Here is a 72,089-nt window from a genome sequence, read left to right on the forward strand (position 1 = left end):
GAGCAGTGTGTGTTATTTAACTGATGGCTGAGGAGATTACCCACCTGTGGCTCTTTAAAAGACACCTCTTGGCTCTAGGAGTTGCCACATTCCATGGCTCAGTGCTGCAGCCCTGGCTGTGGTTTGATTCTTGGGTGCCTGGGATGGGGAGATCATGAAAATCACCCTCTACAGACAGGCACTATCAAGATGATTTGGTTCCCTTTACACAGTCAGCCCTTGCCTGGCAGGTGTGGGTGAAGCCAGGGAAGGGGCAGGCATGGGCCATGCCTGAACTGAACCCCAGTTCTGGGAAGTATTTCCCTCTCCAGCAGCCCCACATCCTCCCTGATCTTATTTTGTAATATATATTCACCAACTAATCCATCCAATAGTGGGACCCACCTGCAGACATTTCAAACATGCAACTTTTACATGAAAGAAAAATTTCATTGCTTTTAATTGCCTCATCCAAGATCCCAGGTCTTTGGTGTTCACTAGTATAAGCACTAGCCACATTTGGCTATTAAATTTCAATTAATTAAATTTTTTTTTCTTTCAGAGAAGAAGCTGTAAATGTTTTGTAGCTGCCAGCAACTGTTTCCTGTGGAAACCTGGGGTGCCAGCTTGCACAGATCCTGTTCTTTGGGGCTGCATAGCTCCCTTGCTTTGTGTTATTGGGGGCTTCCTCTTTGTGCCCTGCATGCACCCCCCTCCAGTTTGGGGCTCTCTAGGTGCAGTGGCCATGATCTCCCCTTGGGGGTCCCTGTGCCCCCAGGTCCTGGGGACTCTGTGATAGGGAATGCTGTTATATCTTTCAAATTTTTGCAGTTTCTCTCCATCTTATTTTAGGAGTCATTTGTATGCAGGCCCATGTGCCCCTTATAGATAAATTTTCATTTTTTAGGATGTTGTGCTTTCATTTATACATTTGTTGAAAATTTGTGAAATTCATTCTACTTTTTTTGAGAAAGTATAAGAACTGCCCTTTCAAAATTAATAGAAGACACAAGCACAACAGATGATAATTAAGTTTACTAGGCCTGATACGGAGACTTTCATGCTAAGTCCATATCAGAAACCAAAGCCTAATTAAGTTCCTGTCTCTTGTAAAGGGTCCTTCTCCCTGAACCTGAAATTGGGGAGACTCACCAGCTCCCTTTTTTGTTCTGTAGCCTAGTTCCTCTAAGTCAAGGCTAAGCCAAGTAAGGCACTCTGTAAGACTGTATTTTCTTTTTTAAAAAAAAGATTTATTTATTTATTTCTCTCCCTTCCCCCCTACCCCAGTTGTCTGTTCTCTGTGTCTATTTGCTGCATCTTTGTCCACTTCTGTCATTGTCAGTGGCAAGGGAATCTGTGTTTATTTTTGTTGCATCATCTTGTGTCAGTTCTCCATGTGTGCGGCACCATTCCTGGGCAGGCTGCACTTTCTTTCATGCTGGGCAGCTCTCCTCATGGGGTGCACTCCTTGCACGTGGGGCTCCCCTATGCGGGGGACACTCCTGTGTGGCATGGCACTCCTTGCGTGGATCAGCACTGTGCATGAGCCAGCTCCCCATGGGTCAAGGAGTCCTGGGGTTTGAACTGCGGACCTCCCATGTGGTAGACGGATGCCCTAACCACTGGGCCAAGTCCACTTCCTGACTCTATTTTCTTTCAGACTACCTTGTTCTGCCTATATGAGCCTTGCTCTTGGGCTGAATGCTGCCTAATTCATGAATCACTTAATAAAGGTGTGAAATCCAAAATGTTAATTACCTGGGTATTTTTTTGCACAGGTTCAGTGATGAGAACAGAATCTGAATGCCACTATGAAGGGCTCTGGAGATAAGAAGACAGAAGTAGGTTCCTGCTGAAACCTTTCAGCATGCTCTCCTCTCCACCATCTATAAGGTTCATGAGTGAGTCCCTCTTGGATCTGAGCTCCACTTATTTCTGTCTGTGCTCTCCAGTCTCACTAGCTTTCAGTCCAAAGTTCAGTGGGTCAATCTTTTTAATGAGAAAATTCAAGTTTTGATCCTGAGTCTCTAGCCTTATGGTTCAGTCCACAGTTTCATGTTTGCTATGGCTAGTTTCTTTGACCTGTGCACAAGTTAAGAAGCAAAATGATAAAGATGGATCCTCATTCTCTTAAAATGTTAATTCTCTATCCTATGGCACACTGGCATATTATACATATTCAAATATTATGGAGTTGGAAGCTGTACATATCGAACAAATTGGCAATATCTAACAAAGACAACCTAGAATTTTAATGTTAATTATGAGAAACATTCCAAGTAGACAAAATTACTCATCTCAGAGATGTGCTCCCAAATGTGATATCCCAGCCAGTCAAATGAGATGCCTATTTCAACTGATGCTCAGAGTATGTTAGCAATATTTTTAAAGTTTCATTAAATGATTCTTTGAAAAAGACAAGTGAGAAATTAAAAGCTCATGAGATGTCTATGTTTTCTGTATTTCTGTTTTTTATGTTTGATTAGTAGTTTAAATTGAAAGTATAAACTCTGTGTTTCTGTATGTTTGATGCATGATATTTTCCTACATCTGAATATTATTTCCAAATTAACTTATGAAACTCCTGCAAAGAGCTCTATTCAAATTGACTTAGAGATAAGTAAGCATTTACATATAAATTAACACTCCTAATGTTACAGGGAGCCCCATGCACAAGAGTGTACCCCCTAAGGAGAGCCACCCAGTGCAAAAGAAAGTGCAGCCTGCCCAGGAATGGCACCACACACATGGAGAGCTGACACAGCAAGATGACTCAACAAAGAGACACAGATTCCTGGTGCCGCTGATAAGGATAGAAGCAGTCACAGAAGAACACACAGCAAATGGACACAGAGAGCAGACAAAGGGGAAGGAGGGGAGAGAAATAAATAAATCTTTTTTAAAAAGTACAATATAAGCATAAATTTCATTCTACATGGGTGTGTTCTTCCCAACTCCATGTAATTACTGATCAAATAAACTAGAACTATATCTATTAGAGCTTATATTTTGATTTTATTATTTTTATTTTTATTTTTTGTCTTTATTTTTTTAATATTACATTAAACAAAATGAGGTCCCCATATTCCCCCCATCCCCCTCATCCCACTCCTCCCCCCATAACAACAATCTCCTCCATCATCATGAGACATTCATTGCATTTGGCAAATACATCTCTGAGCACTGCTGCACCTCATGGTCAATGGTCCACATTAGAGCCCACACTCTCCCACAGTCCACCCAGTGGGCCATGGGAGGACATACAATGTCCAGTAACTGTCCCTGCAGCACCACCCAGGACAACTCCAAGTCCCAAAAATACCCCCACATCTCATCTCTTCCTCCCACTCCCTACTCCCAGCAGCCACCATGGCCACTTTCTCCACACCAATGCCACATTTTCTTCAATTACTAATCACAATAGTTCATGAATAGAATATCAGTAAATCCACTCTAATCCATACTCTATTCCTCCATCCTGTGGACCTTGGAATGGTTGCGTCCACTCCACATCTATATCAAGAGGAGGCTTAGAATCCACATGGATGCTGGGTGCAATTCTCCTGCTTTCAGTTGTAGGCACTCTTGGCTCCCTGGTGTGGTGGTTCACCTTCTTCACCTCCATGATTATATTGAAAGAAAAATTATGTTTTCAAGATTGTTACCTTGAAGAGAGTTTCCAAGATCTTTTTGATCATTTAAATACATTTGCAAGATATGTTTTGTTAAAGGAAAATAAAGTTTTGTCTTAAATTTTAAAGTAAAATAAACTGGTTGTTGTAGAAAGAAATGGGAATATGTAGGACAATCATGAGTTGATACAGAAAGTTGAAGGTTTGCAGAAAATGGATTTTATTTGTCATGGCACAGGGTGGCTAAGATTTGATAGGTTTATAAGATTTTTAAGAGTTTTCCCATCAGACAATATCTTCATACAGTGCTTCATACAAAATCACTTCATACCGTGGTTTTCTCTCTGTTCAGTTAAAGTTTTCTTGTATTATCTGTCTGTTCTTAATAAGAAGTTATAAAAGGTTTTCCTTAACTGAGTGTCTTGTTTAGAAGCAAACTTTCTGTATCACCTCTGCTGTATATTTACCTTATCATCCTCTCTTGTTGTAGAGAATAAACCTCACTTTTGAAATAATTATGTTTATTTTACAATCATGCTACCTCCTATCTTTAGTTTTACAACTTTTTATTTTGTTAAGTTTTTATTGAAGATTATCATTCATATGTGAATATCCATAAATAATAAGTGTATAGTATAAGTTGTGAACTTACAAAACAAACATGAATATCATCATACAGGGCTCCTATATATTACCCCAACAGCAGTACCTTGCATTGTTATGAAACAATTGTTACAAACCATGAAAAAGCATTATAAAAATATGACTACTAATAAATATAGCCAATATCTTACATTTGGTGTATTTTTCCCCCAACTCACCCAGTTAATGACACCCTGAATTAGTATTATGTACTTATTATAGTTCATGAGAGAACATTTTCATATTCTGTTAGCCACAGTCCATCTTCTACCACAGGATTCACTGTGTTATACAGTCTCCTGTTTTGTACAATCCACTAAAAGTGTATACTCAGTGGCTCTCACATCCATTGCAAAGTTGTGCTATCATCACCTCAGTCAATTTTAGAACATTTTCACTACTTGAGAAGGAAAAATCCCATATCTCCTTATACCCCTTATTATTGTCCCTTAGAATTGATATAATATCTTTGCCATTGCTGCAAATATTACAATATTATTGTTAACTCTACTCTGTTATATGCAGATGGTCTCTTCTTGCACATGGTACTTTTTATAATACTTTTTGCACAGGGAGCCCATTTGCCATCTTTGGCAGCCCTAGGTGGGCTGCTCTTGTGGTTACTGGCAACCTACCCTTAGTTCCTGAAAATAAGCATAGCTCAAACAAAAGGACAGGTGAAATTTTCCGTGTGTAATCATCCAGGGGGCACTCCATCCTTGTAGCAGTTCCCCCTCTGTTTATACCCTCTCCTTACTCTTGAGGAGGTTTAGCTTCTGGAGCTGCTTCCTGCTGACTGTGGATGTTGTGACAGGTTCCAGTGGAGGAGCAGAATCTTGCCCTAGCTATGTTAAGGTATATTTGACTGTCAGCACACTGACAACAGAATCGTTCATAGCTCTGGGCTATGATCACTTGCAGTTTAATAGCTTCTAAACTTTTACTCATGAAGTACACCAAGCAGTTAAGAAGGCAGGGACCACATTTTAAGAGCATGATACCAATTATTAGGGGACTTATTATGGGTAAGAACCATGATAATTTAGGCATAGAGTTTTTGATGGATTCTCATATCGATTATGCAGGAGGATTGGTAATGTTATGAAGCTAAATGGCTTGGGTGTTTAGCCCTAGCTGCACTGATGTATTTAACCATGTGCAGCAGGAGATATTGGCTACTGCACATACCCCTCTTTGTTCTGCCAGAAGATGATCTAAGGCCATCTCATTATGCATGACATTTACTGTGTCTATAGAAACTCGAATTGTTTTGAGAATTGCATCAATGATATTGACACGTTCTTCTACTGTGGCTGTTAGGTTGCCTCATGATAGGCAAACCTTCCATAGGGAGTTGATAATCTTATGGTTAACCCTAGCCCAGCGACTTCATATCTAGGGTAAGTTTATTTCTGGTATGGCTAGTGGGCTGGTAAATAGAGATACCATGACTCAGATATCCTATAGTATATTGGCTCCTTATCCAAACATTGTTTACACATTCAGACTTGGGGATCAAGCAGTCCTCCTTCTAAGCCTTCAAAAGGCAGTTGAAAATGTATCTTTTTGGTGTACACAGGGCTTTCTAATTGGTTCTTTATAAAATTTGGATTTTTTTAAAAGACTCTGCAGCTGCCTATTGTTTTAATTAGGTCACAGCAGACATTAGATAGGGGACCCAGTTTGTAAGGTAACATGATTCACAAGGCAAGTAGGAGCAAGAATTTTTCTAAGCAGCCCACATCCTTGAGTTTTTATATTTTAGCTCCCACCTTGGATTTAAATAAGTATAGGATAGGTAAATAAAGGCTCCAACTTTTTTGTTCCCCTTTTAGATATTGGCTGTAGCAGTTTGATATTATTGATGAATTTCAATTCTAGGCATATCAGATGATACTGGATTCATAGGTTTACTTAATTAAGGAATTACAGAAACCTCTTCTGCCAGTAGGGCATTGAGTCCCCACCCACCAAAGAATGATATTTAATCAATTACCTAACTTCATATCTTGAGGAAAGAGAAAACTAAACCTAACATTAGTAGGAGGAAGGAAATAATAAAGATCAGAAAGGAGACAAGGGAGATAAAGCACAGAAAAACAACTGAGAGGATCAATGAAACCAAAATTTGGTTCCTTAAAAAGATTAATAAAATTGACAAACTTTTATCCAAACAAAGAGAAATGAGAGAAGATGCAAATAACTATTTAAGGAATGAAAGTGGGAACATTAACACTCATTTGGCAGAAATTAAAAGGGTTATAAGAGAATACTATGAACATTCATATGTCAATAAACTAGATAATTGAGAAGACATGAACAAATTCCTAAAACATAAAAACAACCTGCTCTGACTCAAGAAGATATAAAAGATCTTAACAGACCTATAAAAGCAAAGAGATTGAATAATAATCGAAAATGTCCCATCAAGGAAAGGTCAAAGTCCAGATGGCTTCAGGGAGAAGTGTACCAAACATTCAAACAAGAATTAACACCAATTCTTCCCAAACTCTACCAAAAAACTAAAGTGGTAGGAATTCTTCCTAACTCATTATTCCATAAGGCTACTATTGTTCTGATACTCAAATCAGATAGACACATCAAAAGAAAACAAAGAACCACTTCCATATGAATACAGAAGCAAAAACTCCCAACAAAACACTAGCAAATCAAATCAAACTACATATATTATAAGGATTATACTCCATGACCAAGGGTGACTTATCCCCAGAATGCAGTGGTGGGCCAACCTAAGAAAATCACTCACTGTAGTAACACACATTAAAAACAATGGAGGGAACAATCTATGATCACTTCAATAGCACTGAGAAGCCTTCTGATGAAATCTACCATGATTTCATAATAAAATTGCTCAGAAAAATAGGAATGAAAGGTAACAACCACAACAAGTAAATACAAAAAACTCACAGCTAACATCAAAGTCAATGTGAGAAACAATGAAAGCCTGCAATGAAAGAATGAAACCTGAGGTCAGGAACAAGACAAGGATGCCCACTGTTACCACTTCTATTCAAAATTAAAATGGAAGTTCTAGCCAGGGTTATTAGGCAAAAAAAGATAAAGGCATTTAAATCAGAAATCAAAAACTACCACTATTCACAGATGGTATGATCGTTCATATTGAAAATCCCAAAAAATCCTCAAGAAATCTACTAGAGGAAACAAATTCAGAAAAGTTGCAGGGTATAAGATAAACACTAAAAAAAAAATCAGTTTTGTTTTTCCATACCAGGAAAAAACACTGTGATATGGGCATTAAACATCAATTGCAGCAGCTGCAACACCTACTCTGCAGTTCATTGACATCACCCAGGATAACTAAGAAGGAGGTGGGGAAGGACAACCACCATACCAAGGAACCAAGAGAGTCTACAACTGCAAGAGAGTCCCATCCATCAGCCATAAGGGATTGAAGCCTCCTCTCAATTAGAAGTGGAGTAGGTATCCCCATTCCAGAATCGTCAGGATTGGGGAATAAAATATGGATGAGAGTGGACTTACTAATATTCTACTATGAACTTACTGGTATTCCAGCAATGGAAGAAAGTATATCATTGATGTGGAGACAGTGGCTGCTGGAGGTGCTGAAGGCACAGAAAGGGAAAAAGAGGTGTAATATGGGGGCATTTTTGAAACATGGAATTGTCTTTACTGACACTGCAAAAACAGATAGAGGCCACTATATATCCTAAAGAATTGAGTGAGAGTGAGTAGGAAGAATGTAAAGTATAATCGATGCTTCGTGGCAATGCTCCAAATGTGTTCATCAATTGCAATGAATGTACCACATTAATGAAAGAAGCTGTTAATGTGGGGAAGGGTGGGAGGTGTGTGGAATGGGGCATTTGGGAATCCCTTATACTTTTTGTGTAACATTTTCTGTAACCTAAGTACATTTGAAAAAATAAAAAAATCTTTAAAACATTCCATTCACTATAGCCTCTAAAAGAATAAAATACCTGATAATGAATTTAAATAAAGAGATGAATGACCTATACACTGAAATCTGCAAAGCACTTAATTAAATTTGACCTAAATTATGACCTAATTAATTTTAATTAATTAAAGATGATCAAAATAAATGGCGAGTCCTTGTTTCAGATTTAATATTGTTACAATATCAGTACTATCTGAAGTGATCTGCAGATTAAATGCAATACCCAAACTGGGGGGAAGGCAATACATTTACATGCTGAGTTTGGCTTTGAGACTGGCCACATTTGAGCAACACAGAGGCTCTCAGGAGGTAATTCTTAGGCAATTCTTAGGCACACTGCAGCTCTAGGCCTTGTTCTTATCTCAGGTGCACAGGCTCACAAGCATAATCATTAGTATCAAGGGCTCATTGTTGGATCTTCCTTCTTTTTTGGTCTTTCCTATTGCACTTGGGGGATTGTTGCTGTTCCTTTAGGGACTGTGATAGAGCTCCCCTGGCTAGGAACTCAGCACTCCCTCAGTTGTTTTTAATTGTAACAACTATGAAAATATCCAAACATCTTTATGTACCCTGGATATATGGATATATGCCCTGTAGAACTCCCTGCCAACCATGTGTCCCCTGTCAATAACATCCCACACCAGTGTTCCTCCTCTGACATTGTTGAACCTCTCTGTGATCCAAAACTTCTTCAAAAATGAAGCCCTATATTGCCAGGTTCCATTAGTAATAAAATGAAATATAGTGATGAGCTTAAAGGTTAGATATAGAATACATATTAATTTAGAAAAATTAAGGTAAAAATAAATTGGGGTACCAAAAAATTTAAAAATGCAAAAGCTTTATTTTTGATGTTTTGCCTTCCATCACTGCAATAAGTGTTGCCTTGTATGCAAACTGGCAAGGCAACTTCTTCCACCAAGGGATTACTACCAAGTACCAGCTGATGATGTAACTAGAAAATGACCTTGAATAAAGGGGTCAACTCGGACCATCAGAATATCTGTCTACATATAATACCAGGAGTTAAAAATGCTTTTTGACCTTGAATAAAAGGAGGAAAGGAAAGGACAAATGAGTTTATGTGGCTATGAGTCTCCAAAAAGAGCCGGGAGGTCATCAGAGTGGTTGCCCTTACGCACACCTCAGCAGAGTCCCAGAGACAGATAAAGAAGATACAACCCCAGGTACTGGTTCTTCTGAGGGCTACAGGGACCAACAGTTTCTGTGGTCATGGCAGGTGGAGTTCAGTGCCATGTCAGTTGGCCCTAATTTGGAGTTTGTGTTTCTGTGTGATGGAGCTGGACTCAGATCTGATCTTTGTCCACAAGCCTCCCCTGTTATTTTACTGGATCTGTAGTTGGTGCTTGGGTTTAGTGTATACCCAGGGGACCTGAATCTCTGGACTGACCATGTGATAGCCAGGCCCTGAGCCTCAACAGACTTGCAACTCCTACACTCTGGTTTATTGGACTTACACCACTCTGCTAACATGGAGATGAAGAAGGTGAACCACCACACCAGGGAGCCAAGAGTGCCTACAACTGAAAGCAGGAGAATTGCATCCAGCATCCATGTGGAATCTAAGCCCTTTCTTTATATAGATGTGGAGTGGACACAACCATTCCAAGGTCCACAGGATGGAGGAATAGAGTATGGATTAGAGTGGACTTACTGATGTTCTATTCATGAATGATTGTGATTAGTAACTAAAGAAAATGTGGCATTGGTGTGGAGAAAGTGGTCATGGTGGCTGCTGGGGGCAGGGAGTGGGAGGGAGAGATGTGATGTGGGGGCATTTCCAGGGGTTAGAGTTGTCCTGGCTGGTGCTGCAGGGACAGTTACCAGTCATTGTATGTCCTCTCATGGCCCACTGGGTGGGCTGTGGGAGAGTGTAGGCTATGGTGTGGGCCATTGACCATGAGGTGCAGTGGTGCTCAGAGATGTATTCACCAAGTGCAATGAATGTCTCATGATGATGGAGGAGGTTGTTATGGGGGGGAAAGTGGGGTGAGGGAGATGGGGGTTTATAGGGACCTTGTATTTTTTTAAGGTAACATTAAAAAATTTTTTAAAGACCAAAAAAATGAAAAAAATAATAAATGCAATACCTGCCAAAATCTCTGCAACCTTTTTTTAGGAATGGAAAAAGGTGATCCTCAAATTCATATGGAATAGCAAGGCACCAACTAGCCAAAACAATCTTTCAGAAGTCTCTAACTATATAATAAGCACACACAACAAGATATCATCCCAAATTATACAACATAACATAAAAAGAACTGGAAAAATCTCATCTATTCTCCAGGGGAAAAAATCAGCCAATACAGTCCCAAATGAACCAGAGAAGGAATTATGCATCAAAGCAGTCTCTGCTCAATAAGAAAGGTAAATACTCTTGAAATGAAAGAAAAGATAGTTCTCAACAAAGAAACATAAACAACAACAAAAATGTAAAAGGAAACTTTAGACCTATATATAAAATATCCAAAATTCAAGGAAAACTAACAAGATGTGGCAAAGTAAGGAGTTCCTAGAGTCAGCTCCTGCTACAGGGCAGTTAGTAATCACATGGTGCTATCTAAAGCACCTGTTTGGGTAATCCAGGAAGCCAGAAGAGCTTCATGCAACATCCTTGAAAGAACAGAAGGAAGGAGACTGCCCATCTGCAGAGAAGATTCAGAAGTAGAGCACCCCATGCCCTGGAAGCTGGTGCCCATCATCCAGTGGAGGCACAAGCCACCTCGGGAGCTATTCTGCAGCTGGAATAGGAAGCTCCACTTCCCAAAAATGGGGAAGGAAAACATAGTTGGGCACCAACTTCAGCTACTGATGAGTAAATTGAGAGGGCTACAGTATATAATTCTAAGAACAGCTAAAGTTTGAACCTGAACAAGTCAGAAAGAGGCTGGGTGTCACCATCTTAACTCCACGCTGGGCACAAGGGGAAGCAGGACAGAATAAAAATCCCAGTGCTGGTAGGGACCAGCACCTTTCCATCCAGATCAGATTGCAGCTCTAGCATAGGACCCAGCCTCACCTCCAGCAGGGAGGAAGCTGGGGGACCTGCATTAGCCTCTTTGGGAAATTACCAGCCAAGTTGAGATGTCAGAGAATATCCTACCATAGCAGCACAAGCTGCCCCAAGAGCTATCCTCTGGCTAGAAATGGAAGCTCCTTTTTCCCAAAAACAGGGGAGGAAGAGAGTTGGCCACTGATTTCAGCTACTGATTAGTAAATTCAGTTTGCTAGAGTCTAACCCTAAGAAGAGCTAAAGGATGAACCTGTCCAAGTCAGAAAGAGGCTGGTGGCCACCATTTTAACTCCACCCCCAGCAGAAGGGGAAGCCAGGCTGACCAAAATCATGGTTGAACATAGGGACCTGTTTCTTTCACCCAGATCAGCCTGCAGTCCTATTCTAGGCTTCAGCCCCACCTCTGGCAGGGGGGAATCTAGTGGACCCTGCACTAGCCTATCCAGGTAACTTCAGGAACCTTTAGCTGACATGGGCTGAATAACTGGAAGTCTACCAGGACAACTGTGGTCATCTTGGACCTGCAATACATAGATTGCTGCCCATGCCTGCAGCTCTGTCCCTGCCCCAGGCAGGGGTGAAAGGGGCATGAAGCTTCATCAGTTTCACTGGGCAGCCACAGTCACAGCCTGCATAACTTGAATTATTCCACACAGCTGTGATTCTGTCCCTACCCCTGGCAAAGGAGAAAGTTGAGAGAAGCTTCATAGGTCCCTGGGTAATGAGGGCAGCTTAAGCCTCCACAGCTTAGAGTACCAACTACATCCTTGGCTCCTACTGCACAACCAGCAAAGGAGAAAGGGCAGAAAGCCATAAACTAAAGAGGAAAAACTACACCCAGAATAAATACTCTACTACACCAGATGCCAATACAACAAAAAATTATAATCCACACCAAGGAACAGGAAGATATGGCCCAGTTAAAGGAACAAGATAATGTTCCAAGTAACAGAAAGGACTTGAGACAACTAATCATAGAAGTTCAAACAGGGAAACGGACTTTGGCCCAGTGGTTAGGGCGTCCGTCTCCCCGGGCCTCCTTGACCCGTGTGGAGCTGGCCATGCGCAGTGCTGATGCGTGCAAGGAGTGCCGTGCCACGCAAGGGTGTCCCCCGCGTGGGGGAGCCCCCACGCGCAAGGAGTGCGCCCGTGAGGAAACCCGCCCAGCGTGAAAAGAAAGAGCAGCCTGCCCAGAAATGGCGCCGCCCACACTTCCCGTGCCGCTGACGACAACAGAAGCGGACAAAGAAACAAGACGCAGCAAATAGACACCAAGAACAGACAACCAGGGGAGGGGGGGAAATTAAATAAATAAATAAATCTTTAAAAAAAAAAAAAAGAAGTTCAAACAAATCTCCTTAATAAATTCAATGAGATGGCTAAAGAGATTAAGGATATTAAGAAGACACTGGAGGAGCACAAAGAACTCGAAAGCATACATAGCAAATTAGCAGATCTCAGAATGAAAGGTGCAATAAATGAAATTTAAAAACATTGAAATCATATAAAGCAGATTTAAGGAGGCAGCAAAAAGGATTGGTAAGCTGAAAGAAATGGCCTCTGAAAGTGAACATAGAAAAGAACAAATGAGGAATGGAAAAAATTGAACAAGGAAACAGGGAAATAAATGACAGCAAAAGATGTACAAACATACATGTCATGGGTGACCCAGAGAAGAAGAAAAGGGAAAAGGGGCAGAAGGAATATTTGAAGAAACAATGGTAGAAAATTTCCCAACCCTATTGAAGGACATAGATATCCATGTCCAAGAAGCACAATGTACTCCCATCCAAAAAAATCCGAATCAACCAACTCTGAGACACATACTAACCAGAATATCTGATGCCAAAGACAAAGAGAATTCTGAGACCAACAAGAGAAAAGCAAAGCATGACATAAGGGATACCCAATAAGATTAAGTGTTGATTTCTCTTCAGAAACCAGGGAGGCAATAAAACAGTGGCGTGATATATTTAAGATACTAAATATAGAAGTAAAACTTCCAGCCAAGGATCTTATATCCAGCAAGACTGTCTTTCAAAACTGAGGATGAGATTAGAATATTCATAGATAAACAGAAACTGAGAGAATTTCTAACCAAGAGGCAAGATTTTCAAGACATACTAAAGGTTACGCTAGACCCTGACAAGAAAAGACAGGACAGAGAGGCCTGGAAGAGAGTCTAGAAATGAAGATTTTATCAATAAAATTAAAAGAGGAAAAGAAGGGTGAAAATAAAATACGGCAGATAAAACTCAAAAAGTCAAGAAAAAACTTAACCAATGATGTAAGGCACTTGTATTCATAAAACTGCAACTCAATATTAAAAAAAAAATTAAAAAAAGTTCTAAATAACTGGAAGAATATTCCATGCTCATGAATTGGAAGACTAAATATCATTAAGATGTCAATTCTACTCAAATTGATATACAGATTCAATGCAAGCCTGATGAAAATTCCACCAGAATTTTTTTTAATTGAAAACACAATTATCAAACTTATTTGGAAGGGTAAGGGATCCTGAATAGCCAGGAATATCTTAAAAAGGAAAAGCGAAATCTCACCTCCAGACTTTAAATCATATTTCCTAGATATAGTGGTTTAAAAAAAGCATGGTACTGCCATAAAGACAGACACATAGACCAATGGAATCAATTTGATGGTTCAGAAACAGACCCTCACATGTATGGTCAAGCCATTTTTGACTAGCCTATCAATCCCACACATCTCAGGCAGAATAGTCCATTCAACAAATGGTGCTGAAAGAACTTGATATCCATAGCCAAAAGAAGGAAAGAGGACCTCTATCTCACACCTTATCCAAAAATTAACTCAAAATGGACCAAAAACCTAAAAATAAAAGCAAGAACCATAAAACTTCTAGAACAAATGGTAAGAAAGTATCTTCAAGATGTGGTGGTACATGGTAGATTCTTAAAGGAGATAAGAGGAGGACTGAGATGGACTACTGATGGTTAATGTACATAAATTTTAATTAGCTTTGCTGTGAAAGTGTGGAAATGTATAGAGCGGATGGTAACACATAGCGAGTAAAAGCTAGTTTATAAATGGGGATGTGGTGGAAAATGGTAATCTAGATATGAAATGCCAATTGACAGAATGCTAAAGAAATAATCTAGGAACCCTGAATAGCACAGCAAACCAAGAAGTAGATGAGAATTGTGTTTGATGGTACAAATGCAAAAGTGTCCTTTGTTAGCTAAAGCAAATGTACATCACTACTGTAAGGTGGTGGGAATGTGGAGAAGTATGGGAAAAATACAACTGGAGTGACCTATGGACTCTGATTAGCAGTAATAATATAATATTGTTGCATCTATGCCAAAGATGTACTGTGTTGATAATGGGGCAATATGGAAAATGTATGCCAAATGTACACTATGGTCATGGTAACAATCAGATGATATTATCTTATCTGTAACAAATGTTCAGATAGAGGGGTGTTGTTTGGGAATTCTGTACATGTGCATGATTGTTTTATAAGTTTACAACTTCTGCCATAAAATTATAGTTAAAAAATAATAATAGGGTAGGTTGGGGGGGAAATACACCAAATGTAACATAAGAACAACAAGATTTTGACAAAAATCTTTCATAATTTGTAAGAAACATCTCATGAAAATGCAAGGTGTTGGTGGAGGGTTGATGTATGGGACCCCTGAATGATGTTACACATGTTTGCTTTCTAACTTCACAATTTTTACCATACTTATTATTTATGAATGATCATATATAAATGATATAAAGATAATAATAGGGTGGGTTGGGGGAAAATACTGTGGTTAGTAGTAATATTGTGACAATGCTCTTTAATCATTAGGTTAAAATGTTTAACAATTCAAGGTATTGGTGATAGGGTGAGGTATGAGAGTCCTGTATCATGTTATATATATTTGTTTTGTAAATTCACAATTATTATTATACACTTAATGTTTATGTATGCTTATGTATGAGTGGTATACTCTAATAAATTTTTAAAAAATGTTTTAAAAAGCATGGGACCCACTGAGTCCATCACTCTCCTTTCTGGGGAACAGGATTGGAAGGAGACTATCTGGGGAGTCAGGCAAGCTAAAATTAGATTCAATTATAAAACAAAGTTGAAAAATTAGGTATTTTTTTATCACCAATTTACAGATGAGGAATAGGTACAAAGATCTCAAAGTACTTTTCCTGAAGTGACCCACCAAGTACATGTCAGGATCTAAGTACAGGGAAGTCTGACTTAAGGTAAACCACTGTGGAAATGACTTCACAAGAGTCACAATTCCATCCAAGTTGGGCCTCCCTCAAAGCCCATGGTGAGCCTCAACTACATTCAAGGGCTGCAAATATGATGGTCTGAAACCACCTACCCAACAAGAAGGGTCATCATAGAGATGGTGGAAAGAGCCACCGTCTCCACCCTTTACACTTTATTAAATAAAGTGAGTGCATGGTGACTGTTTAGGACTGTTTAGGTGATCCAGTGAGCAAGAGATAAAGAATCAGCAAATACAACTTGAAGAAGAGGGGTCAATGGTAGGATAACAGAGCAGGTAAGAAAGATGCTGTGAGTGGATGAAGTTCAACCTGCTGCCCACATAGGATGTCCCAGGTTTGGTTCCTGGTGCCTCCTAAAAACAAACAAGCAAACAAATGAATAAACCAACTCAAGGGAGCCTATGTAGGCTCAGTGGTTCAGTGCCAGCTTCCCACATACAAGGTCCCAGGTTCAGGTTCAATGCCCAGTCCTGGTACCTCAAAAAAAAAAGGTTACCTAAGTCAGAGAAGACAAGACTGGAGCTGGGGATCAAAGGAGGAGGAGGAAGCAGGCAAATGGTGAGGGGCTATTTCCACATCAAGAAGGAAGAAAGAGCTTTATCACTCAATTACCTCCAAGGGAGTTGGGCATGACAAAAAAAAAAACATTAAAAATGTGCAAAGTATTTACATAGACATTTCTACAAGGAAGATATACAAATGGTAAATAAGCATAAGAAAAGATGCTCAAGTCCATTAGCCATTAGGGAAAGGCACATCAAAGCATGATGAGCTGTCCTTCACACCCACTCAAAAGGCTATTATTTTTTAAATTGGAAAATAGCAAGTGCTGGTAAGGATGCATATAAATAGGAAACCTCATACACTGTTGGTAAGAATATAAAATAGTGTATTGGCTGTGGAAAACAGCTTGGCAGTAACTCAAAAAGTTAAACTAAAATTACCAAATGACCTGGCAATCCCACTTCTGCATATATATCCAAAAGAATTGAAAGCAAGGATTCAGACAGGTATTTGTATGTCAATGTTCAGAGCACAATAAAGAAAGGGTAGAAGCCAAATAACTACCAGCAGATGAATGGATAAACAAAATGTGGTGAATACATACAATGGAATATTATTCAGCTCTAAGAAAGAATGAAGTCCTGATGCATTCATCAACATGGATGAACCATCAGGACATTACATTCAGTAAAATAAGTCAGACACAAAAAGACAAATATTGTATGATCTCACTGATATGAACTAAGGATAAGAAGCAAACTCACAGATTTAGAATCTAGAATATAAGTTACCAAGGGATACAATGGGTTAGAGAATGGAAAACTGATATTTAAATTGTGCAGAATCTCTATTTAGGTTGATTATAAATGTTTGGGAATGGATAGTGGTGATGGTAGGACCTTACTGTGAATTATATGTTTGTGAATATGGTTGAGAGAATTTGTTTAAGGTCATGTACGTTACTAGAAGGAAAGCTAAAAGCCTAAAGGTGGGATTGTTTAACTAAGTGAATGTGTTATGGATGATGGACTGAGGTTAACAAATACAAGATTGCTCTTTCATGAATTATAACAAATGGATGACACTATTACACATTGTTAATAATAGGAAGGTAGATGGAAAAAATACACCTAATGTAAACTAAGGATTATAGTTGTCAGTAATATCTTATATTCTTTCATCAATCCTCACAAAGCTGACACACTAATGCAAAGAGTCAACAATAGAGGGATACATGGGAACATTGTATTTTTTACATGAATTTTCTGTAAACATACGACTTCTCTCATTTAAAAAAATTATAGTAATTTAAGAAAGCATTATGCTAAGTGAAAGAAACTAGATGCAAAGTACCATATATTCTATGATTTCATTAATATAAAATGGAAAGATAAATTTATAGAGATGAAATTTATAGTGGTTATGGAGGGCTGGGGAATGATAGAGGGATTGAGAGGTGACTTCTAAGGAGTATAGGGCTTTCCTTCTAGGATTAATGAAAATGTCCTGAACTTGATTGTGGTGAGGAATGCACACATCTGTAATTATAATAAAGTACACTTAGGATAGCTTATATGGTATGTAACTATATCTCAATAAATGCTTTTAAAACTTGGAGCACACATTGTGGAGGTTCTTGTAGTGCAATGTAATAGCCTTGCATTTTACTATAAACTGGGAAAGTGTGGGGGTTTCAGTAAAGAAAAACAAGGGCCAAGACTTGTCTTAGGTTTTAACAGGATCATTCTGGCTGCTAGGTAAGAATGGACCACAATGGCAAGTAGGTCAAAAGGCAGACTAGTTAGGGAGCTATCACAGCAGTCCAGGCAAGTGATATGGTGGATTAGATAGAGCAGCAGCAGTTAGGGAAACCAGGTGGTCGGGTTCCACACTTATTTGAAGTAGCTGTTGCTGGATTACTGTGGGGTAAGAAAGTGACACAATCCCAACTCCAAAAGACAGAGGAATGAACAAACAGGAGGAATGCACCTATGGATAAGTAGACTATTATTATTCTAATAATGGAAGAACATAACATTGATATAAAGACAGTGGACACAAGAGGTTCTGAGGGGAGGGAGAGGGAAGAATAGGCATTACATGGGGCATTTTTCAAACACTGGAATAATTTTGCATGATACTGCAATAACAGATACACGTCATTATACATTTTCTCAAACTTATAAAAATGTGCTGTGCAAAGTGTGAAACAATGCAAACTATAGACCATGCTTGACAGCAATGCTTCAATATGTGCTCATCCCATGAAACAAATGGACCACACTAATGAATGAAGGATAATGTATATGGGGAAAAGTGTGTTAGAGGGAGGGAGTAGGGTATATGGGAACCCCCTATATTTTTGATGGAACATCTATGGCAACTAAAGCTCCTTTAAAAATAATGAAAATAATTTTTTTTTAAAATTGTGACACTGAAGCAGAAGTATCAATGGGGTTGTGATGTTAGGCAAGAGAAAGACTGGGGTATCATCAAAACTAGTTGATATTTGAAAACATGGAAAGAGATTCTGAAGAGAGAGTGCATTGAATGAGATCCATAAAAAATAAAAATGATACATGGCTCTTCACCAAATTTTTTTTTTAAAGATATATTTATTTAATTTCCCCCCCTCCCCTGGTTGTCTGTTCTGTTCTTGGTGTCTATTTGCTGCGTCTTGTTTCTTTGTCCGCTTCTGTTGTTGTCAGCGGCACGGGAAGTGTGGGCGGCGCCATTCCTGGGCAGGCTGCACTTTCTTTTCACGCTGGGCGGCTTTCCTCACGGGCGCACTCCTTGCGCGTGGGGCTCCCCCACGCGGGGAACACCCTTGCGTGGCACGGCACTCCTTGCGCACATCAGCACTGCACATGGCCAGCTCCACACGGGTCAAGGAGGCCCGGGGTTTGAACCGCAGACCTCCCATATGGTAGACGGACGCCCTAACCACTGGGCCAAAGTCTGTTTCCCTTCACCAAATTTTAAAACTACAGACCTGAAAAAAAGAAACTATAAAAGCAAACTACAGACGAGAATAATATTTGCAAACTTAAGTATGACAAAGAAAGAACACATACCTAGACTATCTGAAACTGATATCTGGAACAGCTATCTACAATATTGGGAGTGGATGTGGCTTGAGCTGTTGAGCGCCTGCTTCCCACAAGAGGTTCTGGGTTCAGATCCAAGTACTTGCTAAAATAAACAAAAACAAAAAGCAAGCAAACAAAAAAATTTCAGGGGAGCCCATGTGGCTTGGTGGTAGAGGGCTGGCTTTCCACTAATGAGGTCCTGGGTTCAACCACTGAGCCAAATACCAAAAAAAAAAAAAAGAAAGAAAACCCACAAAAACACAGATATCTAGAATAAATCAAAAGAATTTCCAAAATTCTCAAAATTCAACCATGAAAAAACAAATCCTGGGAAGTGGCTGTGGCTCAGTCACTTGGGCTCCTGTCTACCATATGGGAGGCCCTGGGTTCTCATCCCAGGGCCTCCTTGTGAAGGCAGGCTCACCCACAGGCTGAGGATCGCTGCCTCGCCCACAGGTACTGCAGAGAGCCAACTCAGCCAGGTCACGCGACAAAGGAGGGAGACAAGCAAAAAAACCCACAGAAGAGTGTGCAGAGAATGGACACAGCAAGCAAGCTGCGAGGGTGGAGGGGAAATTTAAAAATAAAAAACAATCCAATTAAAAAATGGGCACTATATATGTGCAAACATTTCACCGTAGTAGATGAATGGATGGGAAATAAGTACAAGAAGAGATGCTGGATATAATTAGTCATTAGAGAAATGCAAACTATACCATTATGATATGCAACTACACACTATTAAAACAACTAAAACATAAGGTGACAATACCAAATGCTGGTGAGAATGCAGAAAAACTGAATCACTCATACATTGCATAAGGGAATATAAAATGGTACAGTCACTCTGAAAACTAGTTAGCAGTTTCTTACAAAACTAAACATAAACTTACCATACAGTCCAGTGAGTGCACTCCTGCACATTAATCACATAGAAATCAAAACATATGCCCAAACTAAAGCCTTAGTTTGTTGTTTGAAATGATCTGATCAAACGGATAAATCTCTAGCTAGGCTAACCAAACATAAAATAGAGAAGATAAAAATTACCAATACCAGGAATGGAAGAGGTGTCATCACTACTGCTTCCACAGACATTAAAAGGATAATCAAACAAGACTATGAACATCCTTAGGTCCAATAATTTTATAACTTAGATGTAATGACTCAAAAGTTCTTGAGAGATGCAAATTATCAAAACTCACACAAGAATAGATCATCAGAATAACCCTACAGCCATTAAAATTTTGAATCAATAATTAATAACATTCCAAAAAACAAAGGACCTGGTTCAGACAGTTCAAAAGCAAATTCTACCAAACATTTAAGGAAAAATGAAACCAATTCCCCACAATCTCTTTCAGAAACAATGCAAAGGGAACATTTCCTAACTCATGAGATAAGGCTAACATTACCCCAATGGCAAAACCAGAAAAAGATATTAAAAGAATGGAAAAGCACATACCATATTTCTCATGAATATAAAAACAAAATTTTGTCCCATTGCCTGGGACTGTCCAGCTGACTAGGGGTCTCCTAGAAGGAAAATTCACATAACAGGACATATTACAAATGCCTATAATGATCCCTTCCCAGAATCTTATTATTGTGTATTTTGTAGGAAAAACACTCATTTTAATAAAAATCAAATGTTGAAAAAGGTACACAATGAAAGGTAAGCCTCCCTCTCATCCAGCCTGTTCCCTCCATTCTACCTCTGCCCAGACACCCACTTACCAATTTCACACACCTCCTTGCAGGATAAGCCATCCAGACACAAGTATATATGCCTGTGTCTCATTGCACACCCTATGTTTTACAAGTTTTTTTAACTTAAATCATTCAGTCATTAAGTCAACCTTTCTTAAAGAAATGCTCAAAATAGACCTAATAGCTTGACCATGTAACATAAAGTCACATCAGGATACTCTTAGTGAGAGGGGGTGACATGAAAAGGAAGGACAACGGACATAAACCAGAACTGCCCTCAACAAGGGGGAGCACACGGTCATCCTGGAGCCATCCATCTGTTTAACGGCTCTGTGGAAACCCAGTTCATGGACTTTCTTTAATTGACAAATCAGTGATCTGGAGTCCCCCAGGTCCACCCAGATGAAAGCACCACCACCCGCTCCAGCAGCAGGAGGTCCAGCATGGAGCCTAGAGTGATTACAACTGAAAATGGGAGGATTGCATCCAGCATCCAGGTGGAATCTGAGCCTCCTCTTGACATAGAGGTGCAATGGACACAACCAATCCAATGTCCACATAGAAGAGGTGGCATTGGATTGGGAAAAGTGGACATGGTGGACGATGGGTATGGAGAAAGGCAGGAAGAGATGAGAGGTGGAGGCATCTTTGGGACATGGAGCTGCCCCGGATGGTGCTTCAGAGGTAATCACCGGACATTGTAAATCCTCACAGGGCCCACTGGATGGAATGGAGGAGAGTATGGGCCATGATGTGGACCATTGTCTATGAGGTGCAGAGGTGCCCAAAGATGTACTTACCAAATCCAATGGATGTGTCATGATGATGGGAATGAGTGTTGCTGGGGGGGGGGGGGAGAGGTGGGGTGGGGGGGTGGGGTTGAATGGGACCTCACATATATATTTTTAATGTAATATTATTACAAAGTCAATAAAAAAATATGAATGGAAAAAAAAAAAAAAAGGATGAGACTCAGCACAGGTCTGCACCCTCCCCAGTGCACAGGACTAACACCTCCTGCAAACATTCCCAGGGTACAGAGCTCAAGGCTGCCTAGCACCTGAGCAGCCACAGCCATCACCAAAGGCCAGGCTGAAGGAGCCTGGACACCACCTGCCAAGGCCTGCAGCCTGGAGCTGAGCATCATGGGAGGGAGGGCCGGGGCAGCTTTCAGCACTGCCCATGTACAGGACCCACCCAGACCTCAGGGCCCACCCAAGGCCTCCAGACTGGGGATGGCCCCACCCACTTCCTGCTTCAGGCACCCAGGGTTCAGCTAGTGGATCATCGGAACCATTCCTCAACTTCTGAGTGTTTTTCTTCAATCTTTAACATTCTTCATTAAATATTTCAGCCCTTTCAGCTTTTCACTTTATCTACTTAAGCATTATCTTGTCACCCTATTTCTTAAGAGATTATACTTCAATTTTGAGCTGTATTTCCATTTTTCTTATTTCTTCTCATTCACTTTTTGAGTTTTTTTAAATTTATGATATCTTATCATGTATTATTTCATTTTCTTAATGCCTGTTCTCTACTTTTCAGAAAGTATACTTCAGTACATAATATAGATCATGACAAAGAGCTTTCATTCATTTGTTGTGGATTACTCTGCACCTACTCCTTTTCTCCCTGTATTACTTTGATACTTGAAAATAACAATGTTTTTTTCTCTTGGTTTTCATGATTAAAAAAATTTCATAGACAGAAGTGAAACTGAAAATAGCTTTCTAACAACACAGCTCTGTTTCTCTTTCTACATGTTTTATGAAATATTTTAAAATATGGAAGCTTTCTTCCTGATATTTTCAGATTCTATATTTCCACCACTCTTCCAAGAAGGGTCTTCACTCAGTTCATTACCTCTACTGCACCTTTCCTTGCCTATTTTCTTTCTCCACATGACTACTGAATGTTCCTTTTACATGTACTCCTCTCTTGAGAAACATTACCACGTTGCCAAAATCTAGTCATTCTCTATACGTCTATAGATTTTCAAAATCAATGATCTATAAAAGTCTATATATATTCAAAAGCAATATGTATATGTTATTTCAATAAGTTATACTATATTTCATTTCTGAATTAGTCTTGTTTTTGTATATTTAATGTATTGTATTCCTACAATCATTAGATTTTAATTTTTTATATTTTATGACTACAGTTATTTTCTATTTAGTTTTAAATGAATCTATTTACATACACATTTGGTGTTAGCAATCATGGTTCATATTCAGCAAATTCTGAAAATTATTTATTGCTTTAGATACATAATCAAATAGGTTCAGCATCATTTATATCTGGACTACAATATTACCACCATATGGCTTGATACCTATCATCAGACACACACATGGTCCTCAAGGATTCTGGCTAATACTTGTTCTTACTCCAATTAAAATACTATTTTATAAATAACCTGAGGAAAGAAAAATTCATTTAATAGGGTTTATTGAATTTTTAAAATTTAAGAACACATCAAAATATTTCAGGCATAGTCTATCATGATCTTATTATTAAACCTTGAACATATGGACATCAGCAAGAATTAAGTTCTTCAAAACCACAAAAATGTAGGTATCCTACAACTAACTCACATTCCAGGATTTCAGAAATGCACTCACAGGATGCCTATAATCTGGAGACTTTCTGCTGCTCACTACATGTATGGTCATTTGTGAAAGTCATTCTACTCTGTTCACAGCTGCATTTTAAAACTCCATGGCTAACATTACACTCAATAGTGAAATACTGAAGATATTTCCCAAGAGTTCATGAACAAGATAAGTTAACACACTTTCATCACTGCTTTTCAACATTGTACTAGCCAGAGCAATTGGGTAAGAAAAAGAAATAAAGTCATCCATACTGGAATGGAAGAAGGAAAGCTATCCCTATAGATGACATACTCCTTTAAATACACAATTCCAAAGAAGCCACAACAATACTAATGCAACAATAAAGGCATTAAGCAAACTTGCATAGTAGGAGATAAAGGCACAAAAGTCACTTTCATTTAAACAGCACAGCAAAAAAAAAAGTCCATTCAATTAGCTGCTAACAAATAAAATAGCTAAAATGAATTTAATGAAAGGATAAAACACATGAACACTAGCAAACAACTGAATGAAACTAAAGAAGACCTAAACATATGGCAAGACACCCATTGTTTCAACAATGATAAGACTGTATTGTTCTAATATCAATACTACCCACAGGGAACTACAGATTCAATATAATAGTTATAAAAATCCCAGCAGCCATTTTTGTTTACAGAAATGGAAAAACCAATTCTCCAATTTAAATGGCTTCAATAAGTATCTTTAATAGAGAAAACAATCACCTTTCTCCCTTGTGAGACTGTGATAGACTAATTTATATAATATGAGGAGGGCTTTCATTGAGATCTGGTTGACTTGGGTAGGAATATGTGGGATTCTCTGAGGGATATTGGGGTTCACAGAAATTTGAGTCCTAATTCTCCCTGTTAATGGAGGACAAAATTTTCCTGTAAATTTCATGGGGACTCAGAGGCAAGGATGTGGAATATGTCTGAGTACAGAGCTGTGTCTCCACTGGCGTATTTTCATTCAGGCTGGGTGCAGTTTTTGGTTCTCAGAAGGAAATAGAGGTCTCTGAAAACACAATAATTGACCAAGTCCCCTCCTCTTTATATGCTAAATCACAGGATCTGCAGTGAGTTAAGCATGAGCAAGGGTATGAAAATTCACTCAACATCACTAGTGACCAGTAAAATTAATAAGAAAACTAGAAGGTCTCACTGCTACATCTTCTGAAGTGCACATGATCTGGGAGAGGAAGGACTGAAATAGGAAGGTGCACACTCCAGGCTGCTGAGGGAATTGTTTAGCTCTTTAGTCAGGGAAACACCTGTTGTTGACCACCTCTAGAGAAGTTCTCACATCATTCTACTTTTCAACTCCAGAATTTCTATTTCCACTAAATTTATACTTTCTAGCCCTTTATTGATTTTCTCTACGTGGGGAGACATAATTCTCATGTTTTCCTTTCACTCACTGAGCAGATTAAAAATTTGTAGATGCACTAATCTGGAAAATGGTGTCGATGGAAGTGGGTACTGCTCATCTCTTTTGAAAAAAAAATGGGAGAGAGGGGGCAGGGGCCTAACTTGAGTGAGCTGTTTTGGGAATCCAAGGAACAGGAGGCAGCAGGCATCATTCAGGAGGGAGGTGGACAAAGAGATAAAGAGCTCAAAGGAAAACCGTGAGGTGCTAACCCCTGTGGTTGGAAAAGGTGGTGGGCAAGCCCCACCCTCAAGGCAAATAGCCTCCATGGACCCCCTGGCCCTCAAAGGCCAGCTGAGGGGGAGGGAGCATTCCCTGGGAAGAAGCAGGTTTGCTGCAGGGTGGGCAGTGGTTTCTCTTCTGTGGGTTTGGAAACCTCAGCCCCCTTTTAATCTCAGGGAGGATGTCAGCCAGCACTGAGGTGGCCCTGGGGAGAGTGGAGGGGGAATCTGCTTAGGCAGGCTGTCACACCCAGCCACCCTTGGAGAGAGGAACTTGATCAAGGAGGGGCAGGGATGGGCACCCAACTAGCCCAGCCCCTGAAAGCTGTTAGAAAGTCCAACTCTTAAGGGAAACAGGGCCAGGAAGAACCAGACAAGCTTCCAAAAGCCTGTTTAGCTCATAGAGCTGCTGCAGCACAAGAGGGAAGCCCCTGCCTTGCATGTAGGTGCCTGGTTGGAGCCCTGGTACCTACCTCCTGAGTGAAGGGATCCAGAGAGAGTAGGCACACAGCGAGCACCTCATGATAGGGACATAAGGCTGAGATTCTATTGTTTTTTTAACCGTTTCTTGGATTTTTTTCTTTGTCCTTTATTTCACTTGGTAAAACTGGATGCATCACCTGTGGAAGGCAGGCTGTACGTGACTGACTGATGAACACCAGCAGCCTATGAGGTCTCTGGGGGCCTAAGAGGGAAGGCTGCTCTTCCAGGGTGGCTTCTTTGTTACTCTTTTGTTTTCTTTGTTCCTTGTTCCTTTTTCTAAACTTATTTTTCAACCTATTTTATTTCTCTTCCTTTTGTTTTTCTGCCTTCTGATTTCTGTTGCTTTTCTTTCATTCTACCAGTTCTTCTTTGGTCTTCATTTTTTCATTTTCTCTCTTTCCTTCTACGGTCTTCTGATGCGCTTGGCATTTTAATTCATTCTATTTTTTTCTATTTTCATTCTTGTTTAATTTTTTCTATTCCAACTCTTTTTATTCTTATTCCTTTGTATTTTTTATGGTTTTTTACTTATATTCCTTAGTTTCCTAGCTCTTATGCAGTTCCTCTTTAAATTTTTTGCATTATTATTACTATTATTCTTACCTCTTTCCTTTCCTATGGGTCTAGCATTTTTTTGCCAAGGGAATAGAGACAACTGGGAGGATATTCTAGAGGACCAAACATCAAAAAACAACTAAAAAAAAAAAGATTTTTTTTCCTCTCCCCTCCCCAGCCCCCATTTGTCTGCTGTGTCCATTCGCTGTGTGTTCTGTGACCTCTTCTATTCTTAGCAGCAGCACCAGGAATCTGTCTCTTTTTTATTGCATCATCTTGTTGTGTCAGCTCTCCGTGTGTGCAGGCTGCACTTTCTTTTGTGCTGGGTGGCTCTCCTTATGGGGCACACTCCCTCCACGTGGGGCTCCCCTACTTAGGGAACACCCCTGCATTGCACAGCACTCCCTATGTGCATCAGCACTGTGCATGGACCAGATCCACATGGGGCAAGGAGGCTTGGGGTTTGAACAGTGGACCTCCCATGTGGTAGGTGGATACCCTATTCATTGGGCCAAACCCACTTCCCCCCAAAAAACAGCCTTGAGGACTGCCAGGAAAAGGGATGAAGAAGGTAGGTAGAGACTTACAAGCCTACAAAAAAAAGCACCCAGAAGGCAGGTACCTATCTAAAGGAGGGGCTCTGGATATTTATAGAACAGGAAGGTGCTCTGAGTCATCTGGAAGGTACTGGAAAGATAAAGAAGAAAACCAGGAGTTGCTCATCCCTGTGGCTGGGAATTGCACATGTACCCCACAATCCCGGCAAGTAGCCACATGGCCCCTGGCTTGCTGCTGCCAAGGGACTGGGAAGGGGTGTTCCCTGGGAGGAAGAGGGGTCTGGCAGATGATGCACAGTGGTTTCTTTGTGGTGAGTTTGGCCAGCTCAGGCCCCTTGGAATCTTGGAAGAAACCCAAATCTGCCTGGGAGAGGGGAGGTGGGATCCCCTCAGGAAGGCTGTCACACCCAGATGCCCTCCTGGGGAGAGAAAGCCAATAGACTAGAGAGGGGCTGGCCACAACCGCCTATCAGCAGGACTCTAGCAAGTACAGAAGTCTACAAACACCTGGGGAAGGTGGCACCTAGCTCTCTAAAGACCCATGAACTTAAGGAGACAATTTAGCTCAGTGGAGGGAGTTCTGCCTTGCATTTATGAGACCCCTGGTCTAAGGTGTGACCCAACTGGTTATCAGGCATCAGCTAGCAATTTATAACAAGGAATATGCTGGCACTCTTTCTGATTTAAGTGCTCTTGGACCTGTTATTTCTTTGCTTTAAAAAAGTCCCCCTTCTTTATTTTAACTTTTTAAATTTTAATCACTAAAACTGGGTCCATCACCTGCCTGCAGAAGGTAGGCTGCAGGGTGAATGATGAACACCAGCAGCCTGAGAAGCTCCTTAGGGGCCTAAAGAGAAGGCTGTCTTTCCTCAGTTGTTTTGTTGTTGTCATTGCTGCTGTTTTGTTTTGTTTTTTGTGGTGTTCCCCTCTCTTTGTCCCCCCAATTTTACTTTTACTGATTTTTTTCTACCTACATAATTTCTTTTCTTTCCTTCATTTATCTATCTTCTGTTTTCTGTTCTTTTTCATGCACCTTGCCTATTTTGCTTGGTCTTCAATTTTAAAAAAATTTTTATTTCTTTTTCACCTCTCTACTCATCATTCCAGGCTTTTAATTCATTCTTTTTCTCTATTTTTTCTCATTTCATTTTTTTATTCCACTTTTTAAAACTTATTCCACTGTCCTTAAGATTTTTCATTCATGTGGAGTATTTATTTTCCTAGGTCTTGTATGACCCCTATTCTACCTTTTATTATTATTACTGCTATTATTATTCTTTTCCTCTTATTATCTCTTTCCTTTCCTCTGGTCATATTTTTTTTCAAGACAACACAGACAAGGAAATACAATAAGACGAATGAAGTATCAAAGTGAAAACTTAGAACATGCAAAAACAATAACAAAATAAAACACTAGAGCAGAAAGAGAAGCTAACCAACTGAATAAACCCATCAAGATAAACACATGCCTAGACACCAACAAAAAAGTATGGCCCATACTAAGAAACAGGAAGACATGGCCCAGGCTAACGAACAAATTGAAAAAAAGGAGGAAATATAGAACATGGAACTAATCAAAGATGTCCAAATATCATGAGTCAACTTAAAGAAGTGAAGGAAGAGATTGAGGATATTAAAAAGAAACAGGGGGAAGTGGATTTGGCTCAACAGATACAGCATCTGCCTACTACATGGGAGGTCCAAATTTCAAACCCAGGGCCTCCTGACCCATGGGATGAGCTGGCCCATGTGCGGTGCTGATGTGTGCAATGAGTGCTGTGCCATGCAGGAGTGTCCCCTGCATAGGGGAGCCCCATGCAAAAGGAGTGCACCCCATAAGGAGAGCTGCCCAGTGCAAAAAAGTGCAGCACACCCAGGGTGGTGCCACACACATGGAGAGGTAATGCAGCAAGACGATGCAATGAAAAGACACAGATTGCTGGTGCCACTGACAAGAATACAAGTGGACACAGAAGAACACAAAGCAAATGGACACAGAGAGGAGACAACGGGGGGAGGGGAGGAAGGGGAGAAAAATAAATAAAAAATAAATCTTAAAAAAAGACACTGGGAGAATATACTGAAGAAATTGAAAACATACATACATAAAAAGATAATGGATATGATGGTGATTAATGGCACAATGCAGGAAATCAAAAATACACTGAAAGCACAAAACAGCAGATGTGAACAGACAGAGGAAAGACTCAATGATGAGGAAGGCAGTACATCTGAAATCAAATAGCAAAACAAAAGGATGAAAAGACAAAAAATCCAGCAGGGACTTAAGGATTTGAATTGCAGAAACATATGCACTGTAGGCATCCCATAGGGAAAAGAGAAGGAAAAGGGGACAGAAGGAGTGCTGGAGGAAATGATGGCTGAAAACTTCCCAACCTTACTGAGGGAAAGGGATGTACATGTCCAGGAAGTACAGCACAACCCAAAAAGTATAAATCCCAACACCTCTGCCCAAGACATATACTTGTCAAATTGTCCAAAGCTCATGACAAAGAGAATACTGAAAGTAGCAAGGGAAAAGAGATCCATCACATACAAGGGAAGCTCAAAAAGATTAAGTGCTGATTTCCCATCTGAAACCATGTAGGCAAGAAAGCAGTGGTATGACAGAGTTAAGGTGCTAAAAGAAAAAACTTCCTGCCAAAAATTCTGTATCCAGAAAATCTGGCATTCAAAAAATGAAGACTTCAATATATTAACAGATAATGAGAAATTAACAGCATTTGTCAATAAGAAACCTGCCATTCAAGAAATACTAAATGGAGGGAAGTGGACTTGGCCTAGGGGATAAGGTGTCCATCTACTATATGGGAGGTCCATGGTTCAAACCCCGGGTCTCCTTGACCTGTGTGGAGCTGACCCACATGCAGTGCTGATGCGCACAAGGAGTGCTGTGCCACACAGGGGTGTCCCCCACATAGGGGAGCCCCAGGCACAAGGAGTGCACCCATAAGGAGAGCCACCCAGTGCAAAAGAAAGTGAAGCCTCCCCAAGAATGGTGCTGCACACACAGAGAACTGACACAAGATGATTCAATGAAAAGAAACACAGATTCCCATGCCACTGACAACAACAGAAGCAGACAAAGAAGAACACACAGCAAATGGATACAGAGAGCAGACAATGTGGGGATTGGGGGGAAAGGGGAGAGAAAGAAAATAAAAAATAAATCTTAAAAAAAAGAAATACTAAAGGGAGTTCTTTAGGATGAAAGGGAAAAAAGGAGAGAGGTGGAGGAGACTGTAAGAATAAAAAGATAAGAAGTGAAATAAAAACAACATATGGCATATATAAGTCTAAAAAAATATGGCTAATATAAGTAATTCACTGACAGTAATAACATTGAATGTTACAGGCTTAAACTCTTCAGTCAAGACACACAGATTGGCAGAATGGATAAGGAAATATGAACCATCCATATGCTGTCTACAATAAACTCATCAAGGACCCAGGGATGCAAGGAGACAAAGTGAAAGGATGGAAAGCAATTTTACATGCAAACAATAATCAGAAGAGGGTTAGAGTAGCTATACTAAAAACACACAAAATACACTTTAAATGCAAAACTATTATAAGAGACAAAAAAAGACACTATATATTTAAAAAAGGAGAAATCTATTGAGAAGAAAGAACAATCATAAATATTTATGCACCAAACCCGGGAATCTCAAAATACATGAGACAAACAAGGGAAATAACTAAGTGGGGATATACATGCCTCTATAATTACTCTGGGGAATTTTAATACACCATTATCACCATTAGGCAGAATATCTCAATGAGAATCAATAAAGAAGCAAAGACCCTAAATAATACATTAGAGGACCTGGACCTAATTGGCAAACACATAATACACTCAAATTCTGTGCAATATACAATCTTTCTGAGAGCACATGGATCATTCTCCAGGATAGACCATATTGTAGGCCACAGAACAGCTCTCAATGAATTTGGAAAGACTAAAATTACACAAAGTAGCTTATCTGATCACAAAGGACTGAAACTGGAAATCAGCAAGGGGCAGAGAAGCAGATTAGGCACAAAGACATAGAAGTTAAACAATATACTCTTAGACAATCAGTGGGTCAAAGAGAAATTTGCAAAGAAATCAGTAATTACCTTGAAATGAATGAAAAAATAACACAACATAGCATAACCTATGGGATGCAGCAAAGCTGTACTGAGAGGAAAATTCACAGCCATAAATGCTGATCTGAAAAAGAAGAAAGTGCTAAAATCAAAGACCTAACTGCACACCTGGAGGAACTAGAAAAAGAACAACAAGCTAACCCCAAAGGAAGTACAATGGAGGAAATAACAAAGATTAGTGAAGAACTAAATGAAATAGAAAATTAGAAAAGACTAGAAAAAATAAAGCCAAAAGCTGGTTCTTAGAGATCAATAAAATTGACAAACCCTTAGATACACTAACAAAGAAAAAAAAAGGAAGATGCAAATATATAAAATAAGAAATGAGGAAAGGGAAATCACCACTGACCCCACAGAAATAAAGTGTATCATAAGAGAATACTTTGAAAAATTATACACCAAAAAGAATAATATAGAGGAAATGAGCAAATTCCTAGAAACACGCAAGTAGCCTACACTGGTGAAAGAAGAAAAATGAACTCAATAGACCAATCACAGGTAAGGAAATAGAATCAGTCATCAAAAACCTCCCAACTAAGAAGAGCCCAGGAGCAGACAGTTTCACATGTGAATTCTACCAAACATTCCAGAAAGAACTAACACCAATCCTGCTTAAACTCTTCCAAAAAATAGAAGTAGAAGGAACATAACCTACCTCAGTCTAGGATGTCAACATTACCCTAATACTAAACCCAAAGATGGTACAAGAAAGGACAATTACAGACCAATCTCTAATGAATCAGATGCTAAAATCCTTAACAAAATACTTGCCAATCATATTGAACAACACATCAAGCAAATTACACACCATGACTAAATGGGTTTCATCCTGGGTATGCAATGAGCATTAAACATAAGAAAATCAATCAATAAAATATACCACCTAAAGAGATCAAGGAAAAGAAACACATGATCATCTCTACAGATGCAGGAAAAGCAGTTGACAAAACACACCCTTTCCTGATTAAAACACTCCAAAAGATAGGAATAGAAGGAAACTTCTTCAACATAATATAAGGTATTCAAGAAAAACCCACAGCTAAATCATAGACAATCATGAACTCCTAAAAGGTTTCCATCTAAGATTGGATACAAGAGAAGGATGTCCACTGTCACTGCTCTTATTTAACATTGTGTTACAAGTACTTGCATGAGCACTGAGGCCAGAAAAAGATTTAAAAGGCATCAAAATTGGAAAGGAAGAAGTAAAAAGGGGCGGTGGACTTGGCCCAGTGGTTAGGGCATCTGTCTACCACATAGGAGATCCGAGGTTCAAACCCCAGGCCTCCTTGACCCGTGTGGAGCTGGCCCATGCACAGTGCTGATGCGCGCAAGGAGTGCCGTGCCATGCAGGGGTGTCCCGGTGTAGGGAAGCCCCACGTGCAAGGAGTACGCCCCATATGGAGAGCCACCCAGCGTGAAAGAAAGTGCAGCCTGCCCAGGAATGGTGCCACACACACGGAGAGCTGACACAACAAGATGACACAACAAAAAGAAACACAGATTCCCATGCCGTTGACAACAACAGAAGCGGACAAAGAAGACGATGCAGCAAATAGACACAGAGAACAGACAACTGGGGTTGGGGGGGTGAAGAGGAGAGAAATAAATAAATATATATATATATATTTTTTAAAGTAAAAGTTACACTATGAAAAAAAAAGTTTCACTATGTACAGATGACATGATCCTATACAGAGAAAGCCCTCAGGAACAAAGCTTCTAGAACTTACAAATGAGTTCAGTAAAGTCAAAGGTTATAAGAATAATGCAAAAAAATAAGTAGCATTCCTCTACACCAATAATGAGCAATCTGATGAGGAAATCAAGAAAAAAAATACCATTTACAATAGAAACTTAAAAAAATCAAATATCTAGAAATAATTTAACTAAAGAAGTAAATGACTTATACATAGACAACTACAAAGAACTGTTAAAGAAAATCAAAGAAGACTTAAATAAATGGAAGAATATTCCCTGCTCATGGATAAGAAGACTAAATATCATTGAGATGTCTGTCCTACCCAAACTAATCTACAGATTTAATGCAATCCCAATAAAACACAGCGTTTTTTTAATGAATTGGAAAGACTTACTATGAAATTTATTTGGAAGGGCAAGAGTCCCTGAATATTCAAGGACATACTGACAAAGTAAAATGAAATTGGAGGAATCACACTACCTGACTTTAAGGCATACTACAAAGCTACAGTGGTCAAAATTGCATGGTACTGGCATAAGAAGACTTAATAACTAATGGAACTGAACTGAGAGTTCTGATATAGATCATGGCATGTACAGTCATTTGATCCTCAGCAAAGCCACCAAGCCCACTCAACTGGGAGAGAATGGCCTCTTCAAGAAATGGTGCTTGGACACTGGATATGAATATCCAAAAGAATAGCCATCTCACACCTTATACAAAAACTAACTAAAGATGGATCAAAGATCTAATTATAAGAGCCAAGACCATAAAGACCTTGGAAGGTAAGTAGGGAAGCATCTATAAGACCTTGTAATAGGAAATGTCTTCATGAACTTCAAACCCAAAGCATGAGAAGCAAAAGAAAAAAATAGATAAATGGGACCTCCTCAAAATTAAAACCATTTGCACCAGAAAGAAGTTTGCGATGAAAGGGAAAAGACAATGGTAGAAAGTATTTGGTAACCAAATATCTGATAGGAGCCTAATATCCAGCATATGTAAAGAAATCCTATATCTCAAAAATAAAAAGACATGGGAAAGGGACTTGGCCAGTGGTTAGAGTGTCCGTCTACCATATGGGAGGTCCGCGGTTCAAACCCTGGGCCTCCCTGACCTGTGTGGAGCTGGCCCATGCACAGTGCTGATGTGCACAAGGAGTGCCCCCCACACACACAGGGGTGTCCCCCGCGTAGGGGGGCCCCATGCACAAGGAGTGCACCCCGTAAGGAGAGCCAACCAGCACAAAAGAAAGTGCAGCCTGCCCAGGAATGGCGCCATCCACACTTCCCGTGCCACTGACGACAACAGAAGCGGACAAAGAAACAAGATGCAGCAAATAGACACAGAGAACAGATAATCGGGGGAGGGGGGAATTAAATAAATTTTTAAAAATAAATAAATAAATGAAAAGACAAACAACCCATTTTAAAGATGGACAAGTGATTTGAACAGACACTTCAAAGAAGCAATACAAAAGGCTAAAAAGCATATGAAAAGAGGTTCAACATCACTAGCTATTAGGGAAATGCAAATCAAAACTACAACGAGATACCATCTTACTTCTATCAGAATGGTGGACATTAAAGAAATCAGAGGACTAAGGTGTTGGAGAGGATGTAGAGTAATGGATGCCCTCATCTACTGCTGGTGGGAATGTAGAATGGCCCAGCCATTTCAGATGACAGTTTGGGATTTCCTCAAAAATCTAACTGTAGTTCTGTCATAAGACCCGTCAATTCCACTGCTGGGTATATATCCAGAAGAACTGAAAACAAAAGACAAGAACTGATTATGCACAACAGTGTTCGTAGCAGCATTATTCACTATTGCCAAAACTGGAATCAACCCAAATGCCCACTAAGAGATGAATGGATAATCAAAATGTAGTCTATACATACAATGGAATATTATTCAACTGTAAGAAGGAATACAGTACAACACATGGGATAACATGAATGAATCTGAAGGGCCTTATGTTGAATGAAGCAAGCCAGGCATTGAAGGACAAATATTACATCACCTCTTTGATAAGAATTAAGTTAAGTGAGCCAACTCAGGGAGCTAGAGTCTGGAAGATAGGTTTACAGGAAATAGAAAGGGAGAAGATTGTGACCCAATGCCCATAGGGGTGAAATCTATGATAAGGTGTGAGTAGTTGTGCAGTAAAGGGATATGACAGGGGTGTAGGGATACTATTGGGTTGGGTGGTACAAGCTTGACAGGGAGCTAGGGTAAGGAGGATGGGTTGGATGGTCCATGGAAATGGGGGAAGGGTTGGGGAAGGTAGCAAGTGAACACTGGGGATTGGCAGGTATGTGGTTGAGACTACAATGCTGAGAAAATTGTTTTGGCAATATGACAAGGAAGGGCTACTGGTTTAGGGTGCTGGACAGAGGTACATTTAGGACAGGGCATACCTGAGTAGTCTTCTAGAGAAGGTGCAAGTGATGCTTTTGTCATAGTGTGTTGGATCAGTGGGGGAGACCCACATAATGAGTGGAAAGGAGTTAAACTCCCATACAGGGGAGTCTTGATATGTTCTCAAACACAGGGGAGGGTGTCTCTGGAGAGTATGGGTGGTTCCCAATAGGGGAGTACAGACGACTGTGTCAGCATTGTTGCAAGAATTACAAATCTTGTCCTTCAAGGAGTGAAGCCTTGTGGGCACAGTGGGTCCTGAGGGGAGGGAGAGGGAGGAAAGGGATCAATGGAAGAGTAGGTATTTAGGGGGCAAAGGAAGTGTTCTGTATGATCTTGCAATGATGGATATAGGCCATGTTAAGTTTCATCAAAAATGCATAAAGGTATATGGTCTAAAATGTAAACCATAATAGAAACCACTGACCATAGTTTGCAGCTATGTTTTAATATTTGTACATCAGTTGCAACAAATGTACCATCCATATGAAAAAAAGGTTCTTAAGAAGGAAAGGTGAAAAACGGGGGGGGGGGATGTTGGGTATATGGGAGTCCCCTATATTCTGTATGACTTTACTGTGACCTAAAACTGCTTTGAAGAAAAAATGAAAAAGGTAAAATACTGGGGAAGTAATGGAAGAAAATGTAACTGTACATATAGGACAACATATATTACAGTGATGAAAGGCAAAACTTAATTTTTTAACTATTTTTCATTTTTTAAATACTCCTTTTTAACCCTATTTTATTTTTGTTTTCTTAAATTGTTATGTATTTTATTTATGATGTTTAAACCTTTCGTTATTATTTCATTTTCCTATTAAGTGAATTTGAAAATATTCTTGGCTTCATTTTTGAAGAAGTTTTAGATAACAAAAGGGTTACACCTATGGTAGGGGAGGACCACTGGTGTGGGGTGTCTATGATGGGGGATATATGGAAGGAAGTTCATGTGGGGATATATACAAGGTATATAAATATGTTCAAATGTTCATGGGGCATTGCCACAGTGGGTAGAGATTCACACAATAACTGAAAGAATATTGAAGTCCTATCCTTGGGAGCTCTGCCACATTCTCTAACGCTACAGCAACAATCCCCCAAGGAGCAAGGACTAGTGAAAAAGGATGGCCTATTGATATACCCTTGAGATTGATGACTATGCTTATGTACTTTTTGCTCTTAAATTTGTAACTTATCCTAGTGATGTAGGATACCTAAGAAGTTATTTCCTGAGAGCCTCCATGTTACTCAAATGTGCCCTCTCCCTAAGCCAAACTCAGCATAAAAATGCATTACTTTCTCCCCCAATATGGGACATGACTCCCAGGAATGAGACTGGACACTGAACTAAAGGGAGGGAAGGTAAAGATACATGAGTTTATATGGCTAAGAGACTTCAAAGTAAGCCAGGAGGCCATCAGAGATTTACACTTAAAATGTCTCTGCAGGATGTCATAGACTGCCGAAGCAGATGCTACCACAAATAGTGGGACACTTGAGGGATCCAGAGATACCCAGCTCATATGTTCAGGGCAGATAGCTCCAGAGATTGTTGCCTGGCCACTGGGTCCTCCTTTGGAGTTTGTGCTCCCAAGTGTGACAGAGTTGGACTCAAATGTGCTTCTCTACACATGCCTCTTCTATCTCTTTTATTTGAACCTATAGTTGATGCTGGAATTGGTAGGTGTACATCCAAAAGACTTAAATTTCTGGATGGTTCATGTGTCAGCTGGGCCCTGAGACTCAGTGGAGGTGTAACACCTACTCTCCAGTTCATTGGCCTCACCCAGGACAACTAACAAGGAGGTGAGGATGGACAACCACCATACCAAGAAACTGAGAAAGTCAACAACTGCAAGCAAGAAAGTCTCATCTATTAGCCAAATGAGTTCAAAGTCACCTCTCAGGTAGAGCAGGCATCACCATTCCAGAATCCTCAGGATTGGAGAATAAAATATAGATTAGTGTGAACTTACTGGTGTTCTACTATAGATGTACTGTGGTTCTATCAGTGGAAAAACTATTCATTGATGTGGAGACAATGGCCACTGGTGGTGCTGAAGTCAGGGAGAGGGAAAAAGAGGTATAATATGGGCGCATTTTCAGGACTTGGAATAGACCTGAATGACATTGCAATGACAGATACAGGCTGTAGCATTTTGATATTATGGATGAATTCCAAAAAGAAATATCAGATTATGTATGTAAACTGATCTTTTTTAGGGGGGCATATTAAATTATGTTGGATTCATAGGTTTACTTGATTAGGTAATTATGTTAGTCACTTGTGCCAGAAGGGCATTGAGTCCCCACCCTTTGATCAGCAGGGACACAAAGATAAAAGGCAAGGCAAAGGACAGAGTTAAGTGTTCTTAATGTTGTAGTTTTGATATTGCAGTTTGATGCTGAAGCTGGAGCCCTGGGAAGCAAGGAACCCTGAACCCAGAGAGAAGCAATACCCTGGAAGGGAAGAAACACAGGAAGCCTGAACCCTTGCAGATGTCAGCAGCCATCTTGCTCCAACACGTGAAAATAGATTTTGGTGAGGGAAGTAATTTATGCTTTATGGTCTGCTATCTATAAGCTCCTACCCCAAATAAATACCCTTTGTTAAAAAAAAAATTTCTGGTATTTTACATCAGTACCCCTTTCCCTGATTAATACACAGACCATTATATATTCTGCCATAACCTACAGAATTGAGTGTGAGAGAGTATAAACTACAATGTAAACTATAACCCATGCTTAGTTGCAATGCATCAAAATCTGTTCATCAATTGTAATGAATTGTGGCACACTAGTGCAAGAAGTTAGTAATGTTGGGAACAGTGGGAGGTGTAGGGAGTAGGGCATATGGGAATCTCTCATATTTTTTAATGTAACATTTTATGTAATCTAAGGATCTTTTAAAAATAAATTTAAAAAGGACACAAAGGCCTCTGAGCTGACTACAAAGGGGTATCCAGGGATCTACCATCCCCAGAAAGGGGAGAGAGAGGGGCACTGCCTAAGGCTGATAGCTTCTGACCCACAGTTCTGGTCTGCTGTGTCCCACCAGCCCTTCCACACTGTTGTCTACCTTGGGACACTAAACAGGACTGGAGAAATCCAACATTCTCAATCTCCCTCTCTTATAGCTGGCACTGATTGTGGAGGATGTACCTTCCCAGAAAACAGGGAAGAGAGGGACAAGATCTAAGGCTGACTCAGGTTTTGACCCACAAATTTGGTCTGTTGTGTCCCACAGCCCCTTCCAGGCCAGGGAGGCCTTGCCATTGTTTGTCTTAGGAGGCTGCAAGAGAGTAAAGAAACCTGACCCTCTCAATCTCCTCTATGAACGGGGACTGATTGTTGAAGATGGAGAAGGGAGTGGAATTATTTCTTACCCAGAAAATGGGAGGGGGCTGCCAGAGAAGGCTAGAGACTTTTTTTATAAGAAAGTTCAAATTACAAGGCTCTTAGGCTCCAGGTAGGACCCTTTCAGATTGATCCAGGCTGTGTTACACCTTTGAGCAACTAACAGGGACAAGCCTAATGATCCAGGTTGAATCAAGAATCAAAGAGCAACAGTAACACACAGCCTCCTGCTACAAATCCCAACAAAAGACAAAGAAATTGAGCATCTGAGTAAACTACATACTAATCAGGTGCCTAGAATCAGCAAAAATTTATGAGCCAGAAGAAGAAAATGGAAGACATAGCCCAGGAAAAGGAATATATCAAAGTCCCAGAAGAGATGCAGGATTTGAGAGAACTAATTAACAAGATGTGTACCAATTTCCAAAATTAAATTCGTGAGTTGAAGGACAATATGGCTAAAGGGATGAATGACATCAAGAAGACGTTGAGCAAGCAAAAAACAGAATTTGAAATGTGGAACAGAAAAGCAACAGAGCTCATGGGAATGAAAGACACAATAGGTGACATCAAAAACACATTAAAGGTCTACAACAATTTCAGGCAGACTTGAAAGGACAGAAGAAAGTATAAGTGATACCAAAGACAGAACAGCTGAAACTGAAGAGAGAAAAGAACAGAGGGAGGAAAAAAACGGGAAAAAAAAATGAGCAGAGGCTCAGGGAGATGAATGACAACAGAAAACGGACAACAACATACATGTGATGGGAGTTCCAGAAAGAGAAGAGAAGGGAAAAGGATTACAAATAGTATTTAAGGGAATAGTTAAAATTTCCCAATGCTCACAAAAGGAATGACCCTGCATGTCTAAGAAGCCCACCTTATCCTAATCAGAATAAATCCAAATAGACATACTCCAAAAGATATATTATTCAGAATGTCAAAAGTCAAAGATAAAGAGAAAATTCTGAGAGCAGTAAGGGAAGCAAATCATCACATACAAGGGATGCCCAGTAATAGTATGGATTTCTCATCAGAAACCATGGAGGTAAGAAGACAGTGGTATGATGCAATAAGGAGACTGAAAGAGAAAAACTACCAGCCAAGAATTCTGCACCCAGCAAAACTGTCCTCCAAATATGAAGGTGAGTATAAAATATCCACAAACAGAAACTAAGAGAGTTTGTAAAAGAGAATCCAAATTGCAGGAAATAATAAGGAAGCCATAGAGCCTGAAAGAAAAAGAAGAGAAAGGCCTGGAGGAGAGTAGAGACAAAAGAAGAGCAGAAAGGATAACCAAGAGAAAAAAGACACCAAAATATGACATGACACATGAAAACCAAAGAATAAAATGTAGGAAGTAAACAATGCATTTACAGTCCTATCATTGATTGTTAATGGATTAAATGCACCAAACAAAAGATATAGATTGACAGGATGGATAATAAACACATAAGCCATCCATATGCTGCTTACAAGAGACCCACCTTTGACTCACAGATACAAACCAGCTATAAGTAAAAAGTTGGAAAAAGATACTCCATGCAAATAGTAACCAAAAAAGAGCAGGGACAGCTATACTATTATTAGACAAAGCAGACTTGAAGTGAAAAAAAGTTATGAGTCAGAGAAGGCCATTATATATTAATTAAAAGGACAACCCACAATATATTTATGCACCTAACCACGGTGCCCCAAAATACATAAGACAAACTCTGTCAAAACTGAAGGGAGAAACAAGCATCTGTACAATAATCACTGGAGACTCTAATACACCACTCACATTATGAGACAGAACAACTGGACAGAAGATCAACAAGGAAACAGAGAACTTAACAATAAATGAGTTAGACGTAATGACACACAGAATGCTGCATCCAAATCCAGCAGGTTATACATTCTTCTCACGTGCCCATGGACCCTTCACCAGGATACACCACATGTAGGGCACACTGTAGGTCTCAATACATATGAAAAGACTGAAATTATACAAAGCACCTTCTTAGATCATAATGGAATGAAATTGGAAATCAAGAATAGACAGGAAAAAGGTAACTTTGCAACTGTGTGGAGTCTAAACAACACACTCTTAAATGATCAGTAGATCAAAGAAGAAATTGCAAGTGAAATCAGTAAATGTATAGACAAATGAAAATGAGAACACAAATTATGAAAACTTAAGGGATACAGCAAAGCCAGTCTGGAGAGGGAAATTTATAGCCCTAAACACCTATATTAAAAAAGAAGAAAGCGCTAAACTCAAAGACTTAACTGAACACCTAGAGAAATTGGAAAAAGAACAGCAAACCAATCCTCAAAGAAAACAAAAGGAAAGAAATAATAAAGATTAGAGCAGAAATAAATGAAATTGAGAACAACAACAACAAAAAAAATAGATAAAATCAAAACCAAAAGTTGGTCCTTTGAGAAGATCAGTAAAATTGACAAATTGCTAGCAAGATTAACAAAGAAGAAAAATAGGCAAATAAATACAATCAGAAATGAAAGGAGGGAAGTAATGACTGACCCCACAGAAATAAAAAGAATCAAAAGACGATATTATGAGAAACTGTATGCCAACAATGACAACCTAGAAATGGGCAAATTCCTAGAAAGGCACAACCAACCTACACTGACACTACAAGAAATACAAGAATTAACAAACCAACCATATTTAAAGAGACTGAATCCATCATCAAACACCTCCCAACAAGGAAAAGCTCAGGGCCAGATGACTTCAGAGATAAATTCAACCAAACATTTCAAAAAGAATTAACAACAATCCTGTTTAAACTCTTCCAACATGATGAAGAGGAGGGAAAATTACCCCACTCTTTTTATGAAGCCAACATCTCCCTAACACCAAAGCCAGATAAAGACACTACACGGAAAGAAAAGTACAGACCAATCTCTTCAATGAACACAGAGATGCAAAAATTCTCAACAAAATATTGACAAATTGAATCCAGCAGCATTATTGAAGACTTACACATCACGACCAAGGGGGATTTGTTCCTGATTGCAAGGTTAGCTCAACATAAAAAAAAAACCATCAACATAATACACCACATTAAAAAAAATTGAAGGGGAAAACGGACTTTGGCCCAGTGGTTAGGGCGTCCGTCTACCACATGGGAGGTCCGCGGTTCAAACCCCGGGCCTCCTTGACCCGTGTGGGGCTGGCCCATGCGTGGTGCTGATGCGCGCGGAGAGTGCCATGCCATGCAGGGGTGTCCCCCGCGTGGGGGTGTCCTCCGCGCAAGGAGTGCGCCCCGTAAGGAGAGCCGCCCAGCGCGGAGGAGGGTGCAGCCTGCCCAGGAATGGCGCCGCCCACACTTCCCGTGCCCCTGACAACAGAAGCGGACCAAGAAACAAGACGCAGCAAAAAGACACAGAAAACAGACAACCGGGAGAGGGGAGGGGAATTAAATTTAAAAAAAAAAATTGAAGGGAAAAAACACATGGTGATCACAATAGACACAGAAAAGGCATTTGACAGAATCCAGCATTCTTTCTTGGTAAAAAAAAACACTTCAAAAGGTATGAATAGAAGGAAAATGCCACAATATGATAAAAGGCATATATGAAAAACCCACAGCCAACATTGTACTCAGTGGGGAAAGGTTGAAAGCTTTCCATCTAAGATCAGGAACAAGACAAGGATGCTGGGAAACGGACTTTGGCCCAGTGGTTAGGGCGTCCGTCTACCATATGGGAGGTCCGCGGTTCAAACCCCGGGCCTCCTCGACCCGTGTGGAGCTGGCCATGTGCAGCGCTGATGCGCGCAAGGAGTGCCGTGCCACGCAAGGGTGTCCCCCGCGTGGGGGAGCCCCCACGCACAAGGAGTGCACCCGTGAGGAAAGCTGCCCAGCGTGAAAAGAAAGAGCAGCCTGCCCAGGAATGGCACCGCCCACACTTCCTGTGCCGCTGATGACAACAGAAGCAGACAAAGAAACAAAAGCAGACAAAGAAACAAGACGCAACAAATAGACACCAAGAACAGACAACCATGGGAGGGGGGGAAATTAAATAAATAAATAAATCTTTAAAAAAAAAAAAAGACAAGGATGCCTACTATCATCATTGCTATTCAACATTGTACTACAAGTTCTAGCTAGAGTAATTAGAGAAGAAAAAAAATTAAAGGCATCCAAATAGGAAAAGGGGACATAAAACTTGCACTATCAGCAGATGACATGATCCTATGTTTAGGAAATTCTGAAATGTCTACAACAAAGCTACTTGACATAAGAAATGAGTTCAGCAAAGTGGCAGAATACAAGATCCACATGCAGAAATCACAGTTCTTGTACAGTAGTACTGCATAATCAGAGGAGAAATCAGGGGGAAATTCCATTTACAATAGCAACAAAAAGACTCAATATGTAGGCATCAACTTAGTCAAAGAAGTACAGGACCTAGATGCAGAAAACTACAAAACAGTGGTAAAAGAAATTTAAAATGCCCTAAACAAATGGAATGACATTCTGTGTTCATGTACTCTAAGACTAAATATCATGAAGATGTCAATACAACCTAAACTGATTTATAGACTCATTGTAATACCAATAAAAATTCCAACAGCCTACTTGACAGAAATAGAAAAGGCAATTACCAAATTCATTTGGAAGGGAAAATGCACTCAAGTAACCAAAAGCATGCGCGCTTCTTTTTTAAGAAGAGCAACATGGGAGGAATTTCAATGCCAGACCTTGAAACATATTACAAAGCTACAGTGGCCAAAACAGCATGGCACTGGCATAAAGAGAGACTCATTGATCAGTATAATAGAATTTAGAGTCCAGAAATAACCCCCCACCTCCATGGTCAACTAGTTTTTCAGACACCCACCAAGTCCATGTTAATGGGGAAAAAGTCCCTTCAATAAATGGTGCTGGGTTAACTACCAGGGCAGATGGCCCCTCTTTGGAAATGGTGTTTATGTGTGATGAATCTGGACTCAGATGGGATCTCCCTTCATAAGACTTTCATGCTAATGTGCTGGAGGTGCAGTTAATGTTGGGGTTTAAGATATATTTAGGGGATTTGAATCTCTGGACTGACAATGTGATAGCCAGATCCTGAGCCTCAACAGACTCCAGCACCTACAATCTGATTTATTGGACTTACCACACTCAGCTAAGATGGAGTTGAAGAAGGACAACCACCACACCATGGAGCCTAGAGTGATTACAACTGAAAATGGGAGGATTGCATCCAGCATCCAGGTGGAATCTGACCCTCCTCTTGACATAGAGGTGCAATGGACACAACCAATCCAATGTCCACATAGAAGAGGTGGCATTGGATTGGGAAAAGTGGACATAATGGACAAAGGGTATGGGGAAAGGCAGGAAGAGATGAGAGGTGGAGGCGTCTTCGGGACATGGAGCTGCCCTGGATGGTGCTTCAGAGGTAATCACCGGACATTGTAAATCCTCACAGGGCCCACTTGATGGAATAGAGGAGAGTATGGGCCATGATGTGAACCAATGTATATGAGGTGCAGAGGTGCCCAAAGATGTACTTACCAAATCCAATGGATGTGTCATGATGATGGGAACGAGTGTTGTTGGGGGGGGGAGAGGGGGGGTGGGGGGGTGGGGTTGAATGGGACCTCACATATATATTTTTAATGTAATATTATTACAAAGTCAATAAAAAATAAAAAAATTAAAAAAAATAAAAATAAAAAAATAATAAAAAAAATAAAAAAATAAAAAATGCACACAGGAAAAATAAATAAATAAATAAATAAATGGTGCTGGGAGACCTGGATATCTATAACCAAAAAAATGGAATGGAACCCCTATCTTACATCCCATACAAGAATCAACTGAAAATGGATCAGAGACCTAGATATGAAAGCACCATAAAACTGCTTGAAGAAAATGTAGGGAAACATCTTAAAGACCTTGTGCTACATGGTGGTTTCTTGGACCTTACATCCAAAGCACACAAAACAAAAGAAAAAATGGATAAATGGGACCTCCTCAAAATTAAACACGTGTACACCTCACAGGACTTTGTCAAAAGGGTGAAAAGGCAGCTGCCTCAGCAGAAGGAAATACTTGGAAATCACATGTCCAATAAGGGATTAAGATCCATGATATGTAAAGAGATGTTACAACTCAAAAATAAAAAAAGACTCAATTAAATGCAAAAGACATGAATAGATATTTGTCCAAAGAAGAAATACAAATGGCAAGAAAACATGTGAAAAAATGTTCAATATGAGTAATGATTAGGGAAATGCAAATCATACCTAAGAGATATCTTTTCACACCTATCAGAATGGCCACAATTAAAAAGTCAGAGAACTACAAATGTTGGAGAGGATGTGGAGAGATAGGAACTCTTACTCACAATTGGTGGGAATGCAGAATGGTACAGCTCCTGTGGAGAACTGTTGGGCAGTTCCTAAAGAAGTTGAATATAGAGCAGTGGACTTGGCCTAGTGGTTAGGGCATCCATCTACCACATGGGAGTTCTGTGGTTCAAACCCCGGGCCTCCTCGACCCATGTGGAGCTGGCCCATGTGCAGTGCTGATGCACACAAGGAATGCCCTGCCACGCAGGGGTGTCCCCCACATAGGGGAGCCCCATGTGCAGGGAGTGCACCCCGGAAGAAGAGCTGCCCAGTGCAAAAGAAAGTGCAGCCTGCCTAAGAATGGTGCTGCACACATGGAGATCTGACACAACAAGATGATGCAACAAAAAGAAACACAGATTCCCGTGCCGCTGACAACAGACGTGGACAAAGAAGACTATGCAGCAAATAGACACAGCAGACAACTGGGGCAGGGCGGGGATGAGGGGAGAGAAATGAATAAATAAAAATGCCAGTGACTCAGCACTATCACTATGGGTCTACACCCAGAATTGAAAGCAGTGATACAAATACACATCTGCACACTCATGTTCATAGCAGTGCTAGTCACAATGTCAAAAGCTGGAAAGAACCCAGGTGTCCATCAACTGACAAATGGATAAACAAACAGTGGTATATTCCCACAATGGAATATTATGCAGTACTTAAGAAGAAATGGGCAAGCGGATTTGGCCAGACAGATAGGGCATCTGCCTACCACATAGAAGGTCCAAGGTTCAAACCCAGGGCCTCCTGATCCATGTGATGAACTGACCCATACACAGTGCTGATTTTCCCAAGGAGTGCTGTGGCACGCAGGGGTGTCCCCCGCATAAGGGAGCCCCACGTGCAAGGAGTGCACCCCATGAGGAGAGCCACCCAGCACAAAAGAAAGTGCAGCCTGCCCAGGAGTGGTGCCACACACATGGAGAGCTGACAGAACAAGATGATGCAACAAAATGAGGCACAGATTCTGGGTGTTGCTGACAAGAGTACCAGTGGAAACAAGAAGAACACACAGCAAATGGACACAGAGAGCAGGCAACTGGGGGTGGGGTGTGGAAGGGAAGAATAATAAATAAAAAATAAATCTTAAAAAAAAAAAAGAAGTCCTAAAACATTTGACAACATCAATGAACCTGGAGGACATTATGTTGAGTGAAGCAAACCAGACACAAAAGGATAAATACAATAAATAGAGGATCGCTATGAACTAAATATATTATATAACATATTGTATGATTCCATTTACATAAAATGTAAATGTAAATCAATTTACAGAGGGGAAATAAAAGTATCTGTGCAAGAATAGCCAAAAAGGGGAGCTGTGAACAGCAGGAAGCACAGATGGAGAAGTGATGGATTTACTTTTTAAATTATTATTCAAATTAAGAAAATGCTCTAGTAATGATGGAGGTGATGAATGCACAACTATGTGATGCTGCCAAACACCACTGGTTGTGCGGTGAACTGTATGCTTTGTTGATACATATAGATAAAAATGATTTGTTAAAAAAAATGACAAACAGCACTTAAAAATGGGAAACTATGTAAATAACACTTTCACCGGAGAAGAAACATTCAATTCTTTTCAGCACTAGGGAAATACAAATTAAAATCTGCTATGACATCATATAGACATAGTAAAATGGCTAAAATCAAGAAAGATAATACCAACTGTTTAAGAAGATGTGGAAAACCGGGAGCCCTCATACATTTCTAGTTAGAATGCCAAAAGGTGCTACCACTTTGGGAAACATTTTGTCAGTTTCTTAAAAATATAAACTGGGAAACGGACTTGGCCCAGGGGTTAGGGCATCTGTCTACCACATGGGAGGTCCGCGGTTCAAACCCCAGGCCTCCTTGACCCGTGTGGAGCTGGCCCATGCGCAGTGCTGATGTGCACAAGGAGTGCCCTGCCACGCAGGGGTGTCTCCCGCATAGGGGAGCCCCACACGCAAGGAGTGCGCCCCACAAGGAGAGCTGCCCAGGGTGAAAGAAAGTGCAGCCTGCCCAGGAATGGCGCCACCCACACTTCCCCTCCCACTGACGACAACAGAAGTGGACAAAGAAACAAGATGCAGCAAATAGACACAGAGAACAGACAACTGGGGGAGGGGGGATTAAATAAATAAATACATCTTTAAATATATATATATATATAAACTTACATCATTGTTGCTAGTTCCACTCCGAGATATCTATCCAAGACAAATTGCTGTACCATGATTCCCACAGCAAGTTCTGGCCGTCAAAACTGGGGAAAAAATACAAATGCCTATCAACCGGGGCTTGGATAAGAGAAGGTGGTACATCGTAAATAGCTCTGCAGCTCTAAGGAGGTAATTTCATTCAACTAACTTCCACAGAATAAACAAGTTATCCGTGTCTGGAAAAATGCCAAAGACTGAAGCAGGCCCCAGGCCCCCGGCCGCCCGCAGGCCCCGTGAAGGCAGCCCCAACCGCACAGCGGGAGCTTTGGCGGCCGCGTGGGCCAGGCGCATCCTCAGCACAGCGCGGGGACCGCCGCTCGCCCGCTTTTCCGCGCTGCCGGCGGCGCCCGCAGCCCCGCGCCCCGCGCCCTGGCCCACCCCGCCGCCCCGCACACGTACCGCACACGTACCGAGCTCCGAGCCAGGAGCAGGCCTGCGTCTGAGAAGGCACCGTGCGCTCCGCCTGAGGGTTCCGGGCCGGCGCTTGCTGCCGGGCGCGGAGCCTCGGCCCGGCCCAAGCACCAGGACACCGCCGGACTGGAACCCCTGAGGGTCCGAAAGGTGCAGCCGGCGCGCCGCGTGCTGGGCGGGGCCTCAGGGGGCGGGGCTGAGCGGTGGGGAAAGCTTCTGCGCGGCCGGCAGCTGGGCTGAGCGCCCGCCACGCCCTTGCCAGGAGCCCCACCCCCGCCACGGCCCAAGGCGGACCCGCGCACGTAGAGCTCCTGCACGCTCCCGTCCCACTAGACTTCGGGGCCCCTACCTGCATCCTCTGGGAGGAGGGTCTCCCCACCCCCGAGATCCGGCCAGCGCTTGGCAGCCACGTGGATCCCCCTGGCCAGGAATGGGGACGCCTCCTGGGAGGAGCTGCCAGCCACCACCCCCCACCCCCCACCCCCTGTTGTGAGATAAATATTCTTCTACATCACAGAAGACTGAAGCTCAGGGTGCAGCGCAATAAAGGGCAGCAGGAGGTGCGCTGGGTGGGGGGGAACGGGGAATCTCATTGTAAACAGATGGTTACTGGCCCCTTTTCAACTAACAGGTCATGATTCTAGGACCCAAGATTATAAAAATAGTTAAAATGAACAGAATTATTGTAGTTTCCCAAGATACGCAGGATTTTAAAGTGGAAAATCTTCAAGGGAAATTAAGACCTATGAAATGCTATGGTTATAAGTGAATCAACACTTGGAATATTTTAGAGCAATACTTGGGACAAACTATCAGTAATTCATCTTTTAGGACTTGTGTAATCACTCCAAAGAGATTATTCCTGTAATGTCAAAAAACTATCATATAAATGGAAACTTTAAAAAAAATTTTTTATTTAATTGTCTTTTTTTACGCTACCTTGAGCACAAATGTTACATTAAAAATATGAGGTTCCCACCCCCCTACCCCCCACTATACTATGCAAATAAAGAGAGACAGAATGAGGATTAATGGCTGGCAGGGGTTGAGGGGAGTGGGGAAGGTGGAGTAACTCCTTTTGGGTCTATGAGCTTTCCTTCAGAATGAATAAAAATGTTCTGAAATTAGATAAATTTTATGCACAACATACTGAATGTACTAAGTGCCACAGAATGTACTGTCAAAATCTTTAATTTTATGTTATGTCACTTTCACCTAACAAAAAATATACAGATAATGTGAAGTGGAGGAAAAAGAAACTCTCATAATTATAATGCTCTTATAGTGCTTGAAAGGAACACTTTCTTCCTACTATATCTCTCACCTGCACAGTTCTGAGTTGTCACCTGCTGATGGTAGAGTTCCATGCCATCCAAAAGGACAAGGTGTGCCTACATTGCAAAGGAACCACAAAAATCCTGACTGGTTCCTGTTCAAGGAATAGGTTTCTCTAGTTCTAAAAATGACTAAAAGCTAGGGTATTAAGTTAAACAAGTATTATCAACACAGACATACTCAAAATGAATTAGGAGGAAAAAGGAATTTTGCAATTGAGCAAGTCTCTTGCTAGACTTCATTACTAGTATCAATTAAAGCATTTTTTCTTTTCTGCTCTAGTACAGAACCTGGTCAGAGGGTTTTTCTCCTAGCTCACTTAAGCTTCCCCTCTTCTATTAGTGCCTTTGCAGGGTTTTCTCTGACCACATGAACCTTCCCTGCCATTCTTTATCTCCCATTTCTCCCCTCCTCCCTCCAGTTCCTCCTCCCCCTCCTCCCCCTCCTTCTCTTGCCTCTTCTCTCTCTTCTCTCAGGCTTTTCTAAACCACAAGAGGCCATGGCCTCATTTCCATTGTCATAGAACCCTCAAATCCCAAAGAACTGCAGAATCACTCATCAAAGTTGGCAAGTTTTTTATTTTACTTGTGTAGAAGACATGATCTTTTTTGGTTATTTTTAGCATGGAGTATCTTTTTCAAAGATTTCACTTTCAGGCAGTTTTTATCCCTGGATCTAAGGTGAGTCTCTTGTAGGCAGCACATGGATGGCTCATGTTTTTCCATCCATTCTGTCAGCCTGTATCTTTTTTTTTAAGATTTATTTTATTTATTCCTATCCTCTTACCCCTCCATTGTCTGCTCTCTGTGTCCATGTGCTGTGTGTTTTTCTGTGTCTGCTTGCATTATCTGGCAGCACTGGGAAACTGTCTTTTTTTGTTGTTCCATCATCTTGCTGTGTCAGCTCTCCATGTGCAGTGCCACTCCTGGGTGAGCTGCACCTTTTTTTCACATAGGGCAGCTCTCCTTGTGGGGTGCACTCCTTACACATAAGGCACCGCTATGCAGGGGCATCCCTGCATGGCAGAGCACTCCTTGAGTGCAGCAACACTGCACGTGGGCCAGCTTACCACACAGGTCAGGAGGCCCTGGGGATTGAACCCTGGGCCCTCCATGTGGTAGATGGATTCTCTAGCAGGTGAACCATGTCTGCTTCCCAGCCTATATCTTTTGACTGGGGAGTTTAATCTATTCACATTCAATGTTATTACTGTAAATGCATTATTTACTTCTATCATTTTATTCTTTGGTTTTCATATGTCATGTCTTATTTCTGTCTGTATTTTCACTCTCTTGATTATCCTTTCTGCTATTCTTTCTTTTATAATCTCTTCCAAACCTCTGTCTCCTGTCTTTTTCTGTCAGGTGGTAAGGTCTCCTTTAATATTTCCTACAAAATGGAATCATTTTTATGAATTCTCTTAATTTCTGTTTTCTTTGTATTTTAAATGCACCTTTCATATTTGAAGGCCAATTTTGGTGGATAAAGATTTCTCAGCTGGCAGTTTTTCTCTTTTAGTATCCTAATTACATCATGCCATTGTCTTCTCTTCTTCAAGTACTGATGAGAAATCCACAAAAAAATCTTTCTGGGCATCCATTGTATGTGATAGTTTGCTTCTCCATTGCTGTTGTCAGAATTTTCTCTTTATCTTTGACATTTGGCAATTGGAGTAGTCCTGTTAGACCTACTATGAATCTGAATAGACCTGTTGAAGTAGGTCTATTCACATTTATTCTGATTGGGGTACACTGTGCTTCCTGGACATGCAAGGTCATTACTTTCATAAGGGTTGGGAAATTTTCAGCTCTTATTACCTCAGATACTCTTTCTACTCCTTTCCCTTCTCTTCCCCTTCTGGAACTGACATGACATGCATGTGGTTGTGTTTTCTGTTATCACTCAACTCCCTGAGCCCTTGCTCAATTTTTCACATTCTTTTCTCTTTCTGTTCTTTTCTTTCTTCCATTTCTGCTGTTCTGTCTTCTGCATCACTTATTGTTTATTCTGTCATTTCAAACTTGCTGTTGTATGCCTCTAATGTTTTGTTGTTGTTTTGTTTGTTTCCTCTTAAAGAGGTACTGACAATTGAACCCAGGACCTTGTGCATTGTAAGCAGATGCCCAACCACTGAGCTACATCTGCTCTGCAGTGAGAGTTCATTTTTTCATTTGTTGTTTTTATTAGGTGCCAGGGATCAAACCTGGGACCTTGTACATGAAAAGTAGATCCTCGACCACGTGAGCTACAACTGCTGCCCTCTAATTTGTTTTTTATCCCACTATTGTGTCTTTCTTTACCCTGAGTTCTGTTACTTTTCTTTTTTTTTTTAAGAGCCTTTTTGTAATGAATAATTTTATTGTTGTGGGTGAGTTTGTTCAGTCCTCAAGCCTCCTAATTCCTGTCTTTACTGTCTTTTTTTAAATTATTTATTTATTTTTTAATTTACATTAAAAAAAATATGAGGTCCCATTCAACCCCACCGCCCCCCCACTCCCCCCACAGCAACACTCTCTCCCATCATCATGACACATCCATTGCACCTGGTAAAGTTCATCTCTGAGCATCACTGCACCCCTTAGTCAATGGTCCACATCATAGCCCAGCCTCTCTCACGTTCCATCCAGTGGGCCCTGGGGGGATCTACAGTGTCCCGTAATTGTCCATGAAGCACTATCCAGGACAACTCCACGTCCCGAAAATGCCTCCACATCTCATCTCTTCCTCCCGTTCCCCACACCCAGCAGCCCCCATGGCTACCGTTCCCACACCCATTCCACATTTTCTCTGTGGACATTGGATTGGTTGTGTCCATTGCACACCTATGTCAAGTGAGGGCTTAGATTCCACATGGGTACTGGATGCACTCCTCCCGCTTCTAGTTGTAGACACTCTAGGCTCCATGTTGTGGTGGTTGACCTTCTTCAACTCCATGTTAGCTGAGTGGAGTAAGTCCAATAAATCAAAGTGTAGGAGCTGAAGTCTGTTGAGGCTCTGGGCCTGGGTGTCATATTATCAGTCCAGAGATTCAAATCCCCTACATATATCTCAAACCCAGCACCAACTACAATTCCAATAAAGTGTTACTTTTCTATTCAGGCTTCCAAATTCTTCTTTGTGCTCACTTGTCTTCTTGATATCTTTTATCTTTTTATCCATATCATCTTTCAATTCATTAATTTGATTTTGGAAGTTTGTATGCATCTCCTTGGTTAGTTGTCTGAAATCCTGTGTCTCTTCTGGGGACTTTGATAGATTCCTTTTCTTGGGTCATTTCTTCTCTTTTCTCAGAATGACTTGTAACTTTTTCCTGATGTCTAGGCATCTGATTTGAATCGTGAGTTTACTCAGATGCTCACTTTCCTTTCATAGGGATTTAGCGGCAGGAGGCTGTGTGTTACTGGTGTCCTTGATTCTTGGTTCAACTTGTTCTGGGTCTTAGGATACTCCCTGTTAGTTGCTCAGATCTGGGCCCTGAGTAATGTGTTGCAGACCTGCTTCCTAGGCCCTTGGGGAGGGAGACTGTAAAGACCAGAAAATGCCTCTCTTGCTTATTTGTGCTCCTTATATGCTTTTCCTTGGTCCAGCCATGGCACTCTTTGTCAGCCTTCTCAATTCAAAGCCTGGTCAGAGTGTGTTTACATCCACCAGACCAGATCACAGTGATAGAGGATCCTGCCTGGAGGCTAAGAGCCCCCTAATTCAAACAGTCATTCCTGGTCTATAGAGAGGGCAATTAGTCCCCTGCTGGCTCCCAGGCAAACAATAGCAGGGCCCCACCCAGGCTGCAGGAGCTCAAGGGCACAGCAGACCAAAGTTGTGGGTCAAAAGCAGCCAGCCTTAGGCTTTGTTGCTCTCTCCTCACTTCTGGGAGGTGGGTCCCCCTTTGTAGCCAGTGGCCCTGAGGCCTGAGAATTCAAAGTGTCTATATGGTGGGGGTGGATACTGGAAACTGCAGCATGTACTCATAGTTTTGCCACCATGGTTCTTTTCCATTGCCCCTCTATCTCCTGGGTGGTGTCCAGGCTTCCGCTGGGGTCCTGACCCCTAGAAGTTTCTTTCCAGGCCATTTCTGCCTGTCCTCTAGCTATTTTTCTGGAAGAGAAGAGAGTCCTCTGTCTTGCTAATCTGCCATCTTCCCAGAAGAATCATTGTAAAGTAATAGAAGCCATTTGAGTTCACAAGATTTCAATAAAGATAATAATAATGAATATGTATTCAGACTATTTGTACCCCATCTTTCCATAACGGTTTTTTAGTATATGCACAAACACATATTTATAGAAATAATTATAAAATTCTCTTGAAACTAAAGCACTAAAGAAGTTAAAGCCATAAAGAAGGCAAAAGTAAACATTCTCACAAAGAGAGTTAATACAAATTGCATCAAATTTGACTGAATTAGTGTTCAGGGCAAAGTGAGAATTGTGGACATTTGAAATACTGATTTCCAAAGTGATTTTTCACTTAATGATTTTTTGATTGCTTTCTGGGTCCCATTGGAAAGGTGAGTTGTCAGAGGGAATCTTTGGTGTTGGGGATTGCATAATGTCCCCCACAAAAGGTATGTTCAGGTTCCAACCCCTGGTCTGTGGGTGGGAACACTTTTGTAAATAGGACCTTTGAATATATGGGCCTTAAATCCAGTGTCGCTGAAGTCCTTATAAGCAAAGCAAATGGATGTGGAAAGGAAGCTCTGGGAGCAGCCTGAAGCTGGAAGTCAACAGAACCCAGAAGAGAAAGGAGAAGATGCAGCCATATGCATCAGCACATGACAGAAAAGCCAAGGAGCACCAACATGGCTGGTGAGTTCTAAGTACTGACTCTGGGAGGAAGCAAGCCTTCTGGCCTCTGAAACCTTGAGTCTGTAAATCCCTGTTGGTAAGCCAACCCATTATATGGAATCCATTACAGCAGTGAGAAAATTAATGCAGGAGTCATGGAGGAAACTGAGAGTACACAGTTCTGACCCTCAGCCCCTTCCATCAGGGCAGCCATGCTTTTATCATTTTTGTTAAATATTTCTCAGGCTAAAAAGCAATTACATATTTGTTTTTCACAGAGAAGGAAACATACCATTCTTAAGAAAAAGTTTTCCTGATGCAAGAATGCTGAAAGTGATAGCTTTTACAGGGATAATTAAATAACATATAACTGTTATTAGAGACAATTAATAAAAAAGAACAATAATAAAAAAGATAATTTTTTTTTTTAGCAAATAAGAACCCTTTCTTGGTAAATAAAAAACAAAACTATAATTTAAAGACATTGTGGCAGGAGGTTAAACTGTGCTCCAGGCATATAATATTTTAGTGGTCAGTGGAGAATGAAGAAGCCAATATATATGACTTACGTCAAGGATTCTGAACCTTTCAATTATTGAATTCATTACAGTCTCCCAACAGAAAGGTTCGATCTTTATTGTACATGAAAATCTTGTAGGAAACATATTTAAAATACTATTTTCTATACCTTATACTCAGATATTTTTATCTGTGATTTGGTGTGGAGAACCAGAAATCTGCATTTTATTTAAAATATATTAGTTTTCTTGATTAGATACATGAACATAATGAAAAATATCTATCTAGAATAATCTCACAATCACTACTGTCCCATCAGCCTAGTTTACTCTTTCAAATTATTATTATTATGAATTTCTTAACTCTATCCAGAAAGTTTGCCCTAAGGTAAGAATTCATTTGAAACACAACCCTTTTTTCCTACTATTATATGTATTGGATGTTTTGAATTGTACCACATTGATTGCATTCCTTTTCCTATATGGATATATTGTCATTTCCTTTTCCTGTGTTTTCCATGGGGTTAAAATGCAACATCCTTAATATATAAAATCATGTTTCATTTGGTACCAACTTAACTTTCATGACATGTACATATACTTTACCTATACCGCTACAAACAGAGAGGGAGATTTCATAACAATAAAAGGATCAACCTAAAGGAAAGATATGACATCTGTAAATATATGCTCATTTAACACCTAAGATTCCATTTAATACCTAAAGTAAAAAAAAAATTTGACTCCTATCTGAGGGATATCCCTGTCAAGGGGGGGAGGGGGAAGCTTGTTTTCGATTGATCTGCCAAACTCAGATCCTTACACTATGCTCCAAAATTCAGAGCACTTATCCTGACTGTTTTAATCATACGTTTACAAAGTTTGGGTCACCAAGAGCATGTTCTCCCCCTGAATGTAAAGCATATACTAGTTGATATCCAATGATTGTTTTGGAGTGTATGAACAAATGAATGACTGAATGAATGGATGGCTCACCAGGCAGAGGTGAAGAAATAGGAGAGTAGAGCATATTGTCAGAACTTTAGGTTTTCCCAAATGCTTTTGGTAACATTTCCCAAACTGAATACCTTCAGATGTTAGTAGCTATTCAGTGAAAAACAGGAGTTCAGCACTCAAACTTTATCTTCTCTGTTCCTTATTTGGATATCCTCAATGCCCATTACTGTGTTTATTTTTTTAAATATACTTTTAAATTTTAAAAAAAGATACTTAGACCACATAAATGTTACAAAAAATATAGAGGGTATTCTGATATGTCCCACTCCGAACCCTTTCCACATTTTCCCACATTAACAACATCCTCCATTAGTGTGGTACATTTATTACAATTGATGAGCACATTTTGGAACATTGCTGCTAAAGTATATTACAGTTTACATTATAGTTTACACTCTCTGCCCATCACTGTGTTTAAGTTCATTTCCCCATGTTCACAAACTTATTAGACCAGAATTTTATTAATATCTGAAAGAAGTGTTCCTTGGAACACTGTTTAGAATATGCTGACCTTTAGTGTAAGATAATTCTGTTGGGGGATTCACAGATGAGTTGTAGAGGTGGATAATGTCTAGTTTGGAGATTTCTGTTCTAAAATGCTGGATTTGAATTTTATTATGCAAACTATATAAATAATTGAATAGTTTTAGATAAGAAATATTTTGAATTTTATACCTGTCCTAGCTGCAGTGTAGAAGATAAATTTGAAGGAGGATGGACCAGAAGCAGAGAAAATATTTGGAGGCTTGTGACAATAATCCAGGCTATCAGTGATGAAATAATGGACTAAGTCTACAGTGAGAAATGAGGAGGTGGTGTGGAATTGAGAAGATATATTTAGGAAATAGTATTGACACATCTTCAGACTAATATTATTTCAGAATGATAGAGTGGGAAATATAAAGGAAATCATCTGGTTTCTGGCTTAGAGAATTGGGCAGGAGGTGGTGACATTCATACTGAAAAAGAAAATGGTTTAGACCTGTGGAGTAACAGCCTTAGTTTGAGAGATTTATGAAAGACAAGTGAGAAATTCACATGTGGGACTTAGGAGAGAGAACTGGGCTAGATATGAAAAGTTAAGAGTCCTTGGCCTCCTCCTTGAAACAGTAGGTTTGGATGTGGTCATTGAATAGACTACAGTGAATGAGAAGGAAAGTGAGAAGATTGAACCTTGTGGAGCATCAATATGTAAATGGGGAGTGGGGCAAGATGGTGGCTGAGTGAGTGCACCTGACAATCTCTCCTGCAAAGAAGCAGCTGGGCAGCATTGGAAATTCTTCGGGACCAGGCTGTTTCAGGATTTTGCAGGGCAGGAGATGTCTGGACATTGATTTGGTGGGGAGGTAACAGAGAAAATTCATATATAAGATAAAATTGAGGCTCTATTACATGGAGGTGGGGACTGCATGTGGGACACTCCCTCCTGGGGTGGGTGGAGCTGTGGCACTGGTGCTGCAGTGGTGATTCCTGGAGGCTCTGTGGTACTGGGGAATTCATAAGCCCTGAGTGCACTATTGGGAGCTAACAGGGCAGGAGGCCTTCGAAGACCGATTTGGGGAGACAGACAGGAGTTTTATTGTGAGGCAGGGATTTTTGATTGCAGACACAAATAATAGCACTTCTGGCTAGAGCCCCGCCCCCAAGGCCAGTCTGAAGTGGCTTAAATTGCTCACAATAAAGAGACATCACCAGGAGGCTGTTTCAGGGACTGGCAGGGTGGGAGACGTCTGGAAGCCGATTAGGGGAATATTTTGTGAAGTGTGGGAATTTCGGTTTTGGACTCTGATATCAGTGTTTCTGGCTGGAGCCCCGCCCCCTGGGCCTGGCTACTGATCTGCAGCATCATTAAATTGGCTGTAGTGTAGAGGCGCCCCCAGGTGGCCATTTCGAGGGCTTACAGGGTGGGAGGTGTCCTGAAGTTGAATTGGTGATACAGCCACAGAAGAGACCCAAGTGAGAGGGTGAATTGTGGGGTTCTGACACATAGGTCAGAGTTTGTGGATGTGACCTCCCCCATAGGGCTGGCTGGTCCTATCCCAGCTGCTGGGATCCCTGAAGGCTGTGTTGCACTGCGGTGCTCCCAGGCTCCCTGTTAACCAGATTTGAGGTTGCCAGGTCTGAATCCCCTAAACCCTGGTGGCCCAGACCCCAGAGACTCACACCTCTTGAGTCTGCAATATCACAGATTTTCCATCCCTGAATCCATCACGCCCTGAGGTCCATCAGAGGTCCTTGAATGTCCTAGCCCTCAACATTTGCGTTTTTCTTTTTTGTTTTTGTTTTGTTTTGTTTTGTTTATTTTTATTTTATTTTTTATTGTCCTGATTGCTAACATTGCATTATCTCCTAGTATTTTCTCCCATCGTATCCCCCAAAGTCTTTTTTTTTTTAGTTATTTAGGGGAGTTTTTGTTGTTGCTGTTGTGGTTGTTCTATATCTTTTTTTCTTTTCCTTACTTGTTCCCCTCCCTTTACCCACCCCCTTATTCTTTCTTTCTTCTCTTTTTTTTTCTCTCTTGTCCCTCATTTTCTTCTTATTTTATTTTATCTTAAGTGTAAAATAGGTGCTGCAGGAAACACCTCACTTTTGCTGGGTTTCCTCATCCTCTGTTGCCTCATTTCTGTGTGAATTGATTTTGGTTAACTACACTATCCCCTTTCCCCTGCATCTTGATATTATCCATCATCTACTGTCTCTCCTATATTCCACCTCCCTTTCTTTGATCCCCAAATTGTCTAACTCTTAATTTCTAGTACCTTTGTTTTATTTTCTCTCTTTTATCCACTCTTGAAACTACTGCCTTTCTTTTCTCTTTCCCTCTCTCATGAAAACACTAGGTTTTTAATTCATACCATATTCCTCCCATGTTCAGTCGACTACCTCATTATAGATACTTTACCTACTGCTATAACTCTACACAACTTACATGAATCTAATATCCATCCTCCCAGATATCATATTGTTGCTCTGTTAACATTTATTACCAATACTACTTTACACAATTTCCTTGCTTACACAATTGCCTTTTCCTGGCCCTAATAGTTTCCTAAAGTGAACTCAGCCAGCAATAAGAAATTAGAATAAGAAGAACAAAGTGACAAAGAGAAGATATACACTTATGCAAAAACAAGACCTAATTAATCCCCAGGACTAGACAAAGAAGTTAAGGAAGTGATTAAACCCGTGAAGATAAAATGATGACCAGACAGCAACAAAAATCTACAAACCAAACCAGTAATCAGGAAAACATGGCTGAATCCAATGAACAAACTAAAAACCAGGAAGGGGAGCAGAACTTCACACAAGTAATTAAAGATCTCAGAACACATATCACAGACAAATTTAATGAAGAGGTTAACAATATGAAGACAACACTTGGAGGGGAAATTGCAGACATATGCAAAAAGATAACAGATATGATGGGAATGAACACCACAGTTCAAGAAATCAAAAATACACTTGCAGCAAATAACAGCATATTAGAAGAGGCAGAGCAGAGAATTAGTGATGTGGAAGACAGTACATCAGAAATCAAACAGATAGTAGAAGGGGTCGATAAAAAGATAGAAAAAATCCAGCTAGGATTTAGGGACCTGAATGACATTGAAAAACACACAAACATACGTATTATAGGCATCCCAGAAGGAGAAGAGAAAGGAAAGGGGTCAGAAGGAGTGTTGCAGGAAATAATGGCTGAAAACTTCCCAAATCTACTGAAAGAGATGGATGTACATATCCAAGAAGCACAGTGCACCCCAAACATCATAAACCCCAACAGGCCCACCCCAAGACATATACTTGTCAAATTATCCAATGCCCAAAACAAAGAGAAAATTCTAAAAGCAGCAAGAGAAAAGAAAACCATCACATACAAGGGAAGCTCCATAAGATTAAGTGCTGATTTCTCACCTGAAACCATGGAGGCAAGAAGGCAGTGGTATGATATAGTCAAGGTACTAAAATGTTGTGGGCGATTAAGGCAGCATGCATAGAATCTACCTTTCAGCAATGCTGGTAACATGGCCGCCCGAACTGATACAACAATAGCTTAGGTCACCCTCCCCCCTTCTTTACACAACCAGTTCCCGCCAAAAGTTCTTACCTCAAATCTGCCTCTTGCCCTAGCAACAGCAGCGGCCAATCCCAGACTGCCACCTATCCTTACCCACCCCCCCTTCTCCCTAGAGTATATATGCTCAGTCCCCTCAATAAAGTTTTGCAGCTTGATCACAATACTGTCTTGCTGTCATTCCTTGTGTCTCTCTTGTCCCATACCATTCTTATCCTCCTAGGATCCGGAGCTCCCATTGATCGTCCCACTGGCCGGGACAAACTGGCGCCCAACATGGGGCCCAAAACCTCTGAGGGATAGAACACTGCACTAAAGAAGAGAGCGCTCTCACTCACCGCACCCGGGATCGCCATGAGGGAACTCGCTCGTGAGACAGATCCATCACCCGAGATCGCCACGGGGGACTTGCTCGTGAGACAGATCCATTGAAAAATCACCCAGTGTCAGCAAAAAGAAGAAAGAAAGAAAAAAAAGAAAAAAGTGAAAAGGTAGGCTCCCCCTCCCCCACCATGGGACAAGGAACTTCCCATATATAGTTTATATATGAAACAATTGAAAGAGGCACTCAAGGCATGAGGAACTAGAGTTAAGAAAAAGGATCTTGTGGTCACCCCTCGGGCTGAAGTGTGGTTTGCTGGCCTGGCGGGGGAGCAGCCGTGGCAGGCCAAGCCGCTGCCCCCATAATAGGGTGGCTGGTCAGACTCACCGCCACCCCTGAATGAAGCTCGGCATGGGCGCAGAGTGCCCTCGGGTCTCCCCTTCTCGGCAGCCATGCTTCCGCGGCTGCCCCTTCTCCCAGATGGCGCCACCCGATGCCTTGTGGGGCGGCACCCTTCTTCTTCCCTCTCCCTGCGCAGGCGCAGGGCAGAAAATTCCAGTCTGAACTTTTCCCCTCCCCCGACAGCAGCAACAGCCAGGCGTGGGTGGAGAAATCCAGTCTGCCCTTTTCCCCTCCCACGACAGCAGCAACAGCCAGGTGTGGGCGGAAAAATCCAGTCTGCCCTTTTCCCTCCCCCTGGCGGCGGCAACAGCCAGGTGTGGGCGGGAAACTCAAGTCTGCCCTCCACCCCAGCGGCGGTGGCCACCGGTCCCTAAACCCTGCCCCTTCCCCCAGCAACAGCAACAGCCAATCCCTAACCACCACCCCTCCCCCATCCAGTACCGCCCACTGACCTTTCACCGGCAACCAATCAGAACAGGGCATGGCTTCGACCAGTCAGCCTTCCCCAGCCCCTATGGGACTGTTGCCTCTCCCTCAGTAAAGTGGACTTGCGTGTTTACCTTGTCTCCGCGGTAGTTTTTCTGCCGTGCGCCCTCCAGTCCTGAGAGCCCCCGACAAGGGCCTGGCCTCCCTTGTCCCCAGTTCGTCGCCTGCTTCTCCAGGCGACCCCTTCGTCGCCTGCTTCTCCGGGCGACCCCTTCGTCGCCGGCTTCGCCGGGCGACCCCATCAGCCGAACCGTGCAACCCCTTGTGAGACCAATCCATCGTCTGCTGCCGGACCGACCCCTCGTCCCAAGTGGGACCGACCCCTCATCCCAAGCGGGACCGACCCCTCTTCCAGAGCTGGACCGACCCCTCGTCCACAGCCAGACCCCACCTCTACCGACCGAGCAAACCGTCGCAGGATCTCACATGCTTTTTTGAATTTTTGTTAAAAACCTGCCCTTGGCTCCCTCTAGAAGGTACCATAGATCATAAGTGTTGGAAAAGGGTCGGAGACTGCCTACAAGACTATTACAAAACTTTTGGGCCAGAAAAAGTCCCAGTTACTGCCTTTTCTTACTGGAGTCTTATTTCTGAAACCATAAAAGTCCATTTTTCTGCTCCAGACATTCAAGAACTTTGCAAAAAGGGAAAGGAAGCTTTGAAGGAGCACTCTCGTCCCACTTCAGCATGCAGCTCAGTAATAATTAATATGCCTGAAAGCCCCCTTAACAAAAACCCCAACGAAAGTAGGCCAAATACCCCAACCAGTCAAGCTAGTCTATTGCCCGATCAAGCCAATTGTTTGGAAAAGACCCCGATTCCCTTATCGTTCCATACACTCAGGATCAAATCCATTGGCTCTCCCAAACCAACAATGAATGGGCTATTGCATGCTTTTCATTTCCAGGCAATATTGATAACTACTACCCTGGTGATCCATTAATTCAGTTCGCCAAAATCCATCAATTCACCTTCCCTAAAGTCACTAAAACAAAACCCATAGACTCGGCCACCTTAGTCTTTACTGATGGATCAGCTAATGGGACTGCAGCTTACGTCATTCAGGGTCAAGCCTTTTCCGTGCATTCTCCCTATACTTCAGCCCAACTTGTCGAGCTCTACGCAGTCCTGCAAGTTTTTTCCCACCTTCAAAACCAACCTTTTAATTTATACACTGATAGTGCATATATAGCCCAGTCTATACCGCTATTAGAAACCACTCCATTTATCAAGCCCTCCTCCACTGCAGTCCCCTTATTCTCACAGCTGCAAAAACTAATTCTCAAACGACAGCACCCCTTCTTCATAGGGCATCTCTGTGCCCACCAAAGTCTACCAGGCCCTCTTGCAGAAGGCAATGCATTAGCAGACGCTGCCACTCAGCTAATATGTCCCAATCTTTGCAACTCTTTTACCTTAGCTTCCCAAGCCCATGCACAACATCACCTAAATGCAAACACTCTCCAACTAAAATTCAATATTACTAGAGAACAAGCAAGGGAAATAGTTAAAACCTACAAAAATTGTGTAACCCAATTGCCAGGCCCTCACCTAGGAGTCAACCCAAGAGGACTTATCCCAAACGAAATCTGGCAAATGGATATCACCCATTTTGCCAGTTTTGGGCAACTCAAATATATTCATGTTTGCGTTGACACATACAGTGGATTTATTTTAGCTAGCCTACAATCAGGAGAAGCTTCAAAACACGTTATCTCTCATTTACTACATTGTTTCAATATTCTAGGCCAGCCTCAGCTCATTAAAACAGACAATGGACCTGGATACACTGGAAAAATTTTTCAAACCTTCTGTCAAAAATTACAAATCGTACATAATACCATACAACCCTCAGGGCCAAGGAATAGTAGAATGAGCACATCGCACCCTAAAAAATGCCTTGTGCCGTCTAGCTGATAGCACTCTCGATCTCACAAAACAATGCCCCCGAGATCTTTTACATCATGCTCTCTTTGTCCTCAACTTCCTAACTCTGGATCAAGAAGGGCACTCTGCAGCCGATAGGCACTGGCATCCCAAAACACAAATGCGACAAGCCACCGTTATGTGGTGCAACCCCTCAACATCGAAATGGAATGGGCCCAACCCCATTATCATCTGGGGGTGAGGCTCTGCTTGCATATATGACCAAGAAAAAGAAGGCCCTCTCTGGCTTCCTGAAAGATTAATAAGACATGTTAATCCTCCACTATTGGAAAAAAACCCTCTCCCCTTTAACAACAACCTTTCCAGGGAACAAATCCCTCCCTGAGAAAAGAAATTTTTTTTTCTCTTCCAGCACGTCGCCAACAAAAAACCGCCAACCTTGCTGTAACCTGCACGGAGAAACCTCATTGGATTTCAAGTTCCACGCAGAGAATCCACATACAGCCTGCAACTTAAAGAAGCTCAGCGTACAGGTTTGCTCCATCACTAAAGCCACATGAATTATTGCCACAATAACTATTGGCTCCTGCCAATTGGCTTTTTGGCATTGCTGTTCGCAGCCGGATTAGCAACCATTGCCCCAAAAGATTGGAACCTGCTAGAAAAAACCCTTCTTGCCGTAACGTATTTGTGCATTGTAGGGTGCTTCACCCTGCTAGCTTGCCTTCCTTAAACACCTACAGCCCTTGGTAACATGGCCTTATTAAGCCCACTGCCATTTAAGGCTGTCGCCCTACATTTTTTCCTGCAAAGTGTGTTCAATAACCTAAGCACCACTTCCCTTGAAACTAACCCCCACCAGCCTTGGAATTGGTCCCTAATACGATGGGAAGATTCAAAAATTGTAAATTCCACCATTACCGCGGGGGCACCTTCCTTTATCTTTAATGTCACTACCCTGTTTCTCCCTGGCACTTTCCCCAATGCCAATAGCGGCTCCAGTAGTTCCCGTAGAGGAGGCCGTGCTGGTGTACGCCAAAATCTTAACCTCAGCCAGGTCTACATGTGCCCAGCCTCAAATCCTGGAAAAACCTATTGCAACGCCCCCAATCAATACTATTGTGCATACTGGGGGTGTGAAACATTAGCCACTGATTGGAAACCTAGTACCACCGATCAATATCTTACCCTAACACGGAACTCCCCTTCGCTGCAAACCTTCTTCCACTGATGGGCTCGGCCGCACTACCCCAGGGACCTGCATAGGATTAAATATCACTGTACAGCTCCCCAATAACCTTGCTTGGACAATTGGTCAAACCTGGGGTATCAGGCTCTATGTATCAGGGACTAACCCAGGGAGTCTTATCATGATAAAAAAGGAAGCAGTATGGCAACCATCAATCGCCATTGGGTCAAATATAGTGCTCGCTCCCCCTCCTTGCCAAGCTTCACCCCCATCCCCTCAAATCGCAACTACCCCTCCTCACAAACCCACCAATCAAATCATTTCAACCCATTCTTCCTTTGCTACCAGCCTAACACTGTTGCCCTCAAAAACTTCCATGGAGCCTAAACCAACTTTTTTTTTTTAAAGATTTATTTATTTATTTAATTCCCCCCTTCCCCCAGTTGTTTGTTCTCTTTGTCTATTTGCTGTATCTTGTTTCTTTTGTCCGCTTCTGTTGTCATCAGAGGCATGGGAAGTGTGGGCGGCGCCATTCCTGGGCAGGTTGCACTTTCTTTCGCACTGGGCGGCTCTCCTTATGGGGCGCACTCCTTGCGCGTGGGGCTCCCCTACGTGGGGGACACCACTGCGTGGCAGGGCACTCCTTGCGTGCATCAGGACTGTGCATGGGCCAGCTCCACAAGGGTCAAGGAGGCCCAGGGTTTGAACCGCGGACCTCCCATGTGGTAGACGGACACCCTAACCACTGGGCCAAGTCCATTTCCCCCTAAACCAACTTATAACCCATTCTGGTCAGTGCTCCAAGCTGCCTTTCTCTCCCTAAACTCCGCCCAGCCTAACTTTACCCATAGTTGTTGGTTATGTTTTTCTGCCAACCCCCCTTTTTATGACGCTGTCGCCCTTAATACCTCATTTAATACTTCAAACGATGATAATCCTCCCCAATGCTCTTGGAATACAACAAAAATAGGCCTCACCATGCAATCTGTTATTTACTCCGGACATTGCATTGGTACTATCCCCTCCTCCTTTAATAAGGTCTGTGCACAGTCATCCTCTCCACCAACAGGTAAATTCTACATTCCCCCAACAAGGGTAAAATGGCTATGCTCTTCCACAGGGCTTACTCCTTGTGTATCAGCAAAAGCCCTCAACAAGACTAAAGAAGTGTGCCTCTTAATAGCTGTGCTGCCCTGCGTCATCTTCCGTAGAGGAGAAGACCTTTATCAATACTGGGATGCACAACCTCCAACCATATCAAGGAACAAAAGAGAACTTGTTATGGCTGTCACTATTGCCTCTCTTTTAGGTATTGCTGGCCTAGGTACTGGAACCGCCACTGTCGTTCTCCAAAAGCAAGGTTTGTCCCACCTGAGAGCTGCTATAGATGAAGATTTAGCACGCATTGAAAACTCCATCACCCATCTCGAAAAATCCCTTACATCCTTATCAGAAGTTGTTCTCCAAAACAGGAGAGGCCTAGATCTACTTCTCCTTAAGGAAGGAGGACTTTGTGCCACACTAGGTGAGGAATGTTGCTTTTACTGACCATTCTGGCTTAGTCAAAGATTCCATGTCCAAACTTAGGGAAGGAATTGCTAACCGCAAATGTGAGCGAGAAGCCCAAGGAGGTGCCTCCTGGGGATTCAACGGAATCCTTCCTTACATTCTCCCCATATTAGGTCCCTTAAGAACCATACTCCTTGTAATATCCTTTGCACCTTGGGCCATAAAAAGAATTATACAACTAGTAAAAGACGAAATTGATTCCGCTCTTAGCAGGCCTATTCAAGTGCACTATCACCGGCTTCACCTCGCTGATCAAGGTATATCTCTAAACTAACTAACTGCTGCCCACCTTCACGGGTGAAGAGCCCTCTCCTACAGGAACAGCATATAACTCGAAACTATGCTTTGATTGGTACCACTGGGTGCGAGGCAAAGCACTGCAAAGGAGGGTCAAAACAATTAAAGGCCATTTTCGAGCTCCTTGAGAAGCATGCCTCATTAGCATAGGGGTTCACTCTGTGCAAATAAGGGTTCACTCTCCACGAATCCTACCCCAAATTCCCCTCCCCAGAAAACAGAGTCACAAACAACATGGGGAATGAGGCCTCTACTTCCCCCAGCAGGTTAATGCCAAAAGAGTGCTCGATGAGCATTCTTCCTCCATCCTTTTGAAAAACAAAGGGAGGAGATGTTGTGGGCGATTAAGGCAGCATGCATAGAATCTACCTTTCAGCAATGCTGGTAACATGGCTGCCCAAGCTGATACAACAATAACTTAGGTCACCCTCCCCCCTTCTTTACACAACCAGTTCCCGCCAAAAGTTCTTACCTCAAATCTGCCTCCCGCCCTAGCAACAGCAGCAGCCAATCCCAGACCGCCACCTATCCTTACCCAACCCCCTCCTCCCTAGAGTATATATGCTCAGTCCCCTCAATAAAGTTTTGCAGCTTGATCAGAATACTGTCTTGCTGTCGTTCCTTGTGTCTCTCTTGTCCCATACCATTCATTCCCTCCTAGGATCTGGAGCTCCTGTTGATCGTCCTGCTGGCTGGGACACTAAAAGAAAAAAATTTCCAAACAAGAATACTCTATCCAGCTAAACTAGAATTCAAAAATGAGGGAGAGGTCAAAATATTCACAGATAAACAGAAAGTGAAAGAGTATGCCAACAAGAAACCTCCCCTTCAAGAAATTCCAAAGGGAGTTCTGCAGGAAGAAAGGAAAAACAGGACAGGAAGAGTTGGAGGAGAGTGTAAGAGCAACAAAAAAGACAACAAGAGAAGAAAAACACAAATAAAATATGACAAACACAAGTCCAATCAAAATATGGCTAACATAAATAATTTCTTGAAAGTAATAACACTGAATGTCAACGGATTAAACTCACCTATCAAAAGATTCAGACTGGGACATTGGATAAGGAAATATGACCCATTTATATGCAGTCTACAAGAGATACATCTTAAACCCAGAGACTCGTGGAGAATGAAAGTGAATGGTTGGAAAACAATCTTACAAGCAAACAATAACCAAAAAAGGGTAGGAGGAGCTATATAATATCAGACAAAATAGGCTTTAAATGTGAAACAGTTGTGAGAGACAAAGAAGGACATTATATATTAGTGAAAGGGACAATCTGTAAAGAAGAACGAACAATCATAAATATTTTTGCTCCTAACAAGGGTGCCTCTAAATATGTGAGGCAAATGCTGGAAAAACTAAGTGAAAGAACAGATGCATCTACAATTATAGTGGGGGGTTTTAATACACCACTACCAACTCTGGAGAGAACATCTCAAAAGAGAATCACTAAAGAAATGAAGTATTTGAATAGTATATTAGAGGAGCTGGATCTAATAGACATATACAGATCATTACACCCAAACACAGCAGGATATACATTTTTCTCAAGTGCACATTTATCATTCTCCAACATAGACCATATGCTAGGCCACAGAGAAAGGCTTAATGAATTCAGAAAGATCAAAATCATACAAAATAATATCTCTGACCACAGTGGAGTGAAGTTGGAAATCTGCAAGGGCCAGAGGCCCAGATTTCACAAAAAGATATGGAAATTAAATAGCACACTCTTAGAAAACCAGGGGGTCAAAGAGGAAATCTCAAAAGAAATCAATGACTACTTTGAAACAAATGATAATAACACAACATACGAAAATTTATGTGATGCAGCAAAAGCAGTACTGAGAGGGAAATTTATAGCCATAAATTCATGCATTGAAAAAGAAGAAAGAGCAAAAATTGAAGAACTAACTGCACATTTGGAGGAATTAGGAAAAAAAACAGCAAAGTAATCCCACAAGAAGAAGAAGGAAGGAAATAACAAAGATAACAGTAGAACTAAATGAAATAGAAAATAAGAAAGCACTTGAAAAGATAAACAAGACCAAGAGCTGGTTTTTTGAGAAGACCAATAAAATTGACAAACCTTTAGTGAGACCAGCAAAGAAAAAATGAGAGAAGATGCAAATACACAAAATAAGAAATGAGAAAGGAGATATCACCACCGACCCCACAGAAATAAAGACTATCATAAGAAGATACTTTGAAAAACTACATTCCAAAAAAATGACAATTCAGAAGAAATGGACAAATTCCTAGAAACACATAAGGAGGCTATATTGATGAAAGAAGAAATCGGTGATCTCAACAAACCACTCACAAGTAAAGAGACAGAATCAGTCATTAAAAATCTCCCAACGAAGAAGAGCCCAGGCCCAGAGAGCTTAACACGTGAATTCTACAAAACATTCCAGAAAGAACTAACACCAATCCTGCCGAAACACTTCCAAAAAATTGAATCAGAAAGAAGATTGCCTAACTCCTTCTTTAACGCAAACATTACCCTAGTACCAAAGCCAAACAAAGACAAAACAAGAAAGGAAAATTACAGAACAATTTCTCGAATGAACCTAGATGCAAAACACTTAACAAAATACTTCCTAATCGTATTCAACAACACATTAAACAAATTATACACCACGACCAAATGGGATTGATTTAAGGTATGCAAGGATGGTTCAACATAAGAAAATCAATCAATGTAATACACAATATAAACAGATTGAAGGAAAAAAAAGACACTAGGCCTGTCCTCTCCGGGAGACAGGCCTCTGCAGGCCATTCTGGGAGCAAAGGCCGAAGGCCCCAGGCCACCAGTGGGAAAGGCCGGGTTTGCCCACACATAAGGAGACGTGACGGCGATGGGAGACAGCATGTCTGTGACCATGGCCCTGGGAGAGACCTGCAGGGCAATGCCGGCCGGCCCTAGGTAGGCCCCCGCTTGAGGAGGCCTCGGGGACTTTGGTGGGCAAGGAAACCCCTCTTCAGACGGGTCTGGCAGCCTGGCCCAACCCAGAACCTCGGCCTGGGTCAGGTGAGCTATGGCATGGAGAGGGGGCTCTCCCAGCAGCCCCAGATCTGGCCCAGGGGTCCCTTCCCCCACAGCCCCCTCTGCATGGGGCCCTGCCCCTCCCCCTGCCTTAGAATTCAGCCCTCTGCCCCCCAGCAAGTGTGAGGAAGGAACTATTCCTATCCTACAGTGGCCCCTAGCGGTGGAAGTTTTGCCTCTGACTTTGGGCAACGGAGCCGCTCTCTTGTTCCTGGAGCTTCTTCTGTCTCTTGGCTTTTCACCAGACAGACGGGAGGGAACAACTGTCCAGGACAGCATAGCAGAGCTTCTCTCCTGGCCCAGTCCCCACCCAGCAGGCTCCACCCACGTCGGCCACCCCTTCCGTCGCGTCCCCGTGGCCTCCTGGTGGCATTCGGTGTATACATTTTGGAAGCCCGCTTCCCCCAGCGCTGGAGGTTTTCCTGGCAGTGGACGCGCTGCCCGAAGTGCATCGGGTGGGTTTCGGCAGGATGCCTATTGGCCTCATCTGTCCCGGCACTGCCACTGGGGACCACTCCCGAGTGCAGAAAACGCCTCCCCGCCCCCTCCCCCAATCCCTCACCACCGTCTTCCCTCTCCCCGGCCTGGGCACCTCGGGCCAGTGGCCACCGTCTCCAGAGCAACCAGGAGGGGCGGGGTCGGGGCGAGTCTGCCGGGGGCGGGGTGAGTGGCGCCTGCGCGCCAGGGCGGCGGTGGGCGTGGCCGGCCCAGCGGGCCGGGGCGCCTGCGCTTTGGTCCCGGCTTTGCGGGCGTCAGAGAGCGGAGTACGGCGGCGCGGGAGGCCTGGCGCTTGCCCCTGCCCCTCCCCCACCCCTACCCCGGGCGCCGTCGGGGCGCCCCGAAAGGAGGGGCTGAGGAGGGAGGCAGCGGATGGGGCGAGAGGAGGCTTAGATCCCACAGGGCTGCTGGATGCGGCTCTCCCGCTGGCAGGTGTCGGCACTTTTGCTTCCCTCCGCGGTGAGGACCCTGTTCTCCTCCCTCTCAGCTGACCTGGGCCGGTCCAAGGAACCTGAGCGCAGGTGGTGCACCTGCGCTGGGGCTCAGGTCCCAGCTGGCACGGGGCCTGTCCAGAGACACGCAGAAGCCTGTCTCCTGAGCATGCACGCACCCAGTGCCAGGCTCAGCCGCAGCCAAAGTGACAGAAGAAGAGGCATGTGTAGGGAGGCCCCCCTGCAACCGAATCCCCCCTCCCCCGCGTGCGAGAGCACGGATTCCCCAGTAGAGCCCACTGGCAGGGCACTGAGGCCCGGAGCCACCTGCCATCAGCAGCGTAGTCCTGGGTGTCCCCGCAGCCCTCAGGAGCACCAGGGCCTGGGGCTTGATCGACCAGGCAGCTGCGCCTCGGCGAGAAGGGCTATCTGCTTCGCTTTGGAAATCTGGACAGTATCCCTGCGGCATTGGCCGCTATGGTAGCTTGGAACGGCAATCAGTAGGAACATCACCTGGTTGCGTGGCGTGCTCTGGCAGAGGGAAGTGTGCTTAAGATGATGGGTTCTCACTTTTTTTCCCCCCAAAACGGATGGTTACGACTCGAGCCAAGGCCCAAACAACCCATACGTCCGCTTTGGACGGTCACGATGGCCGCTTAGAATATACCCGGTCCATGGAACACCTGGACCTGTAAGCCCACTTGACCGCAGTGCCTGCCTCAAGTGAGCAGAAATGATTTCCACGCAAGTGTCTCACCACCCAATAGGTAAGCAGTTTCGTTTTGCGTCCCCCGGCCCCAGAGCCGAGAGAAATGCTCGTTCGTTCGTCCGGTGCCAAAAAGGTGGGCGAGAGGAGAAAGGGCAGGCTGATTGCTCAGAGTCGTCGGGGTGCTCTGGGGCCCCTCTCGTCCCACCAAAGAAACGCAGAGAAAGAGAGGTCCTTGACAAGGGAGAGGGAAGACTCTGGGCCTGTGCTCTCCGGGAGACAGGCCTCTGCAGGCCTGGCCGGGAGCCCAGGCCGAAGCCCGCAGGTGACCGGTGGGAAAGGCCGGGGTTCCCCTGACACAAGGTGGAGGTGACGGCGATGGGAGACAGCATGTCTGTGACCATGGCCGTGGGAGAGACCTGCAGGGCAACGCCGGCCGGCCCTAGGTAGGCCCCCGCTTGAGGAGGCCTCGGGGACTTTGGTGGGCAAGGAAACCCCTCTTCAGACGGGTCTGGCAGCCTGGCCCAACCCAGACCCTTGGCCTGGGTCAGGGGAGCTATGGCATGGAGAGGGGGCTCTCCCAGCAGCCCCAGATCTGGCCCAGGGGTCCCTTCCCCCACAGCCCCTTCTGCAAGGGGCCCTGCCCCTCCCCCTGCCTTAGAACTCAGCCCTCTGCCCCCCAGCAAGTGTGAGGAAGGAACTATTCCTATCCTACAGTGGCCCCTAGCGGTGGAAGTTTTGCCTCTGACTTTGGGCAACGGAGCCGCTCTCTTGTTCCTGGAGCTTCTTCTGTCTCTTGGCTTTTCACCAGACAGACGGGAGGGAACAACTGTCCAGGACAGCATAGCAGAGCTTCTCTCCTGGCCCAGTCCCCACCCAGCAGGCTCCACCCACGTCGGCCACCCCTTCCGTCGCGTCCCCGTGGCCTCCTGGTGGCATTCGGTGTATACATTTTGGAAGCCCGCTTCCCCCAGCGCTGGAGGTTTTCCTGGCAGTGGACGCGCTGCCCGAAGTGCATCGGGTGGGTTTCGGCAGGATGCCTATTGGCCTCATCTGTCCCGGCACTGCCACTGGGGACCACTCCCGAGTGCAGAAAACGCCTCCCCGCCCCCTCCCCCAATCCCTCACCACCGTCTTCCCTCTCCCGGGCCTGTGCACCTCGCGCCAGTGGCCACCGTCTCCAGAGCAACCAGGAGGGGCGGGGTCGGGGCGAGTCTGCCGGGGGCGGGGTGAGTGGCGCCTGCGCGCCAGGGCGGCGGTGGGCGTGGCCGGCCCAGCGGGCCGGGGCGCCTGCGCTTTGGTCCCGGCTTTGCGGGCGTCAGAGAGCGGAGTACGGCGGCGCGGGAGGCCTGGCGCTTGCCCCTGCCCCTCCCCCACCCCTACCCCGGGCGCCGTCCGGGCGCCACGAAAGGAGGGGCTGAGGAGGGAGGCAGCGGATGGGGCGAGAGGGGGCTTAGATCCCACAGGGCTGCTGGATGCGGCTCTCCCGCTGGCAGGTGTCGGCACTTTTGCTTCCCTCCGCGGTGAGGACCATGTTCTCCTCCCTCTCAGCTGACCTGGGCCGGTCCAAGGAACCTGAGCGCAGGTGGTGCACCTGCGCTGGGGCTCAGGTCCCAGCTGGCACGGGGCCTGTCCAGAGACACGCAGAAGCCTGTCTCCTGAGCATGCACGCACCCAGTGCCAGGCTCAGCCGCAGCCAAAGTGACAGAAGAAGAGGCATGTGTAGGGAGGCCCCCCTGCAACCGAATCCCCCCTCCCCCGCGTGCGAGAGCACGGATTCCCCAGTAGAGCCCACTGGCAGGGCACTGAGGCCCGGAGCCACCTGCCATCAGCAGCGTAGTCCTGGGTGTCCCCGCAGCCCTCAGGAGCACCAGGGCCTGGGGCTTGATCGACCAGGCAGCTGCGCCTCGGCGAGAAGGGCTATCTGCTTCGGTTTGGAAATCTGGACAGTATCCCTGCGGCATTGGCCGCTATGGTAGCTTGGAACGGCAATCAGTAGGAACATCACCTGGTTGCGTGGCGTGCTCTGGCAGAGGGAAGTGTGCTTAAGATGATGGGTTCTCACTTTTTTTCCCCCCAAAACGGATGGTTACGACTCGAGCCAAGGCCCAAACAACCCATACGTCCGCTTTGGACGGTCACGATGGCCGCTTAGAATATACCCGGTCCATGGAACACC

At 42.6% G+C, this 72,089-nt stretch overlaps 1 long non-coding RNA gene across 2 annotated transcripts; it reads right to left on the reverse strand.

Moving 5' to 3' along the window:
• Positions 1-2,069: 2,069 nt before the first annotated feature.
• LOC131277678 (uncharacterized) lies at positions 2,070-59,759 on the reverse strand. 2 transcript variants are annotated; one of them, XR_011648214.1, is made up of 5 exons: positions 59,406-59,496; positions 46,889-46,974; positions 20,588-20,658; positions 19,108-19,225; positions 17,347-19,025 (listed from the first exon to the last, which is right to left on the reverse strand). It is a non-coding gene; the product is annotated as an uncharacterized lncRNA (long non-coding RNA). The 2 variants fall into 2 exon arrangements; XR_009184806.2 differs by lacking the exons at positions 17,347-19,025; positions 19,108-19,225; positions 20,588-20,658 and adding an exon at positions 2,070-3,598 and having other exon boundaries at positions 59,406-59,759.
• Between the last annotated feature and the right edge of the window lie 12,330 nt (positions 59,760-72,089).

Source organism: Dasypus novemcinctus, unplaced genomic scaffold (genome assembly GCF_030445035.2).
Source record: "Dasypus novemcinctus isolate mDasNov1 unplaced genomic scaffold, mDasNov1.1.hap2 scaffold_284, whole genome shotgun sequence".
Classification (NCBI taxonomy): Eukaryota; Metazoa; Chordata; class Mammalia; order Cingulata; family Dasypodidae; genus Dasypus; species Dasypus novemcinctus.